This window comes from Pyrgilauda ruficollis, unplaced genomic scaffold, assembly GCF_017590135.1.
Source record: "Pyrgilauda ruficollis isolate IOZ18807 unplaced genomic scaffold, ASM1759013v1 scaffold48, whole genome shotgun sequence".
Taxonomy (NCBI): Eukaryota; Metazoa; Chordata; class Aves; order Passeriformes; family Passeridae; genus Pyrgilauda; species Pyrgilauda ruficollis.
This window is the reverse complement of record NW_024526377.1, coordinates 4,772,225-4,840,395: the sequence shown is the minus strand read 5'-3', so window position 1 is coordinate 4,840,395 and position 68,171 is coordinate 4,772,225. Positions and strand designations below refer to the sequence as shown.

The window sequence follows — 68,171 nt, the reverse complement described above, 5'->3', positions numbered from 1 at the left end:
TGGGCTGCTTCAACCTCACCATCAAAGGTAGGACTGAACTGCCACGGGCCCAGCAGGAGATCCCATGAAAAGCTGGCATTTATGCCACGAGTGTGACCTTGTTTTTGCACTGCAGGCCATGCCAAGTGTGTGGAGTTTGTGAAGAGCTTTAACCTGCCCATGCTGATGCTGGGAGGAGGGGGGTACACGATCCGCAACGTGGCTCGCTGCTGGACCTACGAGACTCGGGGATGAGGAGGAGGATGATCCTGAAAAACGCATTTCCAGTAGGTGCTGGGGGTGGAAATGTGCTGGGAATGGAATTGTGCTGGGAATGGTGCTGGGAAAAGCCCAAAACTGAGCAGGATCCATGAGCAGCTCTTCATGAGGAGGATGTAGGGTTTAAATCCAATTCTGACTCCAGGATTTAGCCGCCTTGGTTTGTGGGGACACCCAGAGTCAAAGCCTTGGGCTGGAGCTTTGTGGATCCCCCAAAAACCCCGAGGAGGAGCTGGAGCTTCACTCAGGCTCTGCCCAGGGTTTTCACTCCTGTTTTAACCTCTCTGATCTGAGTCCATTCCCACCTCCCTGCAGGATTTGTGTGGGACAGAGCACTGCAGGATCTCTCCTGTCAGGTGAATTCCATAATGGGAAAACCTTTGGTTGTCAAGGGAGAATTCCAGCAGTAGCTGAGTGCTGGGACAGAATCCTTGGCAGAATCCTGGGTGTGATCCCAGCAGTGAAAAATGGAGTTTTCTCTCCAGCTTGGCCCTTGGGTTCTGGCAGTGGGAGGCTGGTTCTAAACCTGCTCTCAGGTCCAGACATCCCACTGTGCCTGATCTGAGATGTCCCCATGATCCTGGAGCAAGTGGGAAGGGATGAGTTCAACATGCAGCAGGTACCACAAAAAGTGATTTGATCATGGCCTAATCCTCATTTCTGTGAGCTCCACTCAGAGAATTCATCCTGGGAGCCTCCTGATGTTGAAAATCTGCTCAGCCAAGCTCTGTGCTCTCCCCTTCCAGTCCGAAATTCCAACAAGAGAATCTCCTGTGACGAGGAATTCTCCGACTCCGAGGACGAGGGGGAGGGAGGGCGCAAGAACGTCGCCAACTTCAAGAAAGCCAAACGTGTGAAGGCAGAGGAGGAGAAGGAGGAAGAGGAGAAGAAAGGTGAGCAGCACAGCTGGCACCTCCTGCCTGGAATTCTTCCTCCTGCACTGCTCTGTGTCTGGAATTTTTTATTTTATTTTTCCAGATGAGAAAGAAGAGGAAAAAGCAAAAGAGGAAAAAGCAGCAACAGCAACAGCAGCAGCAGCAGCAGAACCCAAAGGGTGAGCCTGGCTCCTGCCCAGGGAAAAACAAAACAAAACAAAAACAAAAACCTGCCAGCTGGTGCCACTTCTCAGGGTCAAAATTGTGCAGTTCTTGAACAGAGTTGGCTCCTCCCTGCAGCAAACTTGGGGAAAGAGATGAAGCAGCTGAAAAAAAATCTGAAAAATCCTTTTTTTTTTTTTTTTTTTTTTAAATAAATCAGCCCCAGAGCCCAGATCTGGAAAATATAAAATGAAAATCACCCTCAGGGGGTGCTTCAGTTTTCCAAGATCTCCTGGGTCCAGGGAGTGTGGCAGCATTTGCTGCACCTCCAGGAGGGAAGGGATGGGATTTTTAACCTGGTTTTTTATGCCCCTTTCTGGCTGGGGAAAAAATTCCTCCCCTTTTGGCTTCATTTTTCTCCTGAAACCCCAGAAATCCCCTCAAGGCCAGCCCAGAGCCTGGCTGCCAGCTTTTCTTCATGTGTGTCCTTAAAAAAAACCCAATTTTTCCCTGATTTTGAAGCCAAGTTTTCCAGCAGAATTCCCATCCCAAGGCCAGTAAATCCCAACCTTTTTATCCTGCTGCCTTCTGAGGGAACAGCAGATGGGGCTCTGAGCATTTCCACAGCTCAAATCTCCTTTGTGACCTTTCACCTCTCCTTTTGTACAGCTTTTTTGGAGAGGAAGTGAAAAAAACCCAACTTTTGGGGGGTGAAATTCGGATTTTTTAAATTTTTTTTTGTTTTTTTCAGGCAGTTTCCACTCGCTGCTCTCCTTTCTCAGGGGGATCCCTCTGGAATTCCAGAGGTTCTGCACCCTCCCACGGGAGCACTGCTGAGGTTTCAACTCCAATAATGCTGCTAAAACTTCACACAGCTTCTTTTTCAAAAGGTTTATTTTTTTAAATTCCTTGGTTTTTTCCCCCCCTTTTTTTCTCCCCTCCGCCCCTCACCGTGGAGTTTTTTAGTCTCTTTGGGGTCTGAGTGAGGTTTTTCACTCTGATTTTCAGTGTTTTTATGTGAAGCAAGAGAGAGATCAGTGTAACTTTGTGTCTGGGGAATGTGGGAGGGACGGGAGGGGAGGGGAAAATCTATTGTGGTTTTTTAAAGATGCGTTTATTTTGAATTTTCAGAACCTTTGTAATAAAACTGCTCCATTTCTATGGTTGGTGTGAGCCTCCTCTGCTTTCTGCTTCATTCATTCATTCATTTCAGAGCTGTCCTTGGATCCCAACAAAATATTAGAGGTGGAATTAGGATTTGGGAATTAAAATAAGGCATTCATTCCCTCCTTCTTTGAGGATTGTTGCTTTAATTCCATCCACCAAAACATTTCATTTATTTATTTATCCTCCACCTGAAAACCTGCTTGAATCTCTTTTGTCAATTGTTATTTCATTGGTAAATTATTTGGGTTTGGGGATTTTTTTTATGTTTTTTTTTTTTTACAAAACAGCCTTTGAGATTCTCCCTCTGTCTGGAAAAAGGAACTCAAAACATGATGGGGATTTTTTTGGGGATTTTTTTTGTTTTTTGGGTGTTTTATTCCCAAATCCCAGCTGGCTCCTCATCCCTGCCCCTGGCTGGTTTTGTGCTTGGAGTGGAGCAATTTGGGAATAATAAAATGATGGGAAGGGAGGGATTGAATTCATCTTTGGGCTGAATTTGAGTGATTTCACCCAGAATCCAAGAGGAACAAAATTCCTTTCTTTAATCAGCCCAGGAAGCTCCATCCTCCCTCCCACGTGAAATCCTCCCCTTTTTGGAACAAAACCCCTGGAATTTCAATGGGATCTCCATTGAATTCCCCTTTTCCAGCATTCCTGAAATGGCTGCCAGGCTGCAGCTCGGCCAGCTGCTCCCAAATCCTGCAAAATTGGGTAAAAAAACCCATTTATTTCACCCCTCTGCTCAAAGAAATGAATCCCTTGGGGAAGCAGATCCTTGATTTTGGTTTCCTTGCACAAAACATGGAATTTTTGGATGTCCCCACCCACCTTGAGGCTTGAGAGGAGCCCAGCTGCTCCCAAATCCTTCAAAATTGGGTAAAAAAATCCATTTATTTCACCCCTCTGCTCAAAGAAATTAATCCATTTGGGAAGCAGATCCTTGATTTTGGTTTCCTTGCACAAAACATGGAATTTTTTTGGTTTTCCCACCTACCTCAAGCCTGGATGCTCCCAAATCCCACTTTGCCTTCAAAATTGGATTTAAAAAATCAATTTATTGCATCTTTCTGGTCAAAAATTAATCAATTAGGGAAGCAGATCCCTGATTTTGGTTCCTTGCATAAAACACTGAATTTTTGGATATTCCCACCTACCTCGAGCCCAGATGTTCCAAATTTCCCTTCAAAATTGGGTAAAAAACCCACTTATTTCACACTTCTGCTCAAACAAATGAATCCCATTGGGAAGCAGATCTCTGATTTTGGTTTCCTTGCATAAAACATGGAATTTTTTGATATTCCCACCTACCCTGAAGCTTGGGAAGAGCCTGGATGCTCCCAAATCCCACTTTGCCTTCAAAATTGGGTTAAATAACCCATTTATTTCACCCCTCTGCTCCAAGAAATGAATTAATTTGGGAAGCAGATCTTTGATTTTGGTTTCCTTGCATAAAACACTGAATTTTTTTGGTATTCCCACCTACCTCGAGGCTTGGGAAGAGCCCGGATGCTCCCAGTTTCCCTTCAAAATTGGGTAAAAAATCCATTTATTTCAGACTTCTGCTCAAAGAAATGAATTCCCTGGAGGAGCAGATCCCTGATTTTGGTTCCTTGCACAAAACACTGAATTTTTTGATATTCCCACCTACCTTGAGGAAGAGCCTGGACGCTCCCAAATCCCACCTTGCCTTCAAAACTGGGTTTAAAAACCCATTTATTTCCCCCTTCTGCTGAAACAAACGAATCCATTTGGGAAGTAAATCCCCGATTTTGTTGTTTTTTTTTTTTTTTTTTGGCACAAAACACGGAATTTTTTGGCTATTCCCACCCACCTCGAAGCTCCCTACCCTCGCCAGCGTTGGGCAAACAACGCTTTGGGGGTTATTTTAATTTAATTTAATTTTTTTTTTGCTTTTCTCCGACCAAAACAGGAGCAGGGCTGGGAAAATCGGGAGCAAGGCTATGAAATGGAAGAGCTGCCATGGAAAAACTGCCGTGGAAAAGCCACCCCAGTCCCGGTGACAGGAGCAGCTCCGGGGATGGTGCAGGTGACAGCAGCAGGGACAGAGGCTCCATTGTCGCCTCCTTTTTTTTTTTCCCCTTTGTTCAGGAAATCTTTGCTCCCAGCCTCGCCTTTTGTGCGCTCCTTTCAACCCAGAGGAGCTAATCCCCCTCTAAAAAAAAAATAAAATAATTAAATTAAAAGAAACAGTAATAATAATAAAAAAAAAAATTAAAAGGAACCAAGCTTCAAATCGGGAATTTCGCCTCATCCCGAGTCAAATCCCCAAGGTTTTTCCGAGAAAAAAAAATAAAATATTGGGAGGAAAAGAGGAGCGGAGCAGGCAGCTGAGCAGCGATGGGCTGGGCTGGGAAAGTCCTTTGTGGCCGGCTCTGCATCTGCCGCCGGTCAATTAACGCGGGCGCTGATTAAAGGCAGCAGCTGTCGGGCTAAAGCAGCAACTGCCACCCCCGGCCTGGCGTCCGGGACAAGGAGGACTCGAGCTCTCCCCCGAAGGGGTCACCGTTTATTCCTTTCAAACCTTACAGCTTTTGTTTGGTTGGATTTGTCGCATTTTTTTGTCTTTTTTTTTTTTTTTTTTTGGCCGTTTAAAAAATTATTTACAGAGAAAAAAAAAAAAAAAAAAACCCCCCCTTTTTTTTTTTTTTTTTTTGGCCGTTTAAAAAATTATTTACAGAGAAAAAAAAAAAAATAAAAGAAAAAACAAAACAACGTTGGTTTCACATTATACAGCTGGCAGGGCCCCCTCTCTCCACCCCACACCCTAAAAGTTATCCCTTAAAAGCAGAATTAAACACAGCGGACTTACAAGCTTTATGGTTTTAAGCCAATAGAAGACATATTATAAATATAAAAAAAAAAAACTAACCAGATTAGCTTTTTAAACCATCGATTTCTATAGAAAAAAAAGCACGAAATACTTGAAATGAAGAGTCAGAACCAGGAATGTAAACTGAGAAATAAAGGAAAAAAAAAAATACTAAATGAAAAAAAAAAAAATCCAAAATTCCATTGAACAGTCAGTGGGAGCGGGAGGAGGGGACAGCCTGGAGAGCCCCAGAGCAGGATTTGGGATCCGGCTTCTCACAAACTGTAAACTCCAGAGGCGTCCGGGACAAATCTTCCTCCCCACTTGTTGTTTTTTGTTGTTATTATTATTATTAATTTTTTTTCTTTTCATTTTCCCAAGGAATTCAGCTCAAACTACTCCGAGTGGCGGCGGTGGGAATCCAAACCAGCTTTTTTTTTTTTTTTTTTGTTTTGTTTTCCTACCAGGAACGGGGAGAACGAGAGAGAAAGAGAAAGAGAGAGAGACAGAAACACCTGCGGGGCGTGCGGGGCGTGTGTCAGTCCGGGGGGTGCGGGCGAGTCCGTGGGGACCGGGGCTGCTCGGGGGGTCTCGGGGGGCTCGGGGGGGTTCCTCTGAGGACGATACCCGAGTGTTTTTATTCTTCTTTCAGCTCCGGGCTCGCTGTAGGCTCCGGCCCCGCTGTTTTGGAGGGTTCCTCGCTTTTGGCGGCGTCTCCGTGGCTCTCCCCTCCCTGCTGCTGCTGCTGATTCTTCTCCTCCTCCTCCTCTTCCTCCTGCCTGCCCGCGGCTTCTCCTCCATCCTTGGGCTCTCCCGGCTCCTCCTCGGGGGGCGCCGAGGGTTGCAGCCCCCCGGGCGGGCTCTCCTCGCTCCTGCCCTGCTCCTCCGTGGGCGAGGAGCCCGAGGAGTCTCCGGCTTCTTTCTTGTTCTTGCGGAAGGAGATCCCGCTCAGCTTGAAGGGTTTCTTGAAGGAGAATTTCTTCTTCTTCTTGGGGGCGTCCTTGGGGGTCGCGGCCCCTTCTCCCGCGGGCTCGGCGGCGGCCGGGGCGGGCTCGATGCCGTCCGCAGCGCCCGCTTCGCCCTCGCTCTCCTCCTTGGGGGGTTCCGCCGAGCCGTTCCCGTTCTGGGGGGTCGCCTCGACCCCCGCCTTGGGCGTCATGTCCCCGTTGGAGATGACATGGCCGTTCTCCTGCGGGGGGAGCGCGTTAGGCACCGCCGGGACCCCGCGCCCCCTCCCCAAATATCCCACAAAGGGCTCCCGGCGGCGGGGGGGGGGACCGAGCACGGGGGGATCCACCGGGAAAAGGAGACCGGGATGGGGAGCGGGGGGGTGGAAACGGGGAGCAGCGGGCACACAGCGGGGCTCCCCCGAGGGACACGAGCGCACCGGGGGTGCGGAGTCGCAAAAAGGGGGTGCGGGGGTCCCGGGTTCGGGTCTCCCGGGGGGATCGCTCGGTGTGGGGGGGGGGGCCCGCGGGCTTCCAACGGGGAGCAGCGGGCACACAGCGGGGCTCCCCCGAGGGACACGAGCGCACCGGGGGTGCGGAGTCGCAAAAAGGGGGTGCGGGGGTCCCGGGTTCGGGTCTCCCGGGGGGATCGCTCGGTATGGGGGGGGGGCCCAGCGCGCTACCAGCGGGCGGCGCCCGCGCTCCGCTCCCGGTACCGGGGCGCGGCGGCGGACGGGACCCGCCCGGTGCCGGGGGGAGCCCGGGGCGCGGCGCGGGCGGTGCCGCATCCCCCCGCTACCCGCCGGGCTGGAGAGACCCCCGGGGGGCTGCAAGGCTCCCCTCGGCTCCATCCCCGCGCCCTCCCTTTGTCCGCGCTGCCGCCCGTCCCGGCGGGGCGCACGGTGCCCCCCCGGTGCCCCCGGTACCCACCTGCCCGTTGGCCTTGGCGGTGTCGGGGTCGCCGCCCGCCGCCTTGGAGCCCTGGCTGCCCATGGTGCGGCACTCGGGGAGGTGCCGGCCCCGCCGCGGCGGCTGCGCTGGGCGGGAGTGGGGCGAGCCCCCCGCCGGCCGCTGATAAGGCGAGGGGCGGGGGCGGGACGGGGCCGAGCCCGCCCCGGGGGCGGGGGGAGCGCGGTGGAGCCACCGCCCCGCCGGTACCGGGGGGTTCTGGTGGCCGCCGAGCCCCCTCCCCGCCTGTGCGGCAGCGAAGGTCGGGGCGGGTGGGGTGGGGGTACCCCCGTTCCTGGGTGGGGTCTCTTGGCAGCTCTGTCACCCCCGGGGTGCCCCTCACCCATACCTGACACCCTTAGGGGGCTGCTCCCCCCAAGCCCAGAACCCCCGGGTGCCTCTGCCCCCATCACCAACCCCCCTGGGGTGGCCGTGCCCCCATCACCAACCCCCCTGGGGTGGCCGTGTCCCCAGCACTGTCACCCTTGGGGTGGCCATGCCCCCAGCCCTGTCACTCTTGGGGTGCCCGTGCCCCCAGCCCTGTCACCCCTGGGAGGGTCCCATGGTGCCACTTGGCCCCCTCCTGTCCCCCCCAGGACTGTCCTGGTACAGGTGGCCTCAGTCCTGTCACCCCAGGGTGGTCCTGTCACCCCAGGGTGTCTCCCTCCCGGGGTTTTGCTCATTCCAGGGTCCTGCTCATCCCAACCCCATCATCCCCGGGGTGTCCTGCTGTGGGGACAGGTCCTGCTGTGGGGACAGGTCCTGCTGTGGGGACAGGTCCTGCTGTGGGGACAGGTCCTGCTGTGGGGACAGGTCCTGCTGTGGGGACAGGTCCTGCTGTGGGGACAGGTCCTGCCGTGGGGACAGGCTGTGTCCCATGTCACACCGTGCCTCCCCGAGCACCCTGGCACACACACAGGGAGGTTTTTCCCCTCTGGGTTTTTCCTCCTCTCTGATTTCCCGGAACAGGAGAACTGAGGGGAAAGGAAAGCGGGACTGAACTGTTGGGTTGTTGGCACTGGCCTGGGGCCTGCAGGATCCCTGCCAGGACCCAGCAGTGCCAGCGGGATTCACTCCCTGCAGCCACCGCTGCATCTCACTGAGGGCTCCCAAAATCCCTTTTGCTCCATCCCCAGCCACCAACACTCCCTGAGAGCAGCTCCCAGCTGCCACATCCCAAACTCTGCAGTTTTCCAGTCACCCTGCTCCCACCAGGGCTGCTCCAGAGCCACCAGGGCTGGCAGGACCCCCTGTCCCCAGCACCCAGCTGTGCCACGAGCCCAGCAGCATCCAAGGCCAGACTCCGAGGGGAAAACAATGTCCCGCTGTGTGTGCTGCACCAACAAGGTCATGTTTTGTCTCCGGCCTCCCTCCCTCCCCCAAGGCACATGGCTCACCCCCGGCAGAGCGAAATTGCTGTTAATTAAAACAGGCAGCATCTTCCTTATTGACTTTTGGGTGCCAGTTGATAAAAAGCCCTTGGCCGGCTGCCGGGCTGGCCGTGAGGGCCGGAGCGTCCCGAGAGCCAGGGGAGCTGGGCAGGGTGTTCCCTGCTGGGAACAGAGCTCCAGGGAGGTTCTTGGGAAGATCAGGAGTGTGACAGAGTGGGGGGTTAGTGGGCACGCGGTGTTTGTTCCCAGTCCCAGCTCCAGGCTGGTGTTCCCAGCTGGGGAGGAAAAAGGGCAGGGGAGCCTTTCCCGGTGTCCCAGCAGCTTTGGGAAATACCCACAGGGAATCCACACTTCTATTCCCACCTGCATTTCATCCTGGAATGCAAACAGGCCTTGTGCTGCTGTGCCATGCCATGCCATGATGTCCCATCCCATCCCATCCCATCCCATCCCATCCCATCCCATCCCATCCCATCCCATCCCATCCCATCCCTCCCCTTCTGGCTGTGCCAAACCCACCTCAACCAGCTCCAGCCCTCGCAGGGCTCCTCCAAATCCATCCCTCCACACAACAGACACGGGAATTCCCATCTCCCATCCCAAAGCCACGGGGAGCCCCACAAGGGAATGGCACCAGCAGCTCGTACCCCCTGGCCCATTCCCACTGGTGGCAGCCCCAGCGTGGCTCTGGCTGTCGGGCTGGGGACACCAACGTGTTCCCTGTGCCTGTGGGGAGGAGTTTCCTTGGATTTAAGGGGATTTATGGGGCTGGGCTCAGCAGCCACCCCATGGACACTTCACCTTCTCCATGTTTTGCCAGAGGGGACAAACAATTCCATCCCACGCCTGTCCCGTGTCCCAGAGCACCAGGACACGGATGTGATGTGTAAAGGACGACCTGCAGCAGGGCTGGGCAGAACTGGGGGCAAAGCTGGGGGGTGACAGTGACACCCCCGCCCTCCAGGCCCTCCTGGCAGCGCTTTCCCTGCAGCTTTCATCCCGAGGAATCCCCGTCTCTCCCATCCCGGTCTCTCCCAGCGCTGTGCTCACTCAGAACAGCTCCCCGCGGATCCGGGCCGTGCCCAGCTCCGTCCTTCGTCCTTCCTGCTCCCCCAGCTCGGCTCTGCTGCCCCTGCAGCTCCCTGGGGCGGCCGTGGGTCCCCAGGCACATCCACGGCTGCTTGTCCAGCTTTCCCAGCTCCCACCTTTCCCAGCTTTCCCACCTTTCCCAGCTCCCAGTTTTCCCAGCTCCCAGCTTTCCCAGATCCCAGCTTTCCCCGTGTCCCAGAGCACCAGGACACGGATGTGATGTGTAAAGGACGACCTGCAGCAGGGCTGGGCAGAACTGGGGGCAAAGCTGGGGGGTGACAGTGACACCCCCGCCCTGCCAGGCCCTCCTGGCAGCGCTTTCCCTGCAGCTTTCATCCCGAGGAATCCCCGTCTCTCCCATCCCGGTCTCTCCCAGCGCTGTGCTCACTCAGAACAGCTCCCCGCGGATCCGGGCCGTGCCCAGCTCCGTCCTTCGTCCTTCCTGCTCCCCCAGCTCGGCTCTGCTGCCCCTGCAGCTCCCTGGGGCGGCCGTGGGTCCCCAGGCACATCCACGGCTGCTTGTCCAGCTTTCCCAGCTCCCACCTTTCCCAGCTTTCCCACCTTTCCCAGCTCCCAGTTTTCCCAGCTCCCAGCTTTCCCAGATCCCAGCTTTCCTACCTTTCTCACCTTTCCCAGCTTTCCTCGCTTCCACCTTTCTCAGCTCCCAGCTTTCCCACCTTTCCCAGCTTTCCCAGCTTCCAGCTTTCCTAGCTTCCACCTTTCTCAGCTCCCAGCTTTCCCACCTTTTCCAGCCCCCACCTTTCCCAGCTCCCAGCTTTCCCAGATCCCAGCTTTCCTACCTTTCCCACCTTTCCCAGCTTTCCTACCTTTCCCAGCTCCCAGTTTTTGCTTTCCTACCTTTTCCCAGCTCCCAGCTTTCCCAGATCCCAGCTTTCCTACCTTTCCCACCTTTCCCAGCTTTCCTCGCTTCCACCTTTCTCAGCTCCCAGCTTTCCCACCTTTTCCAGCTCCCACCTTTTCCAGCCCCCACCTTTTCCAGCCCCCAGTTTTCCCAGCTTCCACCTTTCCCATCCCCCACCTTTCCCACCTTTCCCATCTCCCACCTTTCCCACTTTCCCCACCTTTCCCAGCTCCCTGTGTGCCTGGTGACCCCGTGCTGGAGGACACGAACCATCAGAAACCAGGAATTTCCGAATCCCAGCACAACCCAAGCACCACCAGACCCTCCCAGTGCCACCAGCCCCGAGCTGGGTCCCGTCCCTGCTCTCTGCCTCCTCCAGCCGCAGCAGGAGCTCTGGAAGGGGCAGGAATTTGCGGGATCGGACAGATTACGGTCTGTCCGCTCCCCCAGCAGATGGACAGGCAGACAAATCTCTGCTGCTCCTGCCCGCCAGGCCGGGGGGACGGCGGATCCTTGCGGATGTTGTTTTCCACTTTCCAGACCTACTTAAACTGCGGCTGATTATTAATTTATTGGGTGTTAAGCGCCGGGAGGCTGCAGGGCAGAGCCGGGAGCTGGAGAGGGGAGAGGGACCGGCCCAGCCCCTCGTCCTGCCCCATTCCCCCAGCCCTTAATGAGGAATTAAGGCAATTATTTATTCATGGGCCCCGCTCATCCGCTCCGGGATTTTATCCCGAGTTAAAGGGGCCCAGCCAGGGCGACCCGACAGCGCTGGGAATAAAAACAGAGGGATTTCCACATTGATTTATAAATAGCAAGGGAATTAACTAATTAGATCTCGCCGGGGAGAGAATTCCAGCAGGGAGAGTTGGGCTGGGTGGATGGTGAAGGCTTCTGCTACCGCGGCAGGGATGGGGACAGCCCTTGGGGACAGCCCAGAGTGCTTTGGGGTCTGGGGGCTGTCCCTGTGGGGTCTGGGGGCTGTCCCTGTGGGGTCTGGGGGCTGCTCCTGTAGGATCTGCCCCTGTGGGGTCTGGGGGCTGTCCCTGTGGGGTCTGGGGGCTGTCCCTGTGGGGTCTGGGGGCTGCTCCTGTAGGATCTGCCCCTGTGGGGTCTGGGGCTGTCCCCGTGGGGTCTGGGGGCTGTCCCTGTGGGGTCTGGGGCTGCTCCTGTGGGGTCTGGGGGCTGCTCCTGTAGGGTCTGGGGATGCCCTTGTAGGGTCTGGGGGCTGCTCCTGTAGGATCTGCCCCTGTGGGGTCTGGGGCTGTCCCCGTGGGGTCTGGGGGCTGTCCCTGTGGGGTCTGGGGCTGCTTCCTGTAGGATCTGCCCCTGTGGGGTCTGGGGGCTGCTCCTGTGGGGTCTGGGGGCTGTCCCTGTGGGGTCTGGGGGCTGTCCCTGTGGGGTCTGGGGGCTGTCCCTGTGGGGTCTGGGGGCTGTCCCTTCCGTGCTGCAGCACTTTGTCTTTCCCAGGACATGGAAACTCCCCCGGGATGCTCCAGATGTGCATCCCGTGGGGTTCAGGGTGACGGGGCCGAGCTTCCTCAGCTGCAGCAGGAAAATCCTCCGTGCCGGGGGATTCCTGATGGGAACAAGGCCCAGCAGGAGGAGCAGGGAATCTCTGCCCTGTACCAAGCAGGAGCTGGGCACAGCTCGTGGTACCCAGCGACCTCTGAGGCACACCTGGGAAAAACCTCCCGGGCCAAGCAAAGCTCTCCCGGGAATTCTGCAGGGCCCAGCACCAGTGTCCCCAAATCCTTCCTGCCCTGGGCAGGGCTCCAGCCCGGGAGGCTGTGGAGAGGCTCTGACTTCCCATAGAAACCATGAAAGGGCCCCTTCTTGTGTTTGCCAGAGCCCCGTCATTTTTGGTTGTGAAGATCCCATGGCAACCAGCGCCTTCTGCAACTGCACTCGCTATTGCTGGGCCTTTCCCCTCCCGTGGGATCATCCCGAGGGATCAGCCCCAGCCCTGGGCCCTCCCCAGCCCCTCGCCCCCTCCCCTGCTCGTGCTGACAGTCACAGAGAGGGAAGAGAGAGGAATCTCCTCCTGTCTTATCCCGGAGCCCATCTGCCCTTCCTTGGGGTCAGAGTTGGGATTTTTGTAAACAGAGCCATGCCCCAAACCCAAACCCCTCCAGCCTCACCCTCAGGCAGGGCTGTGCACCCCAGGGTGACAATGGGGACACGACGTGACACGGTCTGGGGCGGTTTTGGCAGATTTTGGGGATCAACACCCCCACATGGCCTTTCCCAGCGTGTGGATCCCTCCTGGCCCAGAACAGGAACCCCCACAAGTCCCTGGCCGGGGCATCCTGCTCATCCCACGGTCCTTATCTCCCTCTCCCGGCTGATAACGGGCTGCCTGACCCTGAGCTGCCTCCGGGAGCTCTGCAGGGCAGCACGGCTGCCAGGGGTGCCTGTGGAAAACCGGGAATGCAGCATCCAGCCGGGAGCAGGGCTGGGAGGGCTCTGCCCCCCTGACCCGGGCAGGAACATCTTCCAGAGCATCCTTCCTCGCCCAGAGGGAAGTTTATAATGTGAACAAAAGCCAGGCTCGCTCCAAGTGCAGCTTTTCCCGTGCTGTTTCCTGGCTCCCGCACGCCACGGGACGGGAGGGGTGGGTGTGATTTGGGATGCCAATATCCCAGCCAGCCCTGCCCTCCGGCACTGGGGAGCCATTCCCGTCGCTCCAGGCCTTTTCCAAGCCCCTCCGGCCCTCTTGGAGCCCCTGCAAGGAGCTCTGGGCCTTCCCCTCTCCAGGTGGGCGCCCCCAGCTCTCCCTGGAGCGTCTCTGGGCTCTCTCTGGCTGCTCCAGACCCTCCCGATGCCCCAGCTCAGGGCTGCAGGTGGCTCTGCAGGTGTGGCCTCACCTGGGCAGGGCACACAGGGACAACCCTGCTCCCGCTGGGTGCCGATCCCACAGACCTCAGAGGCCCCAGAGACCCCAGAAATCCCAGAGATCCCAGAGACCCCAGAGATCCCACAGACCCCAGAAATCCCACAGATCCCAGAGACCCCAGAGATCCCACAGACCCCAGAGATCCTAGAGATCCCAGAGATCCCACAGACCCCACAGGTCCCAGAGACCCCACAGGTCTCATGGACACCAAAGATCCCACAGATCCCAGGGACCCCACAGACCCCACAGGTCCCACAGACTGTACAGACCCCACAGACTCCAGAAATCCCACAGAGCCCAGGGATCTCACAAGTCCCACAGACCCCACGGACCCCCCGGCAGCAGGACACCACCCCGCACCCCTCCCGCCCCCTTTGCCCGGTCCCCGGGGCCGGTGGCCGCCGCTGGCCGGGCACGGGACACGGAGCGGGGCATGGAGCAGGACACGGAGCGGGGCAGGAGCGGGGCACGGAGCGGAGGCGGGGACGGAGCGGGGCCGGGCGCTGCGGGGATGGAGCGGGGCACGGAGCGGGGCCGGGCACGGAGCGGGGCACGGAGCGGGGCACGGAGCGGGGCACGGAGCGGGGCACGGAGCGGGGCACGGAGCGGGGCACGGAGCGGGGCCGGGCACGGAGCGGGGCCCGGAGCGGGGCACGGAGCGGGGCCGGGCACGGAGCGGGGCCGGGCGCTGCGGGGCCGCGCTGCCTCCCCCGGGAGCAGCGGGATGTGAGGGCCCCTTTCTCCCCGCGAGTCAATGTGGCTTTTTGTTGCGCTGCCGGGGCTGATAGCGCCGAGCGGGGACAGACAATACGTGGCATTGTTCCCTTTCAGCGACATCTGACGGGAGAAGAGGCCGATGTGTGCCCGGGATGAGGGGGGAAGGGACCGGACTGACGGACAGGGACACCCAAACCAACCCTGGGTGTCGGCGTGGGCAGCACCGGAGGGATGCTGAGCGCCTCAAACCACCTCGGTTTGGGTTGGAAGGGACTTTGAGGAGCCTTCAGGTGATGGGGGTGTTGTTTGTGGCACTGGGAAATCATCCCCGAGAGCCACGAACTTCCTGCCCCGCTCGTCCTGATGGAATATTAATTATAAAACCTTATCAGGAACCTGCAACATCAACACCACCAACGCTCCCGTTGCTGCTCCCCCTCCCCCAGGTCCTGCCTGGTTTCCTGGGGGTGCCTGAACCCCCGGGAATTCCTGGGAAAACCGAAATCCCCCGCGGGTGGGGTGGGGCAGGGGCTCGGTCCCTGCGAGGGGGGAGCCGGGAGCAGAACCCGGGGGGGGGAATCCCGGCCCTGCCAGGGCTGGCTGCAACTTTCCATCAGAAATCCCCTCCTTCCCTTTATCCCGGCGTTGCTTCATCGCCGGCAGCAGAATTCCCCCACGGAGAGCTCGGGGATGGCTCCGGGGGGCCGCGTTTTTTGGGGAGCGTTTTGCCCTCCCAGGCTTTCCAGCCGTGCCCGATGAGCTCCCATCCCCCTGGGGGCGGGGGGCACCGAGGGGTTTTGGACCCTCCAGAGTCAGGTGCTGCTCCCACCCCCCTCACTCCCGTTCGGCTTTCAGGGTGGGGTGAGCGCGGGGGGGTCCCCGCTGGAAGGAGCTCGGCGGCCCCCCCAGTCCCACCCGCTCGGGGTGAGCTCCCGGAGGGGTCTCCAGCCGGTTTTGGGGTCTGTCGGGGAGGGCTGGGGGGCAGAGGGGCCGTCCCCGCCCCCACGGCTCGCTGGGATGCAGCGGCGGATGCAGCTCGGCCAGACTTGCATGGCCGTAACCATGGCAACGGCAGCGCGGGGGGATGCGGGGGGTGCGGGGGGATGCGGGAGAACCGCGGAGAGCCGGGGGGAGCCGGGGCAGAGCGGGGTTGCAGCGCTGCCATCGCACGCAGGGCCGGCTCGGCCGCGTCTGGGGTCACCCCACATCTGGATGTGCACACATCTGGGATTCGGCTTTTCCCAGGTCTGGATTCACCCACGTCTGGTTTTACCCAGGTCTGGCTTTTCCCGGGTCTGGGTTCACCCAGGTCTGGGTTCGCCTCCCATCTGTTTTTTTCCATGTCTGGGCTCACCCCACATCTGGGCTCACCCCACATCAGGATCCCCCACACATCTGACCTCCCCCAGGTCTGGGCTCACCCCAACACTCAGGTCTGCTTCACCCCACATCTGCCCCCACCCCTGACCCCTCTCCCGTGTCCCCCCATCTGTGGCTCCCCCCGGGGGGGTTCCCCGCGCTCCGCAGCCCCGGACCCGGGGATGTGCCCCCATCCCGGGGGTTCCGTGCCCCGGGAGGGGCGGGCAGGGCTCGGAGGGGCCCCGCGGGTGCCATCAAAGCCGCCGCTGTTTGTTTTGGCGCTTTGGCTCCGCACTCGCTTTGAACCGCGGCCGTTTCTCCTCTCCAGGACTCTGAACCTCGGGGCGCTGCCCCCCAGCCCCCCAAGCCCCACGGTAGGGGGCTGCAGAAACCCCCAATCCACTCGCTCCTTTCTGGGAACAGGACGGGATCCCGCTCCTCCCAGCCGTGGGGACACCACGGGGACACCGGGGGTGGCCGTGCCAGGCTCGTGCTGCCCACCTGCCCGCCAGGGCCCTTGTGAGGCTGCCAGCAGCGATAACGAGATTGGCTCCTAATCCACTTATTCCTGGCTGGAGCAGGGGGCCGGCAGCCGCTCCCGGCACCCGCTGGGCGCTGAACCCGACCGGGACCGGGACCGAGGGAAAACCCGGCTGCTCCCGGCCGTGGGGCACGGAGAGATGCCAGGAAGGGGTGATGGGACCCACGGAGAGCTGAACCCTCGGGGGAAGGTGACAGCATCAGCAGCACGGCCCTGGGGAGCAGCAGAATGAGCAAATCTTGCATCAGCCTGCGAGGGAGATAAGGAGCCCGGCCCAGCCCGCAGCCGGAGCCGGGAGGGAGCGGCGGGGAGGAGAGGGGGGGATCGAGGCAGCGGAGTGCAGGGGAAGGTCACCCCAAGGCGGTGACACCCAGCTCGGCGGGAGGAAGGAAAAGGAAATTTTTCACTTCCCTGTTTGCTCAGGGCTGCCTGGGAAGAGGGGGCCCCGCACGGGTCCCGTCCTGCCGCTGCCACCGGGCTGAGTCACGGCCCCGCACGTCCGACCGGTTTTGGGGGACACCCTCGGGCTCAGCGTGGGAATGTCCCGCCCTCAGCAGCACCCCCGAGCCCCGAGGGACTCTCAGCTCCCCAAAACTCGCGTGCTGGGGGGGGGGGATGCTCCGGGAAAGCTCCGGCTCCTTCCCAGCCCCTGAGCGGGGGTTATGAACGGGGTCCGCGGGAGATCCCCAAAAGTGATTGGGATCGGGGAATTGCCGCTCCCTGGGCTGAGCCCGGGGGCAGATTCGATGCTTTTCCCACTGAGCTGGAAGGAAACTGCGGGTGGAAGGGGGACCCCGCCTCGAGGACAGGTCCCACGTGGGGCTTTGGGGGCTCGAGGAGGGCGCAGGGACCTGGGACAGCGTTTGGGGACATGCACGGAGACCAGGTCCCCCTGTGTGGAGCTCGGGAAGGAGCCCCGGGAGGATGGAAAAGCCGGGAATGCTGAGCGCGGAGGAGGCAGCGCCGGCGGGCAGGAAGCGAGGCCGGGGCAGGAAGGCAGCCCCGGCTCCGGGCTCGGCGGAAAAGCGGAGGAAGAGCGGAGGAAAGGCTCGAGGCCACCGTGGTGGGGCGGGAGGAAGGCTGGCCCCGGCCAGGAGCTGTCCCGGTGAACGTTGTCCCCGCGGTGGGACCGAAACTCGCCCGTTCCCGGCTGCAAACGCCCCTCGTGGGCCGCAGGTCCCGGCGTGCCCCGTGTCAGCCACACCTCGGGACTCGCAGCCTCGTGGGAGATCCCAAAAGCGGGGAACGGGACCCTTGGGACGCCCCTTTGGTGGCCGTGGAGGTGGCACTGCCACCCGTGGGGTGCCCGGCTGGGTCTGAGCAAGGACCCAGAACCTCCAGGGGTGTGGGGTGGGCTTGGGTGGGTTTGGGGTTTCTTATGTTCCTCTGGAGTTCTGTGAGGACTTTTGGGGCTCAGACTGAGATGGGGCCACCCCAGAGCAGGACACCCAGCTGGGGGGTGGGCGACATTCCTGACACTGCCCCCCCTCTTCTCCACAACTTTTGGGAAACGTCCCAACACCCTCCAGAGCCTCCATTCGCCACCTTTGAGCACCTCCAGCTCAGATCACCGGGAATATTCAGCTCAAACCACCCTGGGGGCCGCATCCCCCATGCCGAGGATGTCACCGCGGTGTCCCCAGCCCGGAGCAGAGGATCCGGAGCGCCGGGAGCCGCCGTCCTGCTCCTGCCGGGCTCGGGAACGGAGCTGTTCAATATTTATAGCGGCTGCCGGGGAAAATGGCAGCGGAAGCGGAGGGGGGACCACGGGCGGGAGGGTCCATCTGGCCCCCGCCTCGGAGTCGCCATCTGGTCCCCGCGGAGTCGCTGCCGGGGGCCCGGGACGCTGCGGGCGCTGTCCCCGCTCCCCTGCACGCCTTTGGTGGCCGCAGGTGATGGGAGAGGCCGGGGGGTGGCTCGGGGTCCCCTCCAGCTCCTGGGTCCCCAAAACCGTGTTTGAGTGAGGAAATGAGGACGTGGGTGTAATTGTTAATGAGGATATGCTAATTAAGGGCTTGTGGGGCCCAGGGTCGGCCAGGTGAGCCCTGGGCGAGGTCGGGGTGGTTGCGGCCAGCTCGGCTCAGTGCAGCACCTCCAGAATTTGGGTGTCTCGAGGACACCCCGCGGCTCTGGGGCTGGGGGGGTGCTCAGGGGTCTCCCAGCCCGGGGTGGGGCTGGCAGGATCAGCACAGGGATATTTTTCCCTCCCTGATGATTTTTTTCCTGCTTGGTCTCACCCCAAACCTGCTGCGGTGTGAGGTGACAGTGAGTAAACGAATCCTTAATTAACCACTTTGGGGATGTGGCTTTATTAATGTAAAAAATCTTTATTAGGGAGGAATTAAAGCTGACAGTCTCTGTGTACAGGGTGGCACAGCCCAGGTGGGATCACCTTTGGTTTTGGCGGATGTTCCTGTCCTTTTCCGCCTTCTCGTCCACATCGGGAGCTGCTGGATTTGGAAGTGAAGCAGCCAGGGATGGGCTGGGGGTTGGGATGGATGAGGAGGAGCTGGGAGGTCCCCAGTGAGGGGATTGAGCTGCAGAATCACCCAGAAATGCGGGGTGCAGCCACCGAGCATCACCCAGAACTCCAGGATCCAGCAATCCCACCCTTATCCCAGCCCTCTGTGCCCAGCTGGGTGGGACCAGGCAGGAATTGGTGCTCGGAGGTCCCAGGAACTGGGATAAGGGTGGGAGCCGCGGCCTCCCGGGAATGCTGGGACGGGCTTTTAGGGGAAAACAAGCACTTCCCATCAGCTGCATCCGCTGGGAAGCGGGAGGGGATTCCCGGCGGGCAGCAGGAGGGTGAAGTTGTCCCATTTTGGGTGTGCACAGGGAGGGAATTTCTGCCGCTGTCCTGGGGTTCTGTGTGACACCCCAGGATGTGTCCTGGCAGACGGGAGCTCCCTGTCCCCGCTGTCCTGGGGTTCTGTGTGACACCCCAGGATGTGTCCTGGCAGACGGGAGCTCCCTGTCCCCGCTGTCCTGGGGGCCTGTGTGACACCCCAGGATGTGTCCTGGCAGATGGGAGCTCCCTGTCCCCGCTGTCCTGCGGTTCTGTGTGACACAGACGGGAGCTCCCTGTCCCCGCTGTCCTGGGGTTCTGTGTGACACCCCAGGATGTGTCCTGGCAGACGGGAGCTCCCTGTCCCCGCTGTCCTGGGGTTCTGTGTGACACCCCAGGATGTGTCCTGGCAGACGGGAGCTCCCTGTCCCCGCTGTCCTGGGGTTCTGTGTGACACCCCAGGATGTGTCCTGGCAGATGGGAGCTCCCTGTCCCCGCTGTCCTGCTGGCTGGGGGACCCCAGGCTTGGGTGGGATTGTCCATAATTCCTGCACTTTGATGTCACCACCTCCTCCCGAGGGATCCTCGCTACCTGCGGCAGACCTGCCCCTGGCATCTGGCTGCTAATCCCGGGATTAGCGGCCGCGGGGAGCGGCAGATGGAGCCCGGGACCCCCGGCGGGCAGCCCGGGACCCCCGGGGTGAGCACGGCAACTGAGCCCCCAGCGGAGCCACCTCCGTGGTGCTCCCGGGGGAATTCCCAGCGGGATCTCCCCCGGGATATCAACCCCGCCCGGGGGCCTGGGAAAGCCCCGGTTCGAGGGAAGTGAGACGTGTCACTGCTCGCGGTGACAGCTCCTCCCGGCTGCGTTTCTGGGAAAGCCAAGAATCCCCGTGTCCAGCTTCTTCTCGCCCCCGAAATATCCGCTGCGCTCTCGGGGTGGGGAAAAAGGGAAGGAGAAGAGGAAATGGCTGCGTGTCTCCATCCTGTGCCCACCCCAAACCCAGCTCCTTCATTCTCGGGGTCGCGGCCAGGCAGAGGGGAATAAGGGAGATGCCCCCAGGGCTGTGTCGGGGGTCTCTGCCCCCCAATTCCCAGCCAGGCCCCCCGTCCTGTGGCCGAGTGCCCCACGGCTGCGTGCTAACCCCAGGGTCTCCGTTCAATGGGAGGAAGGAAATCCTCATCCTCGGGAAAGGCTGGACACGGCCGTTTCCTCCCCCCCGTGTCGGGGCCCCGGCATCGCCCCCCGCCCCACCCGGCTGGAAATCCCGGCCGGACACCGGGTTCGGTCCTGCTGGGGTCACACGGGAAACAGGGACAGGAGGGGGGGCCGCTCTGTGCCCCCCAAACCCGCAGGATCTGCCGGGGGGGCTCGGGGGGTTCCGCAGCCGCTCCAAGCAGCGGAGCCCCTCGGTGTCCCCGGGAATGGGGGGTCCCGCTCCCTGCCGGTGCCGGTGCCGGTGCGGGGTGGGGGTGAGGGAAGGCACAATCCCGCGGGCTCGCCCGCCTCTGGCTCCTCTCCAGCCTCCGCTATTCCCACTGCTCCTTCCTATTCCTCGCCCTTTGCCCCGCTGACGGCAGCGCCGAAACGGCGGCGGCGGCTTCGCTCCGGTGGCCTTTGGTCCCTCCCGCCCTGTCCCCGCCGTGTCCCCGCCGTCCCTCGGGGCTCTGCCGGGCACCGACACCCCCTTTCCCTTCCCCGGCGCTACGGATGATGCTGCGACCGGTCCCGGTGCCGGTCCTGATCCCGGTCCCGGTCCCGGTTCTGCTCCGGGTCCCGGCTCCCCCGGACCCGCTCCGGTGCTCGATCTCCGCTTTCAGCGGCAATAATTCCCCCGCCGTGGTCGGGGCTGAATCGGGAGCGGTGTCGGAAGCGGGACCGGGACCAGCACCGGGACCGGATTAGGATGGAGATGGGAATCGGGACCGGGACTGGGATGAGAATCGGGATCAGGACCGGGGTCGGAATCCGGATTAGGATCGGGATGGGAATCGGGACCGGGACCTGGATGAGGACCGGGATCAGAATCGGGATCGGGATGGGGACGGGGACCAGGATCGGGATCAGGATGGAACCGGGGACCGGGACCGGGACCGGGAGCGCGCGCGCCGGGCGCCCCCTGGCGGCCGCGTGGCCCTGCCGGAACAAAGGCCGGAGCCGGGACCCCCCCGAGCCCCCCCCGAGCCCCCCGGGACCCTTTAGGAGCCCCGGAACCCCTCCTGGGACCCCCGGAACCCTCCCGCGGGCAGGGGGGGCCCGCAGCCCCCACAGCGGCCGCACGGGCGCTGCTCCCGGCAGCGGGGACGGTCCCCGGGCCGGGGCTCTCGGGGATGCGCTGCCTCCCTTCCTCCTCCCCCTCCTCCTCTTCCTCTTCTTCCTCCTCCTCCCTCCCTGACGGGCAGGTTGGGCAGGAGGAGCCTGGGGAGAACACCCGACCCGCGGGTAAAGGAGCAAAGGGGAGCGGCCGGGGCTCCCCAAACCCCCTCAGCTCCCCCCGTGTCCCCACATCCACAGGGGACCCCTCAAAGCAGGGAGCTGCGGCAGCTGGGGCTCTTTAAAAATACACATTTTTTACACATTTAAAAATACACATTTTAGAGAAATGACATCACCTTTCCCTACAAAGAGCATGGGGAGGGGGCACAGGAGCTCCTGGGGACCCCCAAAAGGACAGGATGAGGGTTCACCCCCTCTTAAAGGAACCCAGCTGGAAGTTTTAACACACCTCTAACTCATCCTCCTCCTCCCTCTCCACCCCAGTCAAACCTCAGCACCATTAAAAAAACCCCTCCTCACACCCAAACAGCAGCAAACCTTTTGGTGGAGGTGGATCCAAACAACAAACACGCAAACAACTTGTTGGGAGTAAAAAAATATGTTTTTTTTTTTTCCTTTTAATTACATCAGTTATCAAAGAAAACGACAACAACAAAAAAAGCAGTGGTAACAAAAATACAAAGCTCTGAGGGTTTCTCGTTTTTGTTTGTTCTGTAACACGCTGAGAGCATCAGTGCAATTGTTTTAATTTAACTTCTGCTCTGAGTCCCTGCTGGCAGCATAGGAGTAGGCTTTGCCCAGCACCAGGCGGTCCCGCAGCAGCTTGAAGAAGGCGTAGTAATTGCTGAAGAGGATCAGAGCCAGAGAGATCGTCTGGTGCCACTTCTCCGAGGAAATCAGAGAGTAGAGCTGGTAGAAGATGACTGCTCCTTCCAGCAGGATCAGGATGTTGAGGATTCTCAGTGGTTTGCTGAAAAAGAACTGTGGGAGAGCAGGGTGAGGCACTGGGCAGGAGGTGGAAGCTTTGGGTGAGGATTCCTCTGGCTCTGGATGGAGTCACTCTCGTGGCACAGGGCAGAGACGCTGCCTGAACCCCACCCTGGGCACTGACCCCCCCCAGCTCCATCAGCCTGAGGTGTCCAGGCCACCAGGAGCAGCATCCTGCTGAGTTATCCCTGCTCCAGGAAGGAGAGGGGAGCTTACGTGGAATCGGAAGTGCGAGACGTCCGAGGGCACGGCCACGTTGTAGTGGCCCACGGCCTTGTAGACGTTCTTGCTGTGCTTCACCAGCACCCCCTGAGGCCACATGCACTCCTCAGTCCACCTGCAGGGAACAAGAGATGCCCTAATCCACCTGCAGGGGACCAAAAAATGCCTTAATCCCACCTGCAGGGGACAAAAAAAGCCTTAATCCCACCTGCATGGGACAAGAGATGCCTTAATCCCACCTGCATGGGATAAAAAATGCCTTAATCCCACCTGCATGGGACAAGAGATGCCTTAATCCCACCTGCATGGGATAAAAAATGCCTTAATCCCACCTGCATGGGATAAGAGATGCCTTAATCCACCTGCAGGGGACAAAAAAAATGCATTAATCCACCTGCAGGGGACAAAAAAAAACCTTAATCCACCTGCAGGGGACAAAAAATGCTTTAATCCCACCTACAGGGAACAAGAGATGCCTTAATCCCACCTGCAGGGGACAAAAAAATGCATTAATCCACCTGCAGGGGACAAAAAAAAAACCTTAATCCACCTGCAGGGGACAAAAAAATGCCTTAATCCACCTGCAGGGGACAAAAAAATGCCTTAATCCATTTGCAGGGGACAAAAATTGCCTTAATCCCACCTGCAGGGGACAAGAGATGCCTTAATCCCACCTGCATGGGGCACTGGGCTCTGCTGCCTCCCCAGCAGCAGTGAGGAGTACTGGAATTCTGCTCCCAGTTTGGAATTGTCACCATGGCAGTGACAAACTGCAGGTAGCTGTGGCCAGGAGCAGCAGGCACCTTGCCAAAAATCAGCTCTGCTTGGCAGGGACAGTGCCCAGAGTGTCTGTGCTGCTGGATGTGTCAGCCAACAACGCTGCTCTCACTTTTCTCTGGTTTACTTTAAGGCTGAGCTCCCCACCCACCCAGCAAAAGGAAAAGTCCAGCCTCAAGCCCAGCAGAGAATTCCTTACTGATGCTGCAGCACGTTGGAGCAGAGGGCTGGATCCACCTTCTGCCAGCAGCCCAGGTGTGCTGCAGCTTTGTGGAGCAGGTCACAGTAGCGTGCAGGGAGCAGGTACTGCATGAGGATCACCGAGGTGCTGATGGAGACCAGCAGGAAGAGCTCACAGGACCAGCGTTTGTCGTAGTACTGAGTGTTCTGGGGGGGACAGGAAGGTGGGACAGTGTTTGGGCACTGTGGGACACGTTTGGACAGCCTCACCTGCCCAAGGTATCACCACACAAAGCACTCGGGCAGGCAGGTAAAACGAGGGCTCTGCGTGGAGCTGTTGATCCTGGAAAGGAAGAGCCCACATGGGATGGGGGATGGAGAATTCCTGCAAAAGATTTGTGCCACCATCACCAAAACCAGGAAGGCAGGTCCTGATGCTCCCTATGCCCAGCTGATGGAGCACCAGCCCCTCAGGGCACAGGGACAGCCTCACCCATTTACCACCAGACATTGAGAATTCAACCACCACAAGTAAGGACTGTCCTCCTTCAATGTGTCACCTCCCAGCCAGGCCTCACCTTGACAAACCACACAGGCACGAAGGCCACGTAGTAGGCACTGAGCATGGAGCTCACCAGCACCTCCTTCATGCGCCAGTTGAAGTCCATTTTCAGGAATTCCACCTCGTTGCGGATGAGGTCCGGGGACAGGCAGCAGGCGTGGCTGGGCATGGCCTCCATGCCGTACATCTGCCTCGTGTGCTGCTTCCAGGTCTCCTTGAGCACTGTCAGGTAGTCCCTGCCCCGGGCTGTCACCTCCCCCGTGTCCCTGGGGCCAATGTTGGCCACCTGAGCAAAGAGCCCGGCCTTCCGAAAGTCACAGTTCAGCTGGAGGAAGGGGATATACATCCCAAACCTGGAAAAGCACAGAGCTCAGGAGCTGCGTCCCATCCCACTGGGATCACCAGCCCAAATCTCCCTGTGGGGTTCTGAGCTGGGGGAGTTCAAGGCTTGGAGCAACCTGGGAGAGGGGAAGGTGTCCCTGCCACTGCTGAATGAATCCCAAACCCATCTGGGATTCCATGATTCCAAAGGGAAACTCCCAAAAAGAGCTCTGAGCTCAGACACAGGCAGCAAATATCTGGGGCTGTTTCTCCCTGCACCAAATCTCTGTGGATATTTCCCCCTGCACCAAATCTCTGGGAATGTTTCCCCCTGCAGCAAATCACTGGGGATGTTTCCCCCTGCACCAAATCTCTGTGGGTATTTCCCCTTGCAGCAAATCTCTGTAGGTATTTCCTACTGCATCTACCAGGGAGGAGGGAGCTATTTCCACTCCAAACATTTCCTTTTGATAGGAAACAAAAACCAGGAGCTGTTTGAATCCCTTCATCTGGCAGAGGAGCTCAGGAACAAAGGGAAAACAAAGCCCTGAGTTTTGTGAGCGCCATGGGAAAAGCACACAACTCTTTTCAGCAGCAATAATGAGTAATAATTAATGCTCACATCAAGCTGAAACAGGGGTCAATGTCACAGATATGTCCTGCCACCATGGAATGTGACACAGCAGGAGGGAGAGGTGCAGGATAAACTCTGTGTCCATGGGCAGGGACACTTTCCACAAGCCCAGGCTGCTCCAAGCCTTGGAGACTCCCAGCTCAGAACCCCAGAGGGCTGCAGGGAGCCTCCCCCTGGATTTTGGGCGGATTCCCCAGCCCTGATACTCACGGGTAGCACAGGAACAGGAGGTTGAGGAAGGAGTAGGTCCTGAAGAGGTGGATGATGGAGCGACACAAACTCCAGCCCGTGCCCGTGAGGACGGCGAAGCGAGTGACCACCAGGAAGATGGAGCGTGGCAGGGAGACTTTGCCACTCTGGGAAGCCTGTGGGACACAGGAGAGAGCTGGGCACAGCTGGGCATTCCCTCTTCTTAAAGGAGAAAACTCTGTGTAAAACCACAGCTAAGAAGGAAATGGCAGTGCCCAGCTGACAGCAGGGCAGGGAGGCTTTCTGTGGAATTTGGGCTCTCCAAAACCTCTGGAATTTGGGCTTCATTGCTCAGGGAGTTTCTAGGTAAGGTCTGGTAGTCACCAGTGCCCAGCACACTCTCCTGGCACTGCTCACCATGGGATGCTTCCACAGTGAGCAGCCCCAGCTCTTCACTGGGGAAAGCTGGAGTGATGGAGAGAGCAGGAAAAGAGGCAAAAGGGAGAAGGGAATCACAGCCACTACAGTCTGGCTGAGACAGAAATTCAGAGAGTCAGAGAAGGACACAGACCCAGCAGGTCTGGGGAGCTCAGTTCTGTTCCTCGCACTGGAAACCTTTCCTGGGCTTCTGACTTGGATCACAGAGGTCTTCAGGGAAGGATGGAGGGGTGGGATGGCAAAAGGGACCCAGAGCTTTACAAATCCCCTGGAAGGAGAGCTCTGACTTTACCTCCTTGACGACAGCACCGATGAGCCGCCGTGCCAGGACGATGGTTGTCACCGTCAGCACGTTGAAGTCGATGAGGTGAAAGTTCTGTGGGGACAAAACCAAAATTATTCCATTTCCATCAGCACCAGGAACACACATTCAACACACAAAGTCCCAAATTATTCTCTTTGGAGAATCTCTCTTCCAAGAGAACACCAAGCAGGCAGCCAGAGCCCAAAATGTGGGAAACAGGGAATGGCAGGAGAAACCCTGAAGGCTCAGATGCAGTTTTTATCAAACATTATAAAACAAGCTTTAGGTTTAGTGCTCCAAGAGACAGCCTGGGAGCTGCAGCTGCCCTTTGGTGCTTACCAGGGAGGTGTGAGAAGGAGGGTGGGAGGGTGGGTACCACCACACTGTCTTGTAGATGTTGATGTAGTGGACGAAGAGGGCGACGAGGTGGCAGAAGAAGAGCTGCAGCTCGAACAGGACGCTCCTCTCCACGGGCAGCTCGGGGATCTTGCAGTGCCGCAGGGGAACGACTGTCTGAGCTGCCAGGGGGGGGCTGGACAGGCCTGTCCCTGAGCCACTCCTGCCAGGGGGAGCCAAGAGCCAGGGGTGAGCAGGGGAATGCCCCCCAGCTCCCCCCCACAGGTCTGAGATTGATGGGGAAACTCCAGCTATCAGTGGCTGGCATAAATCAGAAATTTCAGGCAGATGTGAGCAGGGATTTGCCCACACAAAGCAGTATTTGCACCCAGGACATTTGATATTAAATCCCCTGTGTTGTTCAGACCCAGGGTTGTGTTCTGCTACTCCGTGGCTCTCTTAATTAATTGGAAACTTTCAGAGCTCAAGTTGGTGTTTACATATCTAAGAGTGCTTGAACATGAAAGGCAGAGCAATTACACACAAGGCCTTGTTCATTCTTCACCTTCTGTTCACCTGAGGAGGAAAAACGAGTTTAGCCAGAGGAGCCTCTTCCTGTGTGAGCAGGCACAGGATCCCAGACTGATCCTCTGGATCAAAGGGAATTAATATCTCCCAGATTGAGCTGCAATCTCTAAATAAAAACAGGCAAAGGAATCTGGGTGTGGGCCTCAAAGGAACTGCAGAGCACAAAGTGTTCCTGTAAATCCCCAAATTAAATTGTGGAGTGTGGATCCAGGGGGATGCAGGGGCATCAGGCCATGGTTTAAAACAGGAGATGGAGAACATAAAGTAAGGCCATGAGTGAGGGAAAAACCTGAGGAGCCTGAGCTGCCTCCCTGAAATGCCCAGATTCCCAAACTCGTGGTGATTCAGAGCCTCAGGACTGATAAACCATGGAATCACAGAATGCTTTGGGCTGGAAGGGACATCAAGGATCATCCAGGGCATGGGCAGGGACACCTTCCCCTATCCCAGGTGGCTCCAAGCTCCATCCAGCCCAGGCCTGGACACTTCCAGGGATGCAGCAGCCACAGCTTCTCTGGGAATTCCATTGCAGCCCCTTCCAGGAGAGGATTTCTTCCTAAAATCCCACCTGGCAGTGGGAAGGCATTCCCTCTGTCGTGTCACTTCACAGCCCTGCACAAAGCAGAGCTCTGGATGCCTTGGAGGTGAGCTGGGTGTGGATCTGTGCATGCCCTGCCTGGGATCAGGCTCTGGGTGTGTGCTTTTCCCAGGAAAGCTGGACTGCTCCACCTCCCATGGCCCTGCAATGACTTGTCTGGATAACTGCATCCCTAAAAATCCCTGGCTCAGGGCCCTCAGCTGAGGCAGACAGAACATTTTCTCTGCAGAGTAAATAAAAAACCTCCTGTTTGTGCTGCTGCTCCTTGGCTTCTCCCTCCTGCTCTGCCTCAGCATCCAGCTGATCCTAAAAAACCACACAGAGCCACATCACCTGAGCTAAACCCTGCCTGACAAACCTCAGGGCACTGGGGATGCAACAGCCCCAGCTGAGCTTGGGATATAAAATTGTCTCTATTTTGATTTCTCTTCCCCGGTCACTGAAGGGTTTTGAACTCTCCTGGAGTCCTGAGGAGTCTCAGGGACACCCATCCTAATTCCAAGGATGGACAAATGGGATGTGGGAAAGGGAACTGGGAGTTAATAGAAAAGTGAGGTGGGAATGGTTTCCCAGTCCCACAGGGTTGGGTTAGGTGGGATATTGGGAAAAAATCTTCACTGTGAGGGTGGGGAGGGGCTGGAATGGAATTCCCAGAGGAGCTGTGGCTGCCCCTTCCCTGGGAGTGTCCAAGGATGGGCTGGAACAACCTGGGATAGGGGGAGGTGGGGGGAAATGGGATGAGCTTTAAGGTCAGGGAATGGGATGAGCCTTAAGATGGAGGAATGGGATGAGCTTTAAGAGAGAGGAATGGGAGGAGCTTTAAGGTCAAGGAACAGCAAGAGCTTTATGGTCAGAGAATGGGCAAAGCTTTAGGGTCAGGGAATGGGGCAAGTTTTAAAATCAGGGAATGGGATGAGCTGTATGACCAAGGAATGGGATGAGTTTTAAGGCTGGAAAATGGAACAAGCTTTAAGATCAGGGAATGGGATGAGCTTTAAGGTTGGGGAATGGGACAATCTTTAAGATTAGGGAATGGGACGAGTTTTAAGATCAAGGAACAGGATGAGCTTTAAGATCAGAGAATGGGATGAGCTTTAAGTTCAGGGAATGGGATGAGCTTTAAGATGAGGGAATGGGATGAGCTTTAAGGTTGGGGAATGGGACAAGCTTTAAGGTCAGAGAACAGGACTAGCTTTAAGATCAGGGAATGGGATGAGCTTTAAGATGAGGGAACGGGATGAGCTTTAAGGCTGGGGAATGGGACAAGCTTTAAGGTCAGAGAACAGGACTAGCTTTAAGATCAGGGAATGGGATGAGCTTTAGGATCACAGAACAGGACAAGCTTTAAGATCAGGGAATGGGACGAGCTTTAGGATCAGAGAATGGCACAAGTTTTAAGATCAAGGAACAGGATGAGCTTTATGGTCACAGAATGGGACGAGCTTTAAGATCAGGGAACGGGATGAGCTTTAAGGTTGGGGAACGGGATGAGCTTTAAGATGAGGGAACGGGATGAGCTTTAAGATGAGGGAACGGGATGACCTTTAAGATCAGGGAACGGGATGAGCTTTAAGATCAGGGAACGGGATGAGCTTTAAGATCAGGGAATGGGACGATCTTCAAGGTCAGAGAACAGGACGAGCTTTAACACCAAGCTGCACCCCCAGCCCCAGCAGGGTGCCCGCCGTGCCCTACCTGGTCCGGGAGCGCACGCCGGTGACCGAGGAGCCCGAGGAGTGGCCGGCAGCCCCGGCGGCCCCGGGCTCGCACAGGGGGTTCCGGCAGTAGGAGCTCCTGTTGGGACCCCGGCGTCCCCCGGCCATGCCCAGCACTCTGGGGGTTCCTGGCTGCTCACTGCGGGCTGGGCTCAGCCCTCACCACTGCAGGGAGACATGGAGCGGGGGTTAATTAGCGTGGATTAATTAGTATTTCTTATGGAGCCTCGCTGTCACCAGCCCGTCAATCCCAATTTCTCCAAATTTAACTTGTGGAGCTCATCGCTCCAGGACTGTCGCTCCAGGATAATCCCAATTTCTCCACCTATTTTTGCCCTGTCCCCCACACTTCTCCAGGTCACCTCAGGGAGCTCCAGCCTTGCTGAGGTGCTGAGAATTCACCACTTTATAAGGAATTCCATCTGTATCCCTGTGGTGTCATCCCTGTTTACCATATTAATTAGCATGGATTAATTAGCATTTCTTATGGAGCATTCCAGGCCTCACTGTCACCACCCCATTGCTTCAGGATAATCCAAATTTCTGCAAATTTAATTTTTGGAGCTCGTCACTCCAGGATAATCCCAATTTATCCAAATTTAGTTTTTGGAGCTCATCACCCCAGGATAATCCAAATTTCTGAAAATTTAATTTTTGGAGCTCATCACTCCAGGATAATCCAAATTTCTCCACCTATTTTTTCCCTGTCTCCCACATTTCTCCAGCTCAAGGAGGGGTTGAGAATTCATCACTTTACAAAGAATTCCATCTGCATCCCTGTGGTGTCATCCCTGTTCTCCAGACTCGAGAAATGCTCAACAACTGGCCCCAAAAATTCAGAAATTTGGGATATTTGGTATAATTTTGTGTTGGAACTGAAGGGCACAGCTTTTCAAAATCATTGTTTTATTTTTGGCTCTTTAAGATGGGAAGAAACAACACATTTTTAGGGTATTTGTTGTTTTATGTTTTGATGGCACTGAGGTCAACGGGGCCAAGCTTTTCCAGTGCTTGTTTGCCACACACAAAACTCATCCCAAGCTTTTTCAAACTTCCTCTGGATCCTGTTAACCTCAGGAGAATCCACAGCAGCGATAAAAATCCCCCTTTCCAAGTGAAATCTGAGCTGTGAGGGAAACTCAGGCACATTCCTCTGCCTAGTGGATCACTTCCAGCTTTGCAATTTGCATCTGGAGCAACAAAATGTGTGCTGAAGGTTTAGAAACCGATCTCAAGGGAGTTTTAAAACTGATGCTGAGCTCGGGAATGCTCCAAAATCCCCGTCCCAGAGCTGGATCTGGAGGGAGCTGCTGTTTTTAGGAGCTGCTGGGATTCTTTTTTGGGGTTTTTGGGAACTGCAGGAGCTCTGGGAGCTCCAAGGAGGCTCTGGAGGAGCAGTGGAAGCTGCGAGGGCACACACCGGGGGGAATTTGGGGTCCAGAGAGGTGCAGGAAGGAGCCACGAGGCTCCAGGAGGGAAATTGAAAATATGGGGGCCGTAAAGGGAAATTTGGAGGTAAAATTTGGGGTCACAGGGGCTCCGGGGGAGCAGCCAGAGCTGTAAAAGGGAAATGTGGGAGCACAAGGGGGGCTGCAGGAGAACACTGGGGGCCAAGGAGCTCGGGGGAAGAAATTGGGGGGCACAGGAGGGGCTGCAGGAGAACACCAAGGGTCAAGGAGCTCTGGGGAGCTGTGAGGGAGAAATTGGGGGGCACAGGAGGGGCTGCAGGAGAACACTGAGGGCTCCAGGAGTTCTGAGGGAGAAATTGGGGGGCACAGGAGGGGCTGCAGGAGAACACTGAGGGCTCCAGGAGCTCTGAGGGAGAAATTTGGGGGCACAAGTGGGGCTGCACAAAAGCCGAGAGGACCCTCGGCGGCTCTAAAAACCCCACCGGGTTACTCAGGACCCGCCCGGGAGCGCCACGGAAGGCTCCGTGAGGGCTCCGTGAGCCCGCGGGGCTCTGAGGGGCTCTGAGGGGCTCGGGGGCTCCGGGCGAGGCCGCGGCGCGGGAGCCGCCCCCCTCACCGCGGCGGGGCGGAGCGAGCCGCGGGGCTCTCCCGCGCCCCGCCCGCCGCCCTGGCCGCTCCCCGCCGGCTGCCGGGAGGGTTCCCCCCCGCCCGTTCCGCCCGTTCCCCCCCGGCCGCGCTGCCCCCGGCCCGGCCTCCCTCACCCATCGCCGGCCGCCGCTCCGCCTGCGCCGGGCACAATATGGCGGGCGGGGCGCGACGGCGGCCGGCGCGGGACAAGCTGCTGCGAGGCGCGAACGCGCACAAAGCCACGCCCCTTTTGTGTGTAGCCACGCCCAGTCGGCCACGCCCAGCGGGGCAGCGCGGTGTCACCCCCCGGTGTCACCCCCCGGTGTCACCTCCCGGTGTCACCGCGTGGGAACGGCAGCAATCGCAGCCGCCAGCTGTCCCGGCAGCCCGTTATGGCAGGGAATGAGTAATCCCTGACACCTGCGCGGCTCCGGGCGCCTCCGCGCGGTGCTGGGATGCTCCTGGAGGGATTTCAGCGTCTTCACAATTTTGGGTTTTTTTCCCCCAGTTATTTGCTCGGCTTTGTTTCAGCACAGATGGTTACACAAAGCTGAGAGCCAGCCCTGCCTAGGCTGCAGGAAAAAGCGGCTCTGGAATGAATGGACTTGCACAAAGACAAAATTTGCTGATTTTTTGGGGTTTTTTTGGCCGCGCAGGGAGGTTTGGAGTGCCCAGCCCTGGAGGTGTCCAAGGAATGAGTGGTCACAGAGCTTGGAGGGTTCTTCCAACTTAAACTGATTCATCAAAAATCAGGAGTGGCCAGACACCTGATGTTTAAGAGAATCCTCTAAAGGTACCAGGATATCCCTAAAAACCCAGTCAGGCCAAAAAAATGTATCTGGAACGTGATGGATGAGCCTTTTTTGGTCCAAAATCGGTGGTGAAATTCCAAATTCAGCGGTAAAATGAACACCTCCATCAGGACACAGTTTATATTTCAGTTTTGCAACAGGCAGCTGGAGATCCAAGGGAGTTCCCAGGATCCAAGAGAGGCTCTGGTGTTCTCCAACACTCCCAAAAAAACCTGGCAGATTCCCATTTTTCCAGTCACAGCACACAGAGCTTGAACTGATCCTCTGGAATCAGCTCCCTCTTGGCAAAAGGAGCAAAAGGAGCGTGGAAAAACATTCCCATGGAGACATATGGAGGGCTCAGCTGAGCTGTGCTCACACCAGGGAGCTTCCCGAGGGGAAAAAGGAGGGAAAAGCATCTCCATGGTAGCTGGGAGCCCCCTGGACACTGCCCAGCCTGCAGGAATTCCTCCCCATCACCATCCACGGCTCATCCGAGGTGCTGGGGGTTGATCCATGAGGGAGGAATTCCCATGAGGGAGGAAATTCCATGGAGAAGAAATTCCTTGATCCATGAGGGAGGAATTCCCTGATTTGTGGGGGAGGAATTCCCTGATTCATGAGGGAGGAATTCCCCGATCCATGGAGGAGAAATTTCCTGATCCATGAGGGAGGAATTCCCTGATGCATGGAGGAGAAATTCCCTTGATCCATGAGGGAGGAATTCCCTGATCCATGGAGGAAATATTCCCTGATCCATGGAGGAGATATTCCCTGATCCATGGAGGAGGAATTCCCTGATCCATGGAGGAGATATTCCCTGATCCATGGAGGAGAAATTCCCTCATCCATGAGGGAGAAATTCCTCGATCCATGGAGGAGGAATTCCCTGAGAAATTTTCCTCCCCAAAAGCTCCAGCTGGAGCATTCCCTGCTCCCCTCTCCCTCCTCCTCCTCCAGGGTCTCTCCAGGCTGCTGGAATCCCCCTGATCCCAAATTTTCTTTGGGAGAGCAGCAGGAGGGGTTAAGGAGGTAAAAATGCACATTCCAGCTGTTTTTTCCCGGCTCTGCTCGTGGCAGATGCTCCGATATAAAATTCAGATTTGCTCAGATGTGGGAATAATCCAGCTGTGCTCTCCAGCTCAGCCGATCCAAGCTGGAATTCTGGAGGTAAAAGATCAAACCACTGTGCTTTCAGTGAGGCTGGGAGATAAAAAACCCCAGAAAAGCTGTGGAATTCCCATCCCTGGAGCACTGGGATAGTGGAAGGTGGCCCTGCCATGGGACTGGAGCAGCTCTAAGGTCCCTCCCACCCCGGAGCATTCCCTGAATCCATGATTCCATCGAATGAAGCTCGGAGCCACTGGCTTTATTGAAATATTCCAAACAGAAAATGGAAAGCAGGGGTAAGGAAGGGGCAGGGGATGAGGCTCCTCCCAGGAAAAGCTGCTGGGGACACCTCTGGAATTCCAGCTGGAGCGTTTTCCTCAGGTTCACTCCCCACTAAGGACAAAATCCAGGTTTGGGCCAGCTCAGAGCAAAGCCAGGCTGGGGTTTTACACCCCAGGGCTGCCCTGCAGGCTGCAGGAGCTGTTCCCACTCAGGGAAAAGCCCTGGGAAGTTGGGAATGCTGAGACACGGAGCAGGAGGGTGTTCCCAGCCTGACAAAACCAGGATTTTGTTGGGAAACACTTCCAGGGAGGAGACGTGAAGAACAATGGGGGATTTTCTCTGGGCTGGGGTCTTGCCCAAAATCCTACAAATAACAAGATGTGGATGAGCCCTTTGGGAAAACAGGGAGAGGAGGAGATCCCTGGCACTTGGGAGCAGAATTCCAGCAGGAAAGGGAAGGTTCTGCAGGTAACTGAGGTGACTCAGACTCCCAGGAATCTCCATCCCTGCCTCACCCCAGGATGTTTGGCTGATTCTGCTGCTGAGGGGTTATTTTGGGATCTCAAATGAGCTCTGGCAGGCTCCAGGGCTAAATCCTGCCTGGAAAAGTGCTGGGAGAGGGAGGGAAGGAGGGAGGGAGCTGTCTGATCCAGGGAATGTTTGCAAAACACTCCCAGCACATCCAGTTATTTCAGTATATTCACATTTCCATCTTTTCCTATCAGCATCCCACAAAAAGCAAGGCACGAGCTGGGTTATTCCAAAGGCAGCATCACAAGATCCATTTGGGAATAAATTGCTTCCTAAGAGATGATCTCTATCAAATCTTTTCCACTTGATCTAAAAGCTGGGCCTATTAAGAGAGAAATGGGAAAGATTGGTGCATTGCCATAAAAAAAATTGGTGTTCCAATTCCACTGGAAATGAAGATGGATTTGATAACCACAAATCCAGGCCTGCTGTCATTTCTCTCCTGGCAAGAGGGAAATTCAATTTTCAAGTGCAGGAATTCAGGGTGAACTCCCTGCTACAGCATTCCCACAAATTTCCCTTTTCCTGAGGTAAGAGGGGCTCGTTTGGGAGCTTTATAATCCCCTAAAAAAATGAGATTTATCCTTCCACGTCCCCTGCTCAGCTGGGATTTGGGCTTTTCCAGCATTTCAAGGTGGATTCCTTGGTGATTTTTATTTATGGAGCTCAGGGGCAGCATGTTGGAATCCCACAGGGAAGGGGATGAAGGAATTGTGTCCTTGCTGATGTGATCACCCCACAACCACTCCCAGCCATCCAGCAAAAGAGAATTTTTAGGGAAGCATCTCCTCTGCTCCATCCCTGAAAATGCTCCAGGCCAATTTGGGATAGGGGAAGGAATCCCTGCCCAAGGGAATGGGGTGAGATTAATCTGAATCATCAAGCAAAGAACAATCAAACGCTTTCCAAATTCAGATTTTTGGCTCAAAACTTCTTTCAGCAGCTTCCAAGGGGTGAAAAACAATTTTTTTTTTGTCTTTTTCATATATTTTAAAATAAATTTAAGCTTGACAAGCTCAAAAAATTTTTATTTTGTCACGAGAATTACCAAAAACCACCATTTTTTAGAAATGCCTCCACGGTTTTAAACCCCAAAAATCACTGTGGGGTCCCTGAGGGAGATTCCCTGGCAGAATTCCACAAAAACCACTCCCAGCAGCCACATCCCATCCCAGAGCGTGTGGAAGGGCTGGGAAGTGGCAAGGAAAGATCTGCAGCCTGGAATTTTCCTGGATTTTCCCCTGCTGTGGGAATTCCTGAGCCATCCCCAGGGCAAGAGGGAACAAATCCCAAAACTTGGGAAGCACAGAACCATGAAATCCCTGCATCCCAAGGCACGGATCTCATCCCAAAATCCTTTAAAATCCCCTAAAATCTCAGCTCAGGAGCCTCCTCCACGCTGTGACCTCAGAGAAACAACTTCCCCTTTTTTATTTTTTTGGTGTGGATCCAAGGAAAAATTGGAATTTAGCAGCTCAGATGGTGCCACCCCCACGTTGGGAACTCAACAAGGGGTTGTAAAAAATCCCCCAAAACTCACCCAGCTGGTGCTGGCCCTGCTCTTCCTCCTCCTCCTCCTCCTCACCCCGCTGAGTCACGGCCCCAAATTCCTGCAAATCAAAGGAAAAAATTGTGAGGATCCTCACGAAGATACTAAAAAAAAAATAAATTTAAAAAAATAAAAAAAGGAAAAAAGAAAGAAAGATTCCTGCATGCAATTACACATGAAGGAAAAACATGCAACTTCAGCTGAGCTATGGACATTTCACAGGAAACAGCAATACTGGGGGGGCTAAAAATTGACATTTTCAAACAACTGAGCAGAATTTGGGTTTGGTTTTTCTTTTTTTTTTTTTGGCAGTAGCAGGACTAGCTTGGATTCACGTTCATTTTACATCTTTTATCCTTTAAAAATCCAGGATATTTAAAGATTCCTTTTGGCCCACATTCCATCCCAGTGCATCTGCCAAGGGCACATTATTAAAAGTTATTGCTAATTTATGCCACGTGGGTTGGTTTAAATGTTTATATTTAAAAAATTTTTTTTTTTTTTTGTTTTTTTTCACTTTTTTGGGTTGTTTTTTTTTCCCCTTTTACATTAAATTAACATCTGAAGGGTCGGCTGGGTAAAAAGTTTACGTCACAGGTTTATGGAAAAGAGAAATGTGCTATATTAAAATCAGACATTTAGGTTACCTTTTGGGCTTTGCGGTGCCTGTTAGCTTTACACATCCTGATTTCTCCTGCTGATAATTTTCCTTTAAAAGGGGGGGTTTTTTTTTCCCCTTTTACATTAAATTAACATCTGAAGGGTCGGCTGGGTAAAAAGTTTACGTCACAGGTTTATGGAAAAGAGAAATGTGCTATATTAAAATCAGACATTTAGGTTACCTTTTGGGCTTTGCGGTGCCTGTTAGCTTTACACATCCTGATTTCTCCTGCTGATAATTTTCCTTTAAAAGGGGGGGCATAGGCTGATCTTTTCATCACATTATGCCCTGAAAGCTGACTCCAAACCAGTGTTGAAAATTCAGTTATTTGCACTTTAATAACAGTCTATAAATACAACTTTTGTGTGGTTTTTTTTTAAAAATATTTTTAAATATTCCCCTCGGTTCATGCGCTGCATTTTTGTTGTTTTTTGGTTTTTTTTTTTTCCCTAAAATTCTATTTTTCACCCCCGAGCAGTTTAATCCTCTCCCCCTAAAATTCCAAATTCATCTGCTGGATGGGAAATAACAAACCACGAAGCATTGATTTTTTGAAATAGAAATAAATTCAATATCTCTACATCCACACCCTCTCAGAAAGGATTTAAGGAGCAGCTGCAGCACCTTCCACCAACCAAAAAAAATTCATTTTTAAAGCGGTTTTTCCAAGGAAAATCTGCTTGGAAGCATCATCTTTGCCAAGGGGGGGTTACAGAAAGCAACTTCCTTGGAATTCTCAGCATTCCTACTTAAACCAGGAATATTCTCTGAGGCCACCTGAAATCTGAATCATCGAGCAAAGAACCACCAAACGCTTTCCAAATTCAGATTTCTGGCTCAAAACTGCTTTCAGCAACTTCCAGGGGGTGAAAAACAAATTTTTTTTGTATTTTTTTTTCATATTTTTTAAAATAAATTTAAACTCGACAAGCTCGAAAAATTTTTGTTTTCTCAAGAGAATTACCAAAAAAACCACCATTTTTTAGAAATGCCTCCACGGTTTTTAAATCAATAATAATAATAATAAAAATAATAATAATAAAAAAAAAAGACAAATTAAGTTTAGCATGGATTTAAAGTTGTTTGAAACAAAAAAAAAAAAAACCTCCAAAAACAAATGACAATTCATCACATTTACTTTGATTAAAAAAGGACTAAACTTTATTGACAGATTGAGACAGACATTTTGACACGTTTTGAGCTACCTAGTTAGGCAGACTTTACACAAAATGTAGCATTTTTCTCTTCCAGAACAGAGTGGGAGGACAGTGTAACAAATCCAATTAGGACTTTATCTTATGTACAAAGTGAAATTTGGGATTGTTTTTTGTCTGGTTTTTTTTTATTTTGGTTTTTTTTTTTTTTACAGCTGCAGTGTCCCTTTTTATGCAAAGCTCGTGCTGAGATACACTTGAACAAGTGGTTGGGACTGCTTGAAATTGAGATTTTTTTGGGGGTGAGGTTGAAATTTTCATCAGATTTTCTGCCCCAAAGGGCTACAAAAAATCAGAATTTTACAGGCCTACCCATGGAATATTCTTTCTATCAAACACTGGGCAATTAGAGCCATATTTTGGTTTTTTTCCCCTAAAATTTGTTCATTTAGAGTTCAACTAAAACCCCTTTCCACAGGAAAAATATTCCCAAGCATATCTCAACACTGCACGGGGGGCTAGATTTCAAAATCCACATAAGAAAAGTCAATTTTTTTACCAACCTAATTTTTCCTTTTAAGTCAATTCTCTTTAAAAAATGCTATTTAATTTGTTTGGAGGATCCTTTGGGTTAAAATTTAAACTTCAAGATTCACCAGCAATGTCCTTTTAAAGGTTTGGCATCTGAAGTTATTTTTTTGTTTTTGTTTTGTTTTTTTTTTTTTTTAAATGGTGGCAGCCACTACTGTTACATTAAGATTTTAATTCTTAAAAAATAACCCTGAATTTTGAAATGTAGCCTACTTTGGGATTCTGCAACTACAACCTTTATGGGTTCCTTTAAAACAAACTTTAAAAGTTTTAACAAAACCTTAATTTCAGAACTAAGCAAAGCATGTCACTTTTGGAAACTAACATTTTTTTTAAACTTGCTTTTTAGTTGTGTGGTTTTTTTTTGTCTTTTTTTTCCTTAAAAAAAGGTACAGTTTGTTTTGTTTTTTTTTTTTACCTAAAACGACAAAGAAAGAAAAGCCATCTACACACCGAAGGGAAAAAAAAATAAAAATAATAAAAATTAAAAAGTTTTTCCCCCTCTAAATCTATTTAAATTTATCTCAAGAAATCACTACATACAGAAGCCAAAATGCAAGGTGAGGATGGAGTGGGAAGGAAAAAAAGGGCCAGGAAGAAAAACAGGGAGACAATTACTTGTCTGCTGTGGGTAAAGCAACGGGAATCCCGGGAGATACAAGAACCAGTAACAAGTGTTTGCTCCTAAATTGGGATTTTTGCCCCATTTTTGGGGTTAGTAGCGGCCGTAGGGGTGCTCTCTGTAGCCCCCCTTGACTGGCCGGGCTGGGGGGGCCTTCAGGGAGGGCCGGGTTCCATTCCAGTCATCTTGGCCTGTGGGGAAAAGGAGAAAAAGTCAGGAATGGGAGGAGGGAGGAGGGGAGGGATGGGGATGAAAATGGGCTGGGAGGTGGTGAAGTGTGGGATGGGATGGGGCAGAAGAGGTGCTCAAAGCAGCTGCTCAAAATAGGTCCTGATCCCCCAAAAACAGCTGCTCAAAACAGGTCCTGATATCCCAAAAACAGCTGCTCAAAACAGGTACTGATCCCCCAAAAACAGCTGCTCAAAACAGGTCCTGATCCCCCAAAAACAGCTGCTCAGAATAGGTCCTGATCCCCCAAAAACAGCTGCTCAAAACAGGTCCTGATATCCCAAAAACAGCTCCCCAAAACAGGTACTGATCCCCCAAAAACAGCTGCTCAAAACAGGAATAGGTCCTGATCCCCCAAAAACAGCTGCTCAAAACAGGTACTGATATCCCAAAAACAACTCCCCAAAACAGGTCCTGATCCCCCAAAAACAGCTGCTCAAAACAGGTCCTGATCCCCCGAAACCAGCTCTCCAAAAACTGCTCCTGATCCCCAAAACCAGCTCCTGGTCCCCAAAACCAGCTCCTGATCCCCAAAACACCTCCTGATCCCCACAACCAGCTCCTGATCCCCAAAAACAGCTCCTGATCCCCCAAACACCTCCTGATCCCCAAAACCAGCTCCTGATCCCCAAAACACCTCCTGATCCCCACAACCAGCTCCTGATCCCCAAAACCAGCTCCACCAGCAGCCCTCGGGAGATCCAGCTCCAGCTGCCAGCGCTGCACAGTACCAGGACACAGCACACCCCAACCCTGCTGGGCCACTGGAGGGTGGCCATGGCAGGGGATGATTTAAAGGACCTTTAAGGCCCTTTTCACCCCAAACCACTCCAGAATTCCATGAAAAAAAGCAGAGTTTGCTTGTGACAGCCACCCCTGTGAGCTGTCCCTGCCAGATCTGAAACCCAGCCTCCCCAAACCTTCCCTCCACCCACCCCCAGCCCACCTTGGGGATTTATCCCCTAATTCTTTTCTCAGGGAAGCAGAGACCAGAGGGAATAAAAAAAAACCAGTGGATAAACAGATCAGATTAACTGAGCCAAGTGTCCAAGGGGCACTGTGGGCTCTGAGGGAGCAGGAGGCACAAAAAGCTCTTTGTGCTCAGGGTGACACGGGCTCAGCAAACCCAGGGAACAGCCAGCAGCTCCTGGGAGCAGCTGGATGGAAACATCCTGGCAGGCTCCTGGTTTGGGGTTAAACCTGGAGTAGGGAACACCCTGAGGCTCCTGGGTTTGGGGTCAGACCTGGAGCAGGGAAAGCCCTGAGCTCCTGGGTTTGGGGTCACACCTGGAGCAGGGAACACCCTGAGCTCCTGGGTTTGGGGTTAGACCTGGAGCAGGGAACACCCTGAACTCCTGGGTTTGGGATTAAACCTGAAGCAGGGAAAGCCTCAATGCTCCTGGGTTTGGGGTTAAACCTGGAGCAGGGAATGCCTCAATGCTCCTGGGTTTGGGGTTAAACCTGGAGCAGGGAATGCCTCAATGCTCCTGGGTTTGGGGTTAAACCTGGAGCAGGGAACACCCCAAGGCTCCTGGATTTGGATTTAAGCCTGGAGCAGGGTGAGCAGGAGACAACAACTCTGCTTCCCTAATTCTGCCAGGACATGAATTCCCAGCTTCCAGAGATCTCCAGCTGGTCAGGAATGTCACCACCTGCACAAGGGACTGTTCCAGCCACACGGAATTCCACACCTTTAAGGGCAGCTTTGGGAATTTGTCTAAACCCTGCCCAGCAACAACAAAACTCCTCTGGCTCAGCACAAATCCAGAGTCAGTCCCAGAGCAGCCCTGGGGAGGAAAATGAACCCTGGCCCAGCCCAGGCTGCTCTGGGGACAGGGGACAATGATTCCTTCTCATTGCCACAGCCAGATGCCATTCCAAGCCTGGCCATGGGAACTGCCTTCAGAAATAAATGCAGCCACAGCTGAGGGCAGCAGGAGGCAGGGAGGGACCTCTGGAATGCCTTCCCAAGGAAGCAGGGAGTGAATTCCTTGGTTTACTTTGCTTTTCCTGCTGAACTTTATCCCAGCCCATTCATTCCCTCACTTTTACCCTCGCAGTTCTCTCCCTGTCCCATGGGTGGGGAGTGAAATTGGGGTGTGGTTGCCCTTTGGGGTTAAATCACCAAATTTTGGCTCAGCCCAGCCTAAATTGAGAGTTGTACATAATTCAGATTAGCTAAGCTTTGCCTACTGAGTCAAACTGGCTCCACAGAGCCAAGGAGAGGCTCCTCATGACACTTAAATCCAGTTTTTGAGCAGATTTACAGCCCAGAGTCAGGCTCAGGGTTTGTGAGGATAAAGGAAGCAGATGGAACCATATAAAACCCAGCCCATGAAAACCAGACAAGTGCTGTGGGTGGAATCCAGACCTCCTGAAATATTCTAAAGCTACAAGGAAATTAAAACATTTCCAGAGATTAAAAAATGGATTTTTTTAAAAGCATCACCATTGAGACCAACCTAAACCCACAGAGAGGTTGTTCAGACCTAAATAAAAACACCACGAGGTTCTCCTCAGTTTTTTATCCAGACATTGAAAACCAGGAAAATTGACCACAAGCAATTCCCAACCCCTTCCTTATCCCAGAATTCCCAAACATACCATAAGCTTCATAGGTTTCCTGTGCCTCCCCATGTCCATAATCATAATATTCTGTATCCCTGCAAAAGCAACGAGGTGGTTACACACAGGGAAATCCCATTCCCACGCTGCCACAAAAAACCAGGAAAAGAGAAGATGCTCCTAGTCCTGGATTCCAGCAGAGCTCAGGAATGTTTCCATTGGCTTCAAATGGGATTCAAAAAAGGGGAAAAAAGGGGGAAAAGGCCATGCAGCATTCCTTTGGGAAGAGGGAATCCCACTCACCCTTGGCCCTGGCTGTAGTAGCCCTCGTAGCCCTCGTAGCTCTGCTCTGCGTACGTGTCGTCGTAGCCCTGCGGGGATGGGGACAAAAAAGTGTCACAAAAGGGCCAAAAAGGAACCAAATCCAACCCACAGCAGATGGCAGAGCCTGGAAATCCTGGCCTGCCACAGGGAAAGGGCTCAGGCACAGCACAGAGGGAGCCCCGGGGCTGGCAGGGGTGAGCCACGCTCGTATTTAGGAATTGTTCCATGTCCAGGGATAAATCCGTGTGCCAGGAGAGCTGGGATTGTTATCAGGGAAAGGTTTTATCTCCAGAGGGGGCTGGGCACTGGACAGGCTCCCTGGAGCTGCAGGATAATGCTCCCTGGGATGCACAGGGTGGGATTTTGGGGTGTCTGTGCAGGGCCAGGAGCTGGGCTGGGTGATCCAGGATATTCCATAGTTCTGTCTCATCCAAACCACACATTTACAACCCCCAACCTCTGAATTCTTCAGTGAAAAAAACCCATTTTGCTGAGAAAAAAAAACCCCAAAAGTTCAGGTGTATCAGTACTTGTGATGATCCCAGCACCATCCCAGTGATCCCTGGTGATCTCAGCACCATCCCAAAGGCTCCTGGTGATCCCAGAGCCATCCCAAAGGCTCCTGGTGATCCCAGAGCCATCCCAAAGGCTCCTGGTGATCCCAGAGCCATCCCAAAGGCTCTGGTGATCCCAGCACCATCCCAGGGGACCCTGGTGATCCCAGGATCAGTGGGATCCCAACACCATTCCCAGCAGTCCTTGGTGATTCCAGCCCCATCCCACAGATCCCTGGTGATCCCAGCCCCATCACCATCCCACTCATCCCTGGTGACCCCAGCACCTTTCCAAGGAGTCCTTGGTGATCCCAGCACCATCCCAGGGGACCCTGGTGATCCCAGAATCAGGAGTCAGTGGGATCCCAACACCATTCCCAGCAGTCCTTGGTGATCCCAGCCCCATCCCACTGATCCCTGGTGATCCCAGCCCCATCCCACTGATCCCTGGTGACCCCAGCCCCATCCCACTGATCCCTGGTGACCCCAGCCCCATCCCACTGATCCCTGGTGATCCCAGCCCCATCCCACTGATCCCTGGTGATCCCAGCCCCATCCCACTGATCCCTGGTGACCAGCGCGGCCCCCCGCGCCATGGCCCCGCGCACCGCGGCCCCCCGCACCAGCGCCCCCCGCGGGGGGGGAGGAGGAGGGGGGGGACCGACCCCGCGGCCCCTGCGGGGACACAGAAAGCGCTGTCAGGGTGGGCTCGGGGGCCAGGAGGGCACAGAGAGACCTCACTTCATGGTTCGAAGGTGGGTGTATTACATTACATATTATGTGTCATATTATACTACACCATATTGTATTATATATTGTATGATATATAATAGTATGTATCATATTATATCATATTATATCATATTACATCATATACTAAATTATGTATCATATTATACACTGTATTATATTATATATTATATTATATATAGTATTATGTATCATATTATATCATATCATATGACATCATATACTATATTATGTATCATATTATACTATATTATATATCATATTATACTATATTATATATCATATTATACTATATTATATATCATATTATGTATCATATTATGTATAATATTAAATTATATCATATCATAGTACATCATATATTATATTACACCATATATTATATTATGCATAATATCATATGATATCATATCATATTATATCATATCATACTACACTATATTTACCATATTATATTATACTATGTTATATTATATTATACTTAATACTATATTATTATTTGCTATGTTATGTTAATACTATATTATTATTTACTATGTTATGTTATATTATGTAAAGTTATATTATGTAATGTTATATTATATTATGCTATATTACATTATATGATATTACATTATATATATTATATTATATTAAACTTTACTGTATTATATTATGCTATATTATGTAACGTTATATTATATTATACTAATTATATATTATGTTATGTTATATAATATTATATATAATTATAATATACATGATTATGTTATATTGCATTAGATTGTATCATATGATATCCTATTAATCACTATAATATTATATTTATAATATTGCATTATATTGTATCCTATCATATTATATATCATATAATATGTATTACATTATATTATACTATATGATATCATATATATTATATCATATCATACTATATATATCATATATCTATATCATATTATATTATATTAAAATGTTATACTAAAACTATACTAAAAAGAAAAGAGAGAAAGGATCCATCAGAAGGTTGGAAAAGAAAAGAAATGAATGAATAACAAAATATTGTGACTGCTCACAGCCTCGACACAGGTGGCTGGCATTGGTCATCAAATAAAAACTATTTCACGTGCTGGGTAAACAATTCCCCAAATCACATTCCAAAGCAGTAAAACATGGAGAAGATGAAGCATCCCAGCTTCTCAGCAGAAAAGATCCTGACAAAAACATTTTTCATGAAATATGTCTGCGACAGGCAGGAGCTGCTGCTCTGGAGAGCCCCAGGATGGGGACTGTCAGTAGTGACAAAAAAATAACAGAGCTGGGAATTGTGGATTGGCACAGAAATGAGAATTGTTGTGCTGGGAGAGGCACTGAACCCTCCTCTGGGGGAGAATTCTGCTGGTTTGGGTGAAAAGCTAAATAAGTAGAGGGGCACCTTTGGAATGCCTTCCCAAGGAAGCAGGGAGTGAATTCCTTGGTTTACTTTGCTTTTCCTGCTGAACTTTATCCCAGCCCATTCATTCCCTCACTTTTACCCTTTCAATTCTCTCCCCATCCCATGAGTGGGGAGGGGTGAGAGTGAGGCTTGGTTGCCCTTTGGGGGTAAATCACCGAATTTTGGTTTTCAGCCCAGCCTAAGCTGGGAGCTGTACACAATTTAGATTAGCTAAGCTTTGCCTACTGAGTCAAACTGGCTCACAGAGCCAAGGAGAGGCTCCTTGTGACACTTAAATCCAATTTTTGAGCAGATCTAGAGTCAGGCTCAGGGTTTGTGAGGATAAAATAGCTGTAGACAGACAAAGAAATAAATCTGATACAGAACTTTGGGCAGGGAATTTCACTCCAAAGGACCCTCCCACCCACCTGGATCACCCCAGATCCCTCAGGATCACTGAGGACATGGGCAGGGACACTGCAGGCAGCAGGAAAAGCACCAGCCCATGGATCAGGGAGTGAGGCAACAGTTTTAGTGCCAATTTATCCCCAAGCTTTGCCAGAAAGATGCCACCCCAGAGGTGGGAATTCAAACTGAGAGGATGGGAATTTCAGACTGAGAATGCTGAGGGGTTACAGCCCTTCCATCACCAGCCAGGCCCGTTTCTGAGATGTTCATCAAACCATTTATGAAACCATTTATAAAACCATTCATGAAACCATTGTTTAAACCCATCCCAAATCCCCCCCGTGTCGGATGACACCCCAAACACGGAGCCAGAATCCCCCAAGCCAGGCCTAGCCAAGCAGCAGCTTAACCCCTCTGAGAGCTCAGCTGTGGGTGAAAGGCAGCATTGCCAGGGCTGGGATTTTGGGAATACCTTGGCACAGGGGGAGGGGGAGGTGGGGCTGCCCCCCGGCCCCGCCCGGGGACGCCTCGGCCGCGGCTGGGCTCCGGGACCCCGTTGAGATAGGAGAGCTCCAGGAACTGCTCCTGGCAGATATCATCCATCATGTCCTGCAGGAAGGACAGAAATAAGGATAAAAATAAGGATCAATAAGGATATAAAGGGTCAGCTCCAGAGAACAGCTCTGGGATGTCACAGGCTGCTGTGCTGGGATGAAATGACTGCATGGACCTCAATAAAATCTGGTTTTTCTGGGATTTGCTGCAGCTTTCTCCAAGATTCCAGCCCTGCACCTCCAGGAGATGTTCCCACAATGCCAGGGATGCCAGGAGGATCCATGGGGGAGAGCCCAGGCAGGTCTGAGCCCACAGCTCCTGTCTACAGGGGCAGTGAGCCCACAGGAGGGAACCCTGCAGTGTTCCCATCCCAAAGGGCCCCTTCCAAAGCCAGGCTGGCTTTTCAAATCCTGAGGGATGCAGACTGTGCCTGGCAGGTCCTTGCAGATCCTTCCTTGGGGACTAAAGGGCCAGAGGAGATCACCCAGAGCCATCCCAGAGCTCCCTGGAGATTCCAGAAGCACCCCAGTGATTCCTGAGTCACCCCAGAGCTTCCTGGAGGTCCCAAAACCATCCCAGTGATTCCTGAACCATCCCAGAACCTCCTGGAGATCCCAGCACCATCCCAGAGCTCCCTGGAGATCCCAAAACCATCCCAGTGATTTCTGAACCATCCCAGAACCTCCTGGAGATCCCAGCACCATCCCAGGGCTCCCTGGAGATCCCAAAACCATCCCAGTGATTCCTGAACCATCCCAGAACCTCCTGGAGATCCCAGCACCATCCCAGTGATCCCTGGAGATCCTAGCACCATCCCAGTGCCCCCTGGAGATCCCAAAACCATCTCAGAGCTCCTTGGAGATCCCAAAACTATCCCACTGATTCCTGAACCATCCCAGAGCTCCCTGGAGATCCCAAAACCATCCCAGAGATCCCAGCATCATCCCAGAGCTCCCTGGAGATCCCAAAACCATCCCAGCATCATCCCAGAGCTCCCTGGAGATCCCAAAACCATCCCAGTGCTCCCAGAACCATCCCAGAGCCTCCTGGAGATCCCAGTGCTGATCTCCCTCCAGATGTCTGAACTTCCCCGTTTCTTTCCCTAATTTAAGAACCAATTTTCATTTGAATTTTAATTTTGGGAGAGACTCCTTCAAGGAGCAGGGAACTCACAGGGACCAGGAATTTCTTGACCTCCTCCATGGCGTGGGCCATGAGGGCGTAGGCCTCGCAGGGGGGCCCGAAGACCTCGATGAAAACGTGCAGGTCCATGTTGAGGTGGGCGTACTTGGGATCCCCGCCCTTGCGCAGCTCCTCCTCCTGAAGAAAAACCAAATTATTTTATTTTATTTTTATTTAATTTTTATTTTTACTTGGGATCCCCGCCCTTGCGCAGCTCCTCCTCCTGGAAAAAACAATTATTTTAGTTTATTTTATTTTAATTTTTATTTGGGATCCCCGCCCTTGCGCAGCTCCTCCTCCTGAAGAAAAACCAAATTATTTTATTTTATTTTTATTTTTATTTGGGATACCCCCTTTGTAGAGCTCCTCCTCCTGAAAAAAAACAGAATTATTTTAGTTTTATTTTAATTTTTATTTGGGATCCCCGCCCTTGCACAGCTCCTCCTCCTGCAGAAAACCCAGAATTATTTTAGTTTATTTTATTTTAATTTTTATTTGGGACACCCCCCTTTGCGCAGCTCCTCCTCCTGAAAAAACGCACGGAATTATTTTATTTTACATTATTTTTTATTTGGGATCCCCCTCTTTACGGAGCTCCTCCTCCTGCAGAAAACCCAGAATTATTTTATTTTATTTTTATTTTGTTTTATTTTTATTTGGGATCCCCTCCCTTTGCAAAGCTCCTCCTCCCGCAAAAAAACCCAGCAGAATTATTTTATTTTATTTTAATTTTAATTTTTATTTGGGATCTCCCCCTTTGTAGAGCTCCTCCTCCCGCAAAAAACCCAGCAGAATTATTTTATTTTAATTTTAATTTGGGATCTCCCCCTTTGTAGAGCTCCTCATCCTGCAAAAAAACCCAGCGGAATTATTTTATTTTCATTTTAATTTTATTATTTTTTAAATTTGATTTTTATTTGGGATCCCCCCCTTTATGGAGCTCCTCCTCCTGCTAAAAGCCCCAGCAGAATTATTTTACTTTTATTTAATTTTAATTTTATTTTTGTTTTTATTTTATTTTGATTTTATTTTGATTTGGGATTCCCACCCCCACCTTTTGCAGAGCTCTCCCTCCTACAGAAAAAACCCAGCAGAATGATAAAAAATGGAATTTGTAAAGAATTTTTAAATTTTATAGGAAGCTTCCATGATTTTGTACAACTGTGTGTACAATTTTTTTTTTTCAAGATATCTTGAAGATATTTCTGTTTCTCAGGCTGTTTTGCAGTTATTTAAGAAGTTACAAAGAAGCTGAAAGTATAAAACTTTTTGTGCTGCTCAAGAATTAAAATCAATAAATAAAATTAAAATCAGAATTAAGCTACAGCTCTGCCCAAAATAAGCAAGAAGAAATAAAAAGAATATTTTTCCTATTTTTTTCATATTTTTTTGCTGTTTAAAAACCCCTTCTGGTACTTTGGGATTCAAAATTATTCAAATTTTTTGTGACCAAAAATTATCAGGAACACATTGCTCCAACATTTCCACTGAACCAGAAGAATTTAAATATTTTAGAGCAGCTAAAAAAAGAGATTTTTATCTTTTTACAGAGAAGAAAAATATCCCTTTAGTGAATGTCCCTTCAGGAGAATAATCCTTATTTTATCAGCTTTTAAATTCATATTTAATTAAAGATTTTTCTTGTTTAATTTTTAATAAAATGCTTGGAGAGCTGCTAATTGTCACCCTTAAATGGAATTTTGTTCTCCCTTACCTTGGCTTTGTCCCTCATGGAACCTTTCCCCAGTACAGAGATTTTAGCACCAGTTTCTTCCTGAAGTCTCTTAATGGTGTTGCCTTGGGGTCCCAAAATCTTCCCAACAAAGTTGAACTGGAAATTAAGGAAAAAAAAAACCAAAATAAATCAGCTCCAGAGCTTAAAAATGTCAATAATTTTTTTTTTTTTTAATGTTGTGTCAGTTGATTTAAAAAAAAAAAATCACATTTAATTTTTTCCTCATTTAAGCAAAAAAATGCACAGGAAAATTTAAGTTTTGAAAGGAGAATTTAAGATTTGAAGAGAAGATTTAAGTTTCGAAAAGAAAGTCCAAGTTTTGAAAGGAAAATTCAGGTTTCAAAAGGAAAATTCAGGTTTCTAAAGGAAAATTCAGGTTTCAAAAGGAAAATTCAGGTTTCTAAAGGAAAATTCAAACTTCAAAGGAAAAATTCAAGTTTTGAAAAGAAAATTCAGGTTTCAAAAGGAAAATTCAAACTTCAAAGGAAAAATTCAAGTTTTGAAAAGAAAATTCAGGTTTCAAAAGAAAAATTCAGGTTTCAAAAGGAAAATTCAGGTTTCAAAAGGAAAATTCAGGTTTCAAAAGGAAAATTCAGGTTTCAAAAGGAAAACTCAAAATTAATTCAAGCTTCAAAAGGAAAACTCAAGTTTTGAAAAGAAAATTCAAATTTCAAGAAGAAAACTCAAGTTTCAAAAGGAAAACTCAAGCTTCAAGAGGAAAATCCAAGCTTCAAAAGAAAAATTCAAGTTTCAAAAGAAAAATTCAAGTTTCAAGAGGAAAATTCAAGTTTCAAAAGGAAAATTCAAGTTTCAAGAGGAAAATCCAAGTTTCAAGAGGAAAATTCAAGTTTCTAACCTTTCTTTTAATGAAAAAACAAATGCTCAGGCAGAAAAACCAAGCTAAATTAAGTGGTTCAATCCCAACATCTGCAGCAGCTTTCCAGCAAACCTTTAAGGAATTAAATGTAAAAAAATGCAAAAAAAGCTGCACCCATGGAATTGTCTGTTCCAGAACCCAAGATCCCAGCTCTGCAGCACCACTTACCCCGCGATATTCCAAAAAATTCAATATATTAGAAATAAAATCCCTGCAGGCCTGGAGAAAAACCCAAACAACTTCTTACTTTTCGAAAGAAATCTCTTGGATTTTGGTTGAAAAAGCAGATTTAACTCCTGCTGCCCCTTTGGCAGCCAGAAAATCCCACAGAAAAGAAGAAAATCTCTGGGATTTTGTGATTTTTTCTGGCCTCACCTTGGGGTACTGCTTGACAGGGATCAGAACTCGTTCCTTCAGTTTCATATTCTTGTGGGAAAATAAATCCAGGTAGTTCTCTTCTTCATCCTTTTTTGTTGTCTCACCCTTCTGAATTTTTTCAATTTCTAAATAAAAAGAAAATGATATAATAATAATAGAAATATATAATAATAGAAATATATAATAATAATAAATATATAATAATAATAAATATATAATAATAAATATATAATAATAGAAAAATAAAATAATAGAAATATATTATTATAAATAGGAATATAAATAATAGAATTATCAATAATAATACAAAAAATTAATATAAGATATAAACAATCATATAAAATAATATAAATATAATATTAGAAATGTAAGTAAACTATATATATAATTATTAATAAGATAAATATAAATAATAATATAAAAATAGGGCTGCTTTATATTTTCCTTTAACAATCATCAGCTCAGAGATGGAATCACAAGAACAAAACCCTACAAATACCAGAAGGAAATTCCTCTGCCTTCCCTTAAATCTGCAAAGAAACCAGCCCAAAATACATAAAATTTTAATTTTTTTTTGCTAAATTGGGACAGAAATCTGCAATTTTTTTATCACCCAACTCACATTTATTTAAAATCTGCCCTTTAATTAGTGGTGGCAACACCTCCAGGCAGATGAGTTTTGATAAAGTTGAAAATATTCCCAATAAATAGCATTGGAATAGTGGGATTTGGAATGGAATTGTTTGGAATAGAAACACCAGTTTTTAATTTATTATTTAATATTTAATTTAGTATTTGATTTAATATTTTTATGTAATTTAAAATTTTTGTTTGGAATAGAAACACCAGTTTTTAATTTATTATTTAATATTAAATATTTGATTTAATTTTTAAATTAAAATTTTATTTTTTTGTTATTTCCTAGCCCAGTGTGGTGTGGGTTAGGAAATTCTCCCAGCTTCATTTCACTAAATAAATTCAGATTTATCACCCAAACCATTCCTAAGTGGGTTTTAAACCCTCAGGTTTGCAGCCATAAAATCGAGTCCCAAAAATTCTTAATTCAGCAACACAACTCCAAATATTTCATCTCCCAAAATTAAGATTTTTTTTTGCTTTTTTCATTGCTTGTGGTGAATTAAAAATGAGTTTTAAAACCCCAGTGAGGTGGCCTGGGACAGCCCCAATTACCTGCTGGAATGAGGTCATTAAGGGAAATTAATTAGGGACTGGCAGACCCAGACCTGCTGGAAATTCAGATTTCACAGGAGATGGAAAATCCTCTCCAGGCATTTCCGAGTTAATAATTCCATTTTCCCCCGAATTTCCCTTTTCAGGGATAATAAAATCACAATTTTTATTTCAAGGCCAACAAATCCATGAGAAATTCCCCCAAGTTTGGAGTCAATCCATTGTTAACAACCCCAAATTACTGCTGATCCTTTGGTCCAACAGAAAAAAAACCCAAATTGATCATAATAAATCATAATAAATCATAATAAATCACATCATAAATATCAATCCCAAATCTTGATTTCAGGCTCTTTATCAGGAGAGGTGAAAAATCAAATTGTGCCATTTCACCAACAAACCCAAGGCTTGTAAATTGAATTTCTGAGCATTTTCCAAAGGAAAGAGACACTTCCCAAGGCTTGTAAATTGAATTTCTGAGCATTTTCCTAGGGAAGGAGACACTTCCCAAGGCCTGTAAATGGAATTTCTGAGCATTTTCCAAAGGAAAGAGACACTTCCCAAGGCTTGTAAATTGAATTTCTGAGCCTTTTCCTAGGGAAAGACACTTCCCAAGGCTTGTAAATGGAATTTCTGAGCATTTTCCTAGGGAAAGACACTTCCCAAGGCTTGTAAATTGAATTTCTGAAAACATTTGTGAAAACGCATCCTGCAGACAAACAAGAAGTGTTTTTTACACACACATCCAGAATAAAAACACCCTCAAACCCCCTTGATAAAACTGAACGAAACAGGAATTAATTCCTGTTAAATTCAAAGATTAAAATGAAATTAAACACGGGGATTTTCTGCCTCCTGAAAACAGCCCGGGGCTGGCTGGGAAGCTCTGCAAACCAGAAATTCCCAGTTCACAGGAAGGAAAATCCATCCCTGCCTGCTGCCACAGCTGCGGGAACAGCTGGGATTGGGCTGGGAGGGAATTCAGAGATTGATGGAAAGAAAACAAAATTCAAAAAAGCAGCAGCAGCTCCGCGCCTTGGAACGGAACACAGAATGTAAGGGAGGAGAAGGAGCAGAGGGATTCCAAACTCTGGGAATTCCAGGATATGGGAAATCCATACTTCAGCAATTCCAAGCTCTGGGAATTCCAAACTTTGGGAAATCCAAGCTTTGGGAATTCTAAGATCTGGGAAATCCAGGCTCTGGGAATTCCAAACTCTGGAAATTCTAAGCTCTGAGAATTCCAGGCTCTGGGAATTCCAAACTTTGAGAATTGCAAACTTTGGGAATTGCAAGATCTGGGAAATCCAGGCTCTGGAAAATACAGGCTCTGGGAATGCCAAACTCTGGAAATTCCAAGCTTTGGGAATTCCAGGCTCTGGGAATTCCAAACTCTGGGAATTATAAGCTCTGGGAATTCCAAACTTTGGGAATTCCAGGATCTGGGAATTCCAAACTTTTGGGAATTCCAAACTCTGGGAATTCCAGGCACTGAGAATTCAAAACTTTGGGAATTCCAAACTTTGGGAAATCCAGGATCTGGGAATTCCAAGCTCTGGGAATGCCAAACTCTGGAAATTCCAAGCTTTGGGAATTCCAGGCTCTGGGAATTCCAAACTCTGGAAATTCTAAGCTCTGAGAATTCCAGGCTCTGGGAATTCCAAACTTCGGGAATTCCAAGCTCTGGGAATGCCAAACTCTGGAAATTCCAAGCTTTGGGAATTCCAGGCTCTGGGAATTCCAAACTTTTGGGAATTCCAAGATCTGGGAATTCCAAACTCTGGGAATTATAAGCTCTGGGAATTCCAAACTTTGGGAATTCCAGGATCTGGGAATTCCAAACTTTTGGGAATTCCAAGCTCTGGGAATTCCAGGCACTGAGAATTCAAAACTTTGGGAATTCCAAACTTTGAGAAATCCAGGATCTGGGAATTCCAAGCTCTGGGAATTCCTAGCTCTGGGAATTCCAAGCAGCCCCAGACCCAAGGAGAGCCTGGAAGGAGGTGAGGAAGGATAAAATCCCGGCGGCGGTGCCCTGGATGTGACACCAGGAGCAGCTGTGGGACACCCGGCGGGGCCAAGGTGTCCACACCTTCCCACTCCAGAGGATTTTTGGGAGCAGGTTCCCTGCTTGCCACGGGGAACGTCAGCAGCTGGCAGCTTTTCCAGGGATTCCTGAGGGGCAGGGATGGGCTCAGCAGGATTCCCAAGGGGCAGGTAAAGGGTTGGCAATGCTGCTGCTGCTCCTGAGCTATTCCTTAAGAATCAAAATCCATGGAAATGCTGGCCTGCAGCTCAGCTGGGCTCTGGGAGAACACTGGTTTGTCAGAATGAAAATGTCACCTGGAAAGTCAAGTAGAATGATCCCTAAAAAAACCCCAAACTCCAAAGAATTTTTGGGTGGCACCTCTGAGGAAAGCAGAGCCTCCTCCATCCTTCACTGCTGCCCAGATGGTTTTTCTCAGGAAGGGGAAGCAGTTCCCAGCCAGATTCCAAGAATTTGGCAATCCTAATCCCACTGTTTCCCACCCCAAAATACATCCCCAGCGTGGGATTCCAGCCTGGCACTCCTGGGCAGGCAGCTCTGCTGGGAAGGAAGGGCACTGCCAGGAGAAGGGGCACGGGGAGGGAAAGGTGAGATTTGGGATGTGGCACAGGGGGGAGAAACTCCTGGGATGGCAGCGGGAATGGGAATGGCCACGGCAGCAGGAATGGCCACTGAGGTGGGAATGGGAATGGCCACTGAGGTGGGAATGGGAATGGCCACTGAGGCGGGAATGGCCACAAAGGTGGGAATGGGAATGGCCACAGGAGCAGGAATGGGAATGGCCACAGGAGCAGGAATGGGAATGGCCACAGCTCTGGGAATGGGAATGGCCACAGCTCTGGGAATGGGAATGGCCACAGGAGCAGGAATGGGAATGGCCACAGGAGCAGGAATGGGAATGGCCACAGCTCTGGGAATGGGAATGGCCACAGGAGCAGGAATGGGAATGGCCACAGCTCTGGGAATGGCCACAGGAGCAGGAATGGGAATGGCCACAGCGGTGCCAGCAGTTGAGAACATTGCCATGGCTGAACAAAACAGAAGTTGAGAAGTGCAAAGTGAAATGATTCCAGAACAACCCAGCCTGAGAGAGCAGGGGACAGTTCCAGGCGGCAGCCTGGGGGCAGGATATCCATTGGAAGGACAGGAATTGAGGGAATCTCTGTCAGGAGAGCCTGGACTGCACGTGGAACCAGCCTCAGGGTGACCCCTCTCACCTCCAGCGACCTCAGCCCTCTCCAATAATCCCTGCTTGGTTCCCAGGAGCCACCACCCACCCGTGGGACATTCCCACCCAGCCCTTCCCCATTCCAGGGATGCACAGCCTGGATCTGGCCTGAATCCAGCAGGGAATTCCGTGGGGGAGTCCCCCAGCACCTCCAGCTGCTCCTTCCTGCCCCCATTCCCACCCCTCCTGGAATGCCACAGCTCACACATCCTTGGGAAGCTCAGCTCTTTTCCCGTGGAGTTTCTCCATGAAATAAAACCGGCTAGAATTCCTAAAAAATCCCAAAACCCCACAGCTGGCTGACACACAGGTGGGATGTGGGATATCTCCCTTTTCCCAAAGCAGGGAAGCAGAGAGGGCTGTGCACTTCACACCTCCCCTGCTCTTTCCACAGCATAAACACAAAGAAAAAAAAAAGGATTTTCTTGTTCCTATGGAAAAGGAAGGTCACACAGACCCCAAATGCCAGGAGGGAAATGTGGATTATATTTGAAAATAAAAGAAATCCCAATTTTCAGTTTCTCTTTAGGATAACAGAACCCTCAGTGCAGCCACTTCCATACCAGAGTCCATGGAATTAATAAGAATCCCTTCACTGCCAGGCCTTTGCTCCCAAGAAAAGCCAAAAAAAATTTAAATATCTCTTTAAAAATAAAAAACCACCACAGTATTTTCGACAACTTGATGTTGTTTAAAAGAAATGAACGCAGAATTCCAGCAGGGCTCCCTCCCTGAGGCAGGCAGCCGGAGCAACTTCCACTTCTGGGAAGGAAAAAAAGGCTGGAATAAAAATCCTGCTGACACCCAGGATCATCCCTGGGCCTGGAAATCATTTTGGTGGAGTTGTGCAGGCTCTGTGCATCACAGAGCTGAAATTCCAAGGAATCCTGAGCACTCTGGGGCTCATCCAGGCAAAAATAATTCCCTAAATCCACCATTTTACCTCAAATTCTTCCTCATTGTTTTCCTGCTCAGCTCACCCTGACCTGGGACTGGGAACGCTCCCAAAAAAAAATTAAAAAAAGTGATTTTCAAAATACCCACGGCTGGAGCTGCTCCAGTTTTAAATCTCCCGAAGCTGCAATCATTAAATTAATAAAAAATTAATTAATTTTTTAAAAACCCCTCCTGAATCCCTGTTACCCCCTCAGGTGAAGGAGGCTCTGCAGGATGCTGCTCTTCGGGTGGGAATTTGCAAACTCCTCGGATTTCCTTCTCCTGGGAGGCGTCAGAGCCGAGCAGGCTGAAGAATTTCATTAATCAGGATCATTAAACCGATGGAAAATCGGATTATAAAACTCATTTATTGAGATCGAGGTGCTGGTGGGTGATGCTGTGATGGGTTGTTTGCACAATGGGAGAGACAGCAATTCCCAAGAATTATTCCTTGCATAAAACAAGCTCCTAAAAGCTCCAGAGCTGCACCAAAACTCTGCTTTTTTAAAGCCCCGGCAAAATAAATAATTTAAAAAAGAGCAGGCGGAGAAAGAAATTATTTTTAAAATTCCAATTAATAATTTTAAATTGTTAATTAAAAATAATTGAATTAAATAAAGTATTCTTAAATAAATAATTATTGAATAAATTATTGTTGAATAGATTATTAAAATCTGATCAATTAAAATAAAATTTAATGATTCAATTCATTAAAATAATTTAGATATTCCAATAAATATAATTTAAAATCCCAATAAAAACTAAAAAATTAAATCAATAAACAATACTATTATTAATAATAGTAACGATAGTAATATTATTATTAATAAAATAATAATAAAAATAAGAATAAAATAATAAAAATTAAATTATAATAACATTAATAATTATGATGATGAGGATAACAATTTTAAGAGCAGGTGGAAAAAATAAATATTTTTAAACGCACTAGTGGAAATTAATAATAATAATAATAATAATAATAATAATAATAATAATAATAATAATAATAGCAGCAGATGGAAAAATAAATAATTTTTGAAAGCACCGGTGGAAATAATGATAATAATTATAATTCTAAAAGCAGGTGGAAAATAAATAATTTTTTAAATCACCGGTGGAGATGAAATCTGAGCAGATCCTTGCTCTGGGAGCCTCCCAGCACACAGAGGTTGGGAATGTTTGAACCGGTTCCCGTTTTTGGCAGCGGAACGGGCCGGGGCTGCAGAGGGAGATCCGGGCACAGCCGAGCCGGGCCGGGCACAGCCGGGCCGGACCGAGCACAGCCGAGCCGGACCGAGCACAGCCGAGCCGAACCAAGCCGAGCCGCCAGGACTGGGCAGCGCCGGGAAGGAAGGCTCGGCTGGGCTCAGAACAAAGCCTGCCATTTCCAGCCCAGCTCTGCACTCCCAGCAGGGAAAAATCCCCGCCCGGTACAAAAGAACCATTTTAAGGTTCTTTTTTAGCTCCTCTGTCCCCAGGGGTGGAAGAGCTGCCCTGATTTCGCCGAGGACAGAGCTGCTTTTCTTCCCCACAGCTGTTTTTAGGGGTTTTATGGGAATCGCGTTACCCGATATTTCGGTGTTTAACCCTTGTCAGTAAGGACAGGAGCTGTCCCCAAAGCAGGACAGGTCACCTGAAGGGGCCAAAGGGACATTCCACGCCCGGACTGCCACTGCCACCCCAGGAACTGGAAGGAGCTCGGGGATGGGCTGGTGACGAACTGGGCATCGCTTGTTTCTCCCTCAACACAAAATAATTAAAAACCTACCCTGTATCTCACACTACTACCCATATCACCATCCTAAACCTTGAAAAACAAATCCTACAAAAACATAATATCCCTAAAAACCCCGTTTTTTAAAATTATAATTGTGACCACCGCAATTATCATTATTTATTAGCGTATTTACCATTACCGTCACGTTTTATTTCAATTATTAAACGCTTCTCTCAAGGGTTTTCATTCTCTTCATTCTCCTGCCTGGCTGAGGCCACACCACAACCAACACAATATAACACAATAAAACCACCAATAAAACACACGCAAAACTCGCGACTCTGCGGATTAAGCCGCGATTACACAGGGAAATATCTCATTTTAACCCCGTCTCGCTCCGGAGCCAGAACGGCCACCGGGACCCGCCGCCCGCCCGTGCCCGCCCCGGTACCTGCGGTGAGGAGCTGCATGGCGTGCGTGAAGGACGGGTCCAGGCTGTCCTTCTCGGCCATCAGCTCGGGCAGGTACTTGTTCTCGGGCTCCATCTTACCGCCAACCATACCGCCCGAACCACCGGAGCCTGAGGCCCCACCGGCCGCGGCCCCACCGGGAGGCGGCTGCGCTCCGCTGGCGGCCCCGCGGGCCCCTCCGCCACGGGGCGGTCGGCGCGGCGGCGGCGGCGCGCGGCCGCCGGGGCCCTGTCCTCGAGACAAACGACCGGCGGGGTCGTCGCGGCGCTGCATGAGGCGGTGCCCGGGGAGGGGAAGCGGGGCCGGGCCGGGGACGGCGGCGGGAGCGCAGCGGCCACACCGCCCGCGCAGCGGCCGGGCCGGAAGTGCCGCGCCGGAAGCTCCGCCCCCTCCCGGTGTGTGTGTGTGTCTGTCTGTCTGTCTGTGTGGTGTGTGTGTCTGTCTGTATGGTGTCTGTCTGTCTGTGTGGTGTGTGTCTGTCTGTGTGGTTTGTGTGTCTCCGTGTGTGTGTGTGTGTGTGTGGTGTGTGTGAGGGGGGGATCCGCCGCGGGAGCGCTCCGCGCATGCGCCTGGCGGAATGGCGCGGTGCCGGTGTTGGAAGCGGCGGCGTGAGGGGAGCTGTGGGAGCGGGGGGCGATGGAGGCAGGGAATCGTGCATGTGGGAAGAGGACAACTCATCCAGCCGGAATCCCTCAGCAGCGTCACGTAGCGCCGCTAAATGCGGTGACTCCGTCGCCTCCCCAAGCAGCCCCTCCCAATGTCTGGCCGCCCGGACGGCAAAAGAAATCTCAATACCTGCTGTGAATCTGCCCTGTCTCAGCTTGAGGCCGTTTCCTCTCAGTAAGGTCACTCTTCACACAGTAAAAAAGACCGGCCCCACCTCACCGCAAGCTCCTGGCATTTTGCGCCTGGTTTTGGCAGGTGCTTGTGGAGAGTGATGAGGTTCCCCTTAAGCCTCCTCTTAAGATTAAACCCAGCTCCCCCAGCCGCTCCTGACAAGGCATTTTCTTAGACCTTTCACGAGCCTTTGAGGGGCCCAGAGCTGAACGCAGTAAAGAGTAAACAGAATATATAAAATCGAAGTTGTGAGAGGACCGATGATGGCATGAGGAGCGCGGGCGGGATTCGAACCCGCAGCTACACGCGAACCACCGACTGCAGGACTCGAACCGGCGGCTCTGCCGGGACTGCGCCCCGGCGGTGCGGCGCATGCGCGCTCCGAGTTCCCGCCAGGCGGCGGCGATGAGGCGCGGGAAGGGGCTGAGGGGGAAACCGGCACCGGGCCATGGCACCGAGACTTTGGCCTGCCCGGGTCACAGCGCTGCCCTGAGGTACAGGGGTAGTGCTGTGAGGGCTCAGCGTGTCCCCTGGGCCTCCAGAGTCCGGCAGTGCCCTGTGGGAGCGAAGCCCTCACGGTCCTGTGGGGCACAGCCCGCTCTGGGGACGAGCCCTCGGTGTCCCTGAAGGACGGAGCTGCTCTTATCAGGTGGTGTCACGCAGTGCTGAAGAAGGAAAGAAAACAGCCCCAAGGCCTGTGATTATCAGAGTTTATGTGACTCCAGTTATGACTTTGCAGAGCCATTAAACCCAGCAAAGTGGCACTGAGCAGCTTCTCTGTGTATTTTGAGGGACAAAGGTTTGCTGATTCTTTTTTTTCTCACCCTCAGTTTTGCCCCTTCATTGATAATTCTTCGGGTTTCTTTGTTGATGGGTTTGGGCAATGAGTCGGACTTGGTCGCCCCTATGGGTCCCTTCCAACTTGAGGTATTCTATAAATGCAAAAAAGGCTTTTTGCAGGGGTTTCTGTTATTGTGTGTGGAGGCAGCACTTCACCAGCACAGACACACTCCAGGCGCTGCAGCAGCTTAAACCGGTACAAAACACGGCCCTCTATTAATAATTCCACAGTCAGAGCACGTGAAATGGGAAGACAACAGCTTCACAATTGGGGAAATCACTCATCTCCTCCAGCCTGTGCAGGAAACAAGGGATCCTTATTCATCCACCTCTCCCTGAGCTGTGAGGTGTCACCCGAGGCTGGGGACACCGCGCTGGCTCCACCTGGCACTTGGTGGCCCCAGCTGGGACCGGCGGCTCTGAGGGAGCTCTGGCACAACCCCAGCAGGACTGGGACGGGAACTGCCTCCCTTTTCCAGCTGGGATTGGGAAGCAGGCGTTGATAAGCACCGTCACGCCTGGCCACGTCGCAGGGGTGTCCCCTCGGGTCCCCGCACAGCTGCGGGGTGTCCGGCCGGGATCCCGCTCCCAGCCACGCTCTGGGGCACGGAACGCAGCGGGGAAGCGGATCCAGGGCTCCTTGATTCCACCGTGGGCTGGCGCTCCCGGGGGACGGGGCTGGAGGCAGCCCGTGTGCTCCTGACCCAGGAACATGCTCCCAGATCCCGGTTCCAGTTCCCAAGTCCCGGTCCCGCCTCAGGCTCAGGGACGCGGAAGCCGTGGGAACCCCCGCGAGGACCGATCCACTGACCGCAGTGGGGAGGAGCGGGCTGTACCACTGCGCTGCCGGGAGGGGGGGGGGGGGGGGCGGGGGGGGGGAAGGGCACAATTGGGGAAATCACTCATCTCCTCCAGCCTGTGCAGGAAACAAGGGATCCTTATTCATCCACCTCTCCCTGAGCTGTGAGGTGTCACCCGAGGCTGGGGACACCGCGCTGGCTCCACCTGGCACTTGGTGGCCCCAGCTGGGACCGGCGGCTCTGAGGGAGCTCTGGCACAACCCCAGCAGGACTGGGACGGGAACTGCCTCCCTTTTCCAGCTGGGATTGGGAAGCAGGCGTTGATAAGCACCGTCACGCCTGGCCACGTCGCAGGGGTGTCCCCTCGGGTCCCCGCACAGCTGCGGGGTGTCCGGCCGGGATCCCGCTCCCAGCCACGCTCTGGGGCACGGAACGCAGCGGGGAAGCGGATCCAGGGCTCCTTGATTCCACCGTGGGCTGGCGCTCCCGGGGGACGGGGCTGGAGGCAGCCCGTGTGCTCCTGACCCAGGAACATGCTCCCAGATCCCGGTTCCAGTTCCCAAGTCCCGGTCCCGCCTCAGGCTCAGGGACGCGGAAGCCGTGGGAACCCCCGCGAGGACCGATCCACTGACCGCAGTGGGGAGGAGCGGGCTGTACCACTGCGCTGCCGGGAGGGGGGGGGGGGGGGGGGTGGATGCTGGCGTGGAAGGCTCCGTGTGCACGTGCGGCCAGAGGGCCGGTCCAAGTGTGGGAGGGCTGCGGGGGAGTCCGGGAGGTACCAAGGGTGACTGGGGACGGTCAGGGCGAGCCGCCTCTGGGCTATACCAATGCCCAAGGGGGGAGGGGGGGAAGAGGCCTGTACCATGGGATATAAGGGGGGGTTGCTGTAAAAGCAGCGGGATGGAAGGAGCTGTTCTTCGCTGCGTGGAGCGGGTTGCTCAAGGTATTATCTAACCTGGCTTCGAACAATTCCAGGCTCGGGGCATTCCACACCCTGTGCCAGTGCCTCGCCACGCTCACAAGGAAGAATTTCCTCCTCATACCTAACCTCTATTGTTCCCTATCTTGTCACTGCAGCTCGTGACGAAGGATCCCTCCGCTTTCCTTGGAGGCCACTCCAGACGCTGAAAAGTGCTGCGAGGTCCTCACGCAGCCCTCCATTCCCTGCTCTTTCTCCCCCCCCACGCCTCGAATGGACGCGCCCAGCGCGCTGCCCCGGGGCGTGGGCGCGTGTGGGCGGACCGTACCACTGTTGCCGGCCGTGGGTGCGAGGGGCGGGCCGTACCACGGGGCCGCGGGCGGGAGGGGGGGGCGCGGCCTGTGCGCGAGGAGCCGTGTGGCGGCGCGCGGGCTCTCGGTGTCTCCGGCCGGACCGGGCCCAGCGCAGCCCCAGCCCCGTCACGGGCCCCGCCGCCCGCCCGCGACCCTGCCCGACCCCGCCCGGCCCCCGGCCCGCTCAATGCCCAGGGTGAGGGGGCAACCGAGGCGCTTCGGGGGAACGGAGGGCACCGCGGGAGGCTGGAGGCGCCGCCGCCCCGGGAGCTGGGGAAGGGGGGAATCCCGGCTGTTGCTCGGCGTGTCTGGAGGGGATTCCCTGCTCGGGGCGGCTCTGAGGCCTGCAGAGCCTCCTGAGGCCCTCGTGGGTGGTTTGGAGGGGTTTTTGTGCCCTGAGGGACGGTTTGGGAGGGTCTTGGGGCTGCAGAAGGCCGAGGCGTTGGTTTGGGGTGGGCTTGAGGGTTGGAGGGCTCGTTTGGGGGGGTCTCGGGGGTCCACGAGGCTCCGCCTGGCTCCAGCGGCTGGGTCGGGGAGTCCTTCCTGTTGTGGAGGAAATTCCCGGCCTGTGGGGTTTGTTAGGGGGACACTTGGGGGTTTGGGGGCAGCTCAGAGCTGTGGGGTCCCTCCTGAGCTTGGGGGGTGCTCTGGGGGTCCCCGGGGGCTGGCTGGGGACAGTGGCGCTGCCCTGCAGCTCTGGGGGTCCCTTCTCCCTGCAGGGCTGCTTTTGGGGGGTCCTCCCTCACCTGTGGGGTGTGGGGGGGCTCAGTGCCCACCCCCAGCCTTGTGGCGGTGCCCAGGTTCCTCCTTGCAGCCGGTTTTGGGGGGGTGTTCAGAAATGGGGGGGCATTTCCTGGGGGATTGGGACAGGGAGGCTGGAGGAGGGTTGAGTTTGGAGTTTGTACCTGGTTTTGAGAGAATTTTTACCTGGCTTTGGGGGGAATTTGTACCTGGTTTTGGGGGGGGTTGTGCCTGGTTTTGGGGGATTTTAGCTGATTTTTGAGGGTTTTTACCTGGTGTTGGGGGCATTTGGAGCAGTGTTTTGAGGGGAGGGCTGTTACTGATTCCTGTGTGGATGAGGGACAAGTTTGATAAAAGCTGGACATTTTTTGGGGTGGGAAAGAGAAGCCTCGAGGTGCTCTGGTTTTTTTTGTGCTTAGGGCTGGAAAAAGCTGGGGGGTGACATTTCTCAGGCTGGAGGGGGGCAGGAAAGGAAGGGTGTCCAGGATGTGGTGGTTTTCCTGGGCTGGGAATGGGGGCAGGGCTGTGGGGCCGGTTTGTCTGGATAAAGGGCTGCCCTGTGGGATTTTTTTGGGGGGGCTGGGAAAGGGGGGAGCCCATGGATTCTGGGACAAGCAACGCCTCGGGAAAAAAAAAAAAAAAAAGCCCTGGCGTGGTCCAGGGTGCTGCGAGTGACCTGCAGGAAGGTCTGAGTCAGGGAGGGGCGGATTTCTGAGCAGTGTCAGCTCCGGGCGTGCTTTGGGCTGAGAAGGAGCTGGGATTTGGGGGCTTTGGAGCCCAGGTGAGGCTGTGGGGAAGTGCTGGAAGTGGCTTCCTTCGGTCGCATGATGGTTCCTGGGTGTGATTAGTCACGATCTGCATTTTCTCCCCGGGGCAGTGTGTGCTCGATGGTTTCGGGGTGAGGAGGAGGAGGAGGAAAGCAGAAATTTGGCTTTGAAAAGCTCCTGTATAAATGGAAACTCGCCTCGAAACTCCCCGAATGAACCAGGCAGGGTCTGACTCAGAACTGCAGTTAGGATTTAAAGGAGAGGAAAAAAAAAATAAAAAAAAAAATCAAAAAAGAGAAACCCACCACTAGCAGCAGCCAGAAAACTCTGTCTCCTTATGACTCAACATGTAGAAATACTTGGATTTAATCAACTCAGCTGGAGTTAAGATAGGAGTGTGGATGCACAGCCAGGAGTGTGGGTCTTACTCAGGGTCTAGTTGTGATTTTTAATTATTAAAAAAAAAAAACAAAAACACCTCATAAACTTCAGTGAACGATTCCAGGCTGAATTCCCTGCAGAGATCCACGCTCCTCTAACCCAGGGCAGTGCTCACACCTTTCCCTGTGTCAGGGCAGAGCTCAGGGTGCTCCCCTGGCTCCTGCCTGGACTTTGCCCCCTCTGGAATTCCGGGGCTGTTCCCTGTGGAGCAGCCTGGGAGGCAGATCCAGGGAAAGGCTCCAGAGCTGGGAGAGGAGCTCTGAGGGTGCAGGGCAAGCAGGGAGCTCCTGCAGGAATGCCAGGACGAGAGGGAATGGCTTCACACTGACAGGGAGCGGGTTTGGAGGTGGGGAGAGAGCTCCCTGTGAGGTGAGGAGGGATGGAATGGAATTCCCAGAGGAGCTGTGGAATGGAATTCCCTGTGAGGTGAGGAGGGATGGAATGGAATTCCCTGTGAGGTGAGGAGGGATGGAATGGAATTCCCAGAGGAGCTGTGGAATGGAATTCCCTGTGAGGTGAGGAGGGATGGAATGGAATTCCCAGAGGAGCTGTGGAATGGAATTCCCTGTGAGGTGAGGAGGGATGGAATGGAATTCCCAGAGGAGCTGTGGAATGGAATTCCCTGTGAGGTGAGGAGGGATGGAATGGAATTCCCAGAGGAGCTGTGGAATGGAATTCCCTGTGAGGTGAGGAGGGATGGAATGGAATTCCCAGAGGAGCTGTGGAATGGAATTCCCTGTGAGGTGAGGAGGGATGGAATGGAATTCCCAGAGGAGCTGTGGAATGGAATTCCCTGTGAGGTGAGGAGGGATGGAATGGAATTCCCAGAGGAGCTGTGGAATGGAATTCCCTGTGAGGTGAGGAGGGATGGAATGGAATTCCCAGAGGAGCTGTGGAATGGAATTCCCTGTGAGGTGAGGAGGGATGGAATGGAATTCCCAGAGGAGCTGTGGAATGGAATTCCCTGTGAGGTGAGGAGGGATGGAATGGAATTCCCAGAGGAGCTGTGGAATGGAATTCCCTGTGAGGTGAGGAGGGATGGAATGGAATTCCCAGAGGAGCTGTGGAATGGAATTCCCTGTGAGGTGAGGAGGGATGGAATGGAATTCCCAGAGGAGCTGTGGAATGGAATTCCCTGTGAGGTGAGGAGGGATGGAATGGAATTCCCAGAGGAGCTGTGGAATGGAATTCCCTGTGAGGTGAGGAGGGATGGAATGGAATTCCCAGAGGAGCTGTGGAATGGAATTCCCTGTGAGGTGAGGAGGGATGGAATGGAATTCCCAGAGGAGCTGTGGAATGGAATTCCCTGTGAGGTGAGGAGGGATGGAATGGAATTCCCAGAGGAGCTGTGGAATGGAATTCCCTGTGAGGTGAGGAGGGATGGAATGGAATTCCCAGAGGAGCTGTGGAATGGAATTCCCTGTGAGGTGAGGAGGGATGGAATGGAATTCCCAGAGGAGCTGTGGAATGGAATTCCCTGTGAGGTGAGGAGGGATGGAATGGAATTCCCAGAGGAGCTGTGGAATGGAATTCCCTGTGAGGTGAGGAGGGATGGAATGGAATTCCCAGAGGAGCTGTGGAATGGAATTCCCTGTGAGGTGAGGAGGGATGGAATGGAATTCCCAGAGGAGCTGTGGAATGGAATTCCCTGTGAGGTGAGGAGGGATGGAATGGAATTCCCAGAGGAGCTGTGGAATGGAATTCCCTGTGAGGTGAGGAGGGATGGAATGGAATTCCCAGAGGAGCTGTGGAATGGAATTCCCTGTGAGGTGAGGAGGGATGGAATGGAATTCCCAGAGGAGCTGTGGAATGGAATTCCCTGTGAGGTGAGGAGGGATGGAATGGAATTCCCAGAGGAGCTGTGGAATGGAATTCCCTGTGAGGTGAGGAGGGATGGAATGGAATTCCCAGAGGAGCTGTGGAATGGAATTCCCTGTGAGGTGAGGAGGGATGGAATGGAATTCCCAGAGGAGCTGTGGAATGGAATTCCAAAAAAAAAAAAAAGCCCTGGCGTGGTCCAGGGTGCTGCGAGTGACCTGCAGGAAGGTCTGAGTCAGGGAGGGGCGGATTTCTGAGCAGTGTCAGCTCCGGGCGTGCTTTGGGCTGAGAAGGAGCTGGGATTTGGGATTTGGGGGCTTTGGAGCCCAGGTGAGGCTGTGGGGAAGTGCTGGAAGTGGCTTCCTTCGGTCGCATGATGGTTCCTGGGTGTGATTAGTCACGATCTGCATTTTCTCCCCGGGGCAGTGTGTGCTCGATGGTTTCGGGGTGAGGAGGAGGAGGAGGAAAGCAGAAATTTGGCTTTGAAAAGCTCCTGTATAAATGGAAACTCGCCTCGAAACTCCCCGAATGAACCAGGCAGGGTCTGACTCAGAACTGCAGTTAGGATTTAAAGGAGAGGAAAAAAGAAATAAAAAAAAAAATCAAAAAAGAGAAACCCACCACTAGCAGCAGCCAGAAAACTCTGTCTCCTTATGACTCAACATGTAGAAATACTTGGATTTAATCAACTCAGCTGGAGTTAAGATAGGAGTGTGGATGCACAGCCAGGAGTGTGGGTCTTACTCAGGGTCTAGTTGTGATTTTTAATTATTTAAAAAAAAAAAAAAACACCTCATAAACTTCAGTGAACGATTCCAGGCTGAATTCCCTGCAGAGATCCACGCTCCTCTAACCCAGGGCAGTGCTCACACCTTTCCCTGTGTCAGGGCAGAGCTCAGGGTGCTCCCCTGGCTCCTGCCTGGACTTTGCCCCCTCTGGAATTCCGGGGCTGTTCCCTGTGGAGCAGCCTGGGAGGCAGATCCAGGGAAAGGCTCCAGAGCTGGGAGAGGAGCTCTGAGGGTGCAGGGCAAGCAGGGAGCTCCTGCAGGAATGCCAGGACGAGAGGGAATGGCTTCACACTGACAGGGAGCGGGTTTGGAGGTGGGGAGAGAGCTCCCTGTGAGGTGAGGAGGGATGGAATGGAATTCCCAGAGGAGCTGTGGAATGGAATTCCCTGTGAGGTGAGGAGGGATGGAATGGAATTCCCTGGATCCCTGGAAGTGCCCAAGGCCAGCCTGGAGTCACCTGGGAGGTGTCGCTCCCTGCCCGTGGATGAGCTTTAATCCACCTGTGATTAAAATCCACGCTGTGATTCCAGATGATGTCTGTGGGCTGTGCGTTTTGGGAGGGAAAACCCATTTTTTGGTGCTGCTCCTACACGGGCAGGGGGCAGCTGGTGCTGGAGATGCCTCTGGATCCCTGTGGCAGCTGGAGATCCAGAGCAGCTCCTGTGAGCACTGGGAATCAGCCTTGGAGCTTTGTGGGGCAGCTGAGCTGAGAGCTGCAGCGCCTCTTAAATAAGAAATATCAAATGCCTTCAGAGCGCCTGTGACCCTGGTGTCACCTCGCAGCTTTCTGCTGATGCTGAGGGGCTCGCTGAGTGTGGAATGTCCTCTCCCAGCTCTCCAGGTTGGCTCCACTCTGGGCACTGTTACTTGTAGCTTTTTGTTGCCCCTTGTAAAAAAAAGTTCAGCTCTTTGCTCTCAGCCTGGGAAGCGAGCTGTGCCCCTGAGAATGGGCTGTGCCTGGGAACAATCGGGACTTTGTGGCCGGGCAGTGACATTTATCAGTCAGCCCCAGGCTCAGCTGTCAGCCTGGTTTAACTCCTCAGCTCCAAACCGAGGCGTTTTCCCAGCAGAGGTGGATGGAAACTCGAATTAGGGAGATGAGCGAGGTGCAAGTGACTCAGCTCTGCAGCTTCTGTGTTTTCTGGGTGATTTTTGAAGTTGCTTTTAAGTCCTGCTCGACTCGTTAATGGGGTTTGGGTGTTGGGTTTGATATTTCGTGTGAGAATGTTTAGGCTGAGCTGTTGATCAGGCAGGACCTTGTTTTCAAAGCCCAGCTTAGACAACTCAGCCTTCTGATTTTTAGGAAAGACTTATTGATGTTGCAAACAAATTTCTGAAAGTAATTTTTGATTTCACTTGAATATAATTCTGTGGCTTAAACAGGATTGTAGCTCAAGTTTTAATTTATTTTTTCTTTTTTTTTTATCAGAGTCTTTTACTTTTGACTTCAAACACTTTTAGCAACTTTGACTTCAAACACTTTTAGCAACTTTCAACTTTTTGGGCATGGAATGCAAATACCATTCACACATGTCCTTTAAAAACTTCAGTGATGGGTGGGGAAGCTGTTTTTTTAAGACTAATCCCAGTGTCAGAAGAGCATTAACAGAGAAGAGTATGAAGCACTTTCCTGGAAGAAGGATGCCAGTGTCCAGCTGCTTCCCAGGGTGATTCCCCATCCATTCCTCCTTAGGGATGGCAGCCCAGCTTTGTGAGCTTTGCCTCAGGCCTGTCCTCCCCCTTGGCCAGGTGACAATTGTCACAATTGTCACCATTTCCTGACGTGTCACTTGCCACTCGAGGCTCCTTTGAGGCTTTCTTGTTCCTGCTCGGGCAGATCCGTATCTGCTGTGCAGAGGAAACGAGTGAGTCACCCCCGGACTGGGAGGGACTGGGAGGGACTGGGAGGGAGCCGCAGCCGCCCGCGGGGGTGGGCAGGGTGGAACAGTGACATTTTTGGACCTCACCCCTCTCCAGGCACGTGTCAGTCTGAGCAAGCTTCCTTCAGCCAGGAGTTCATCCAGAACCATTTAATTCCAGGGTTTTTCTCCTCGAGAGGATGTTTTAGAAAATATCTTTTTTTTTTTTTTTTTGGTTCTGGCGGGTTTGTGGTTTAGGTTTTAAGGCTCGTTTTGGAGGTCTCTGGCTTCTTTCACGTGGAGAATGTTGCAGGTGAAATATTTTGGCAGTGTTGGGATAGAGAGGGGAATTTTCAGGAAGGGGAAGTAAAAGCTGGCATGGGCAGAGTGGCAGGAAAAGCCAAAATCCTGAGGCAGGATGGAAATCTGATGGGATCCATTCGTGCTGCTGACTCCACTTGTGGCAATTCCAGAGATTTCACAGAAAAGGCAAATCCAGCAGCTCACGAATTCAACGTGGATCCTCCCTTAGAGGAACAAAACGATCTGGGATTGCTCCAGGCCTTCCCAAGGATCCTTTTAATTCTGAGTAACAAATTAGCAGGGAGTGCTGTGCATCCTGTGCCCCGGGGCGTTGGAAAGGGGATCCCGGTGACCTTTCCAGGGGGATCCTGTTCTGCAATCCCTGCAGGCTGCAGCTGTTCTGGGCTGTTCCTCTCTCTCCCTCTCCTTTTTGTGGAGCTGGGAATTCCTCACGGTGTCATTCCTTGGTTTTCCTTTCCCTGGGCTGCTACTGGCTCTGCTGGAATCTCACATTTAGGAATCCTAAACTGGAGTTTGGGATTTCACTCCCAGCCATCTCCAGCTTCTGTCAAAGCAGGAATTAATTTCTCTCCTGATCAGTTGTTACCTTAATTAATTTATGCTGGTTATTGCCTGCCCTTCCCAGAGGTTTTCAGCTTGTTTTTGCCCATTTGAGGAGAAATTCCTCTCAGATTTACCTCGGATCAGGCTGTGAGTGAGGGGAGGCAATCCTGGTGGGATCTGAGTGTGTGTTCAGCTAAAACATCCCAAAATCCCTCCCACCTGCACAGGTGGCGCCTGGGATTGATCAGGTGGCACCTGGGATTGATCAGGTAACACCTGGAATTGATCAGAAAATACCT

The 68,171-nt window shown here is 52.4% G+C and overlaps 5 protein-coding genes across 10 annotated transcripts in view; 2 read left to right on the top strand and 3 right to left on the bottom strand.

Annotated features, from left to right (window-relative positions):
• The window catches only part of HDAC1 (histone deacetylase 1), an 11,755-nt gene extending 5,845 nt beyond the window's left edge, over positions 1-5,910 (top strand). The window contains 6 exon segments of the mRNA XM_041479148.1: positions 1-27; positions 116-224; positions 226-266; positions 1,005-1,151; positions 1,237-1,312; positions 5,760-5,910. The exon segment at positions 1-27 is cut by the window's left edge and continues 82 nt beyond it. Of these exon segments, the coding sequence (XP_041335082.1) occupies positions 1-27; positions 116-224; positions 226-266; positions 1,005-1,151; positions 1,237-1,312; positions 5,760-5,910 (551 nt within the window).
• On the bottom strand, positions 5,121-7,292 carry MARCKSL1 (MARCKS like 1). The gene is made up of 2 exons (XM_041479428.1): positions 7,170-7,292; positions 5,121-6,481 (listed from the first exon to the last, which is right to left on the bottom strand). The coding sequence occupies exons 1-2, from the start codon at positions 7,230-7,232 to the stop codon at positions 5,930-5,932; spliced, it is 615 nt and encodes a 204-aa protein (XP_041335362.1). The 5' UTR covers positions 7,233-7,292; the 3' UTR covers positions 5,121-5,929.
• Positions 7,293-21,687: 14,395 nt separating this feature from the next.
• TMEM39B (transmembrane protein 39B) lies at positions 21,688-38,408 on the bottom strand. Of its 2 annotated transcripts, XM_041479314.1 has the most exons (10): positions 38,280-38,408; positions 35,247-35,316; positions 28,937-29,121; positions 26,059-26,278; positions 25,708-25,791; positions 24,999-25,153; positions 23,850-24,186; positions 23,291-23,478; positions 22,309-22,429; positions 21,688-22,086 (listed from the first exon to the last, which is right to left on the bottom strand). In XM_041479314.1, exons 3-10 carry the CDS (start codon positions 29,062-29,064, stop codon positions 21,850-21,852), a joined length of 1,470 nt encoding a protein of 489 aa, XP_041335248.1. In that variant the 5' UTR covers positions 29,065-29,121; positions 35,247-35,316; positions 38,280-38,408; the 3' UTR covers positions 21,688-21,849. The 2 variants fall into 2 exon arrangements, with proteins under 2 accessions (XP_041335248.1, XP_041335249.1); XM_041479315.1 differs by lacking the exons at positions 35,247-35,316; positions 38,280-38,408 and adding an exon at positions 31,127-31,178.
• KHDRBS1 (KH RNA binding domain containing, signal transduction associated 1) lies at positions 37,055-57,281 on the bottom strand. The gene is made up of 10 exons (XM_041479147.1): positions 56,824-57,281; positions 49,248-49,375; positions 47,975-48,091; positions 46,252-46,398; positions 44,996-45,132; positions 42,506-42,629; positions 42,242-42,286; positions 41,380-41,447; positions 41,116-41,174; positions 37,055-38,474 (listed from the first exon to the last, which is right to left on the bottom strand). Exons 1-10 carry the CDS (start codon positions 57,113-57,115, stop codon positions 38,377-38,379), a joined length of 1,215 nt encoding a protein of 404 aa, XP_041335081.1. The 5' UTR covers positions 57,116-57,281; the 3' UTR covers positions 37,055-38,376.
• A 2,934-nt stretch (positions 57,282-60,215) lies between these two features.
• Positions 60,216-68,171, top strand: part of PTP4A2 (protein tyrosine phosphatase 4A2) — a 23,373-nt gene continuing 15,417 nt past the window's right edge. Inside the window, exons 1-2 of one of the 5 annotated variants that reach the window (XM_041479296.1) lie at positions 60,216-60,262; positions 60,397-60,787. In XM_041479296.1, coding sequence (XP_041335230.1) covers positions 60,220-60,262; positions 60,397-60,787 — 434 coding nt within the window. In that variant the 5' untranslated portion in view covers positions 60,216-60,219. Of the gene's footprint in view, positions 60,263-60,396; positions 60,788-68,171 lie in introns of those variants that run through there. The other 4 variants (XM_041479297.1, XM_041479298.1, XM_041479293.1 and 1 more) reach the window with 4 other exon arrangements.

Excerpts from the sequence above, each read along its gene's own strand:
- MARCKSL1 (XM_041479428.1), bottom strand. The coding sequence starts at position 7,232 with ATGGGCAGCCAGGGCTCCAAGGCGGCGGGCGGCGACCCCGACACCGCC. Across the intron at positions 6,482-7,169 it reads CCGCCAAGGCCAACGGGCAG|GAGAACGGCCATGTCATCTC; the intron begins GTGGGTACCGGG and ends CTCCCCCCGCAG.
- TMEM39B (XM_041479314.1), bottom strand. The coding sequence starts at position 29,064 with ATGGCCGGGGGACGCCGGGGTCCCAACAGGAGCTCCTACTGCCGGAAC. Across the intron at positions 25,154-25,707 it reads TCGGTGCTGTCGTCAAGGAG|GCTTCCCAGAGTGGCAAAGT; the intron begins GTAAAGTCAGAG and ends TGTGTCCCACAG. Across the intron at positions 24,187-24,998 it reads CTCCTGTTCCTGTGCTACCC|GTTTGGGATGTATATCCCCT; the intron begins GTGAGTATCAGG and ends GTGCTTTTCCAG.
- KHDRBS1 (XM_041479147.1), bottom strand. The coding sequence starts at position 57,115 with ATGCAGCGCCGCGACGACCCCGCCGGTCGTTTGTCTCGAGGACAGGGC. Across the intron at positions 49,376-56,823 it reads CATGCAGCTCCTCACCGCAG|AAATTGAAAAAATTCAGAAG; the intron begins GTACCGGGGCGG and ends CTTTTTATTTAG. Across the intron at positions 42,287-42,505 it reads CCAGGGATCAGTGGGATGGG|GGTCCCCTGGGATGGTGCTG; the intron begins GCTGGGATCACC and ends TGGGATCACCAG.